The sequence below is a fragment of the Eumetopias jubatus genome, unplaced genomic scaffold (assembly GCF_037043125.1).
Source record: "Eumetopias jubatus isolate StellerSeaLion01/CBP00866 unplaced genomic scaffold, mEumJub1_p1.0 scaffold_8, whole genome shotgun sequence".
Classification (NCBI taxonomy): domain Eukaryota; kingdom Metazoa; phylum Chordata; class Mammalia; order Carnivora; family Otariidae; genus Eumetopias; species Eumetopias jubatus.
The window spans coordinates 45470963-45542566 of record NW_028274814.1 but is presented as its reverse complement, the minus strand read 5'-3'; the positions used below and the strand labels follow the sequence as shown (position 1 = coordinate 45542566).

At 43.3% G+C, this 71604-nt stretch overlaps 2 protein-coding genes across 2 annotated transcripts; one reads left to right on the top strand and one right to left on the bottom strand.

The window, feature by feature from the left end:
- The first annotated feature begins 39878 nt into the window (after positions 1–39878).
- Positions 39879–56998, top strand: FOXJ2 (forkhead box J2). Its single transcript, XM_088025899.1, has 11 exons — positions 39879–39960; positions 45889–46235; positions 47536–47610; positions 48557–48625; positions 48799–48939; positions 49398–49596; positions 51971–52426; positions 52803–52904; positions 53463–53672; positions 54277–54375; positions 55513–56998. Exons 2-11 carry the CDS (start codon positions 45903–45905, stop codon positions 55599–55601), a joined length of 1773 nt encoding a protein of 590 aa, XP_087882025.1. The 5' UTR covers positions 39879–39960; positions 45889–45902; the 3' UTR covers positions 55602–56998.
- A 2055-nt stretch (positions 56999–59053) lies between these two features.
- C3AR1 (complement C3a receptor 1) lies at positions 59054–67351 on the bottom strand. Its single transcript, XM_028121145.2, has 2 exons — positions 67208–67351; positions 59054–62520 (listed from the first exon to the last, which is right to left on the bottom strand). The coding sequence occupies exon 2, from the start codon at positions 62508–62510 to the stop codon at positions 61056–61058; it is 1455 nt and encodes a 484-aa protein (XP_027976946.1). The 5' UTR covers positions 62511–62520; positions 67208–67351; the 3' UTR covers positions 59054–61055.
- Between the last annotated feature and the right edge of the window lie 4253 nt (positions 67352–71604).

The following is a 71604-nucleotide window of genomic DNA, read 5'->3' as shown; positions in this document are numbered from 1 at the left end:
TTTGTTTTGTTTTCTCCTATAGGGATTGGTAAAAATTATGACAACCTGACGACCGACAATACCGAGGCCTGGCTGAAGTTTTAGAAAATAGACACTTGGAGTAAATGTAAAATTTGTAAACCTTTTTAGATAGCAGCTTGACAGTATCTACTAAAATTTGAATATTTATACTTTTTGACCCATGATTTTTACTGTGCAGGGATTCTACAAGATACTGCCATAGTATATACAGATTAAAGTATAAAGATGATCACTGTAGCATGGAGTTGGAGGAAAAGTCTAGAAACAAGACAAATGTCTAAGGAAATTTATTTTTATTTTTATTTTTTTTAAGATTTTATTTCATTTATTTGACAGAGAGAATGACAGCGAGAGAGGGAACAGAAGCAGGGGGAGTGGGAGCCACCAAGGCGCCCCTAGGAAATTTATGTTTTTTTAAATGTTGCCTAGCATGCCTGGTTGGCTCAGTAGGTTAAGCGTCTGCCTTCAGTTCAGATCATGATCCCAGACTCTTGGGATCAAGTCCCACATTGGGCTCCCTGCTCAGCTGGGAGCCTGCTTCACCCTCTGCCTCTGCCCCTCCCCCTGCTTGTGCTCTCCCCTTTCTGCCAAATAAATAAATAAAAATCTTTAATCTCACCTTGCACTATTACACCCCCTTACTTATCAGTTACAACATTGATATTTTTTTCAGTTTCCCAGGAAATACTCTGTTGCTTAGGGCCCTATAAATATGTTCCCTCTGCCAAGAATGCTCTTTTCTTCCACAGCTAGCATATTCTTTTAGGTCCCAGCTTCAATGTCACTACTAAGAAAGGCCTTCCCTGCTCACTCTTCCTAAAGAAGATCCTTCTTTGTTAATTTCTGTTTTAAGTGCTTGTTGCTTCCTTCAATGCCCCACTTGGTATCTCCTGTGGCGTGGGCTTTCAATAACTATAGAATGAATAAATGTATAGTTATCAATAAAATACTATGTCATTATTAAAAATAATAAAATTTAAACTATATATATTGACTTGAAAACATGTCTAGGTATATGTTTCTTCACTGTCTATTTTACTCTTTTTTTTCAAGTAAGTGCTATACCCAACGTGGGGCTCGAACTTAAGACCCTGCGATCAAGAGCCTCATGCTACATTGGCTGAGCCAGCTGGGCGCCCCTCTTCACTGTATTTAATATATGTTCATTGTAAAAAAAATGATATATGTTAAAATATATATATATTTATTTATTTTTAAGATTTGATTTATTTATTTGACAGAGAGAGACACAGCGAGAGAGGGAACACAAGCAGGGGGAGTGGGAGAGGCAGAAGCAGGCTTCCCAGGGAGCAGGGAGCCCGATGCGGGGCTCGATCCCAGGATGCTGGGATCTTGACCTGAGCTGAAGGCAGACACCTAACGACTGAGCCATCCAGGTGCCCCTAAAATATATATTTAAAATAATATATGTTCATTGTAAAAAAAAGTAAAAAGTACACTATATTTGTGTACTTTTTATATTTAAAAGTAAAAAGTTAAAGACTTGCACTGCATTCCTATTCAATTTCAAGATTAACTGGTTAAACTCTGGGGGTGTGTATACACAATACATGACACACACATATATGTACAGATATTACAGATGAATACATACACATGCTCTCTGTATATATGTATAATTTAAAAATGGTGTTATATAAATACATATATCATTTCACCATTCTGATATTTTTTCACTCAACAATGTATCACGAACATTCTTTTATATCAGTACATTTCCATATGCTACACAGTGGCCCATGATATGGTGGTGGACACCATAATTTATTATCCATTTAGGATGCATTGCTATTGCAAATAATGCTGCAATAAACATCTTGGTCCATTTATCCTTGTGAACTTCTGAGAGAATTTTGTAGGAAAAATTTATAGATAGGAAATTGCTACTTGAAAGGTAGTTATATTTTAAATTTTGAAAAGAATTGGTAGATTCCCCTTTCCGAAAGTACTAATTTTATTCCCACCAAGTGTGTAGAGTATCTTATTATATTTCCACCCAAACTAAATATTAATCATTCTTTTTTTTCCCCCTGAGAGAGAGCTAGCACACATACAAAGGGGGGAGGAGCAGAGGGAGAGAGAGAATCTTAAACAGGCTCCTCACAGAACCCAATGCAACACGAGGCTCAATCTCATGACCCTGAGATCATGACCTGAGCCAAAATCAAGAGTTGGACACTCAACTGACTGAGCCACCCAGATATGCCCCTTGATCATTCTTTTAAATTTGTCCAGTCTCATAGGTAAAAATAGGATATCATTTCTATATTGATTATTATTAATGAAGTAGAATATATTTAATATGCTCATGTTTTTGTTGTAGTTGATTATGTTTATGTGATCTGCCTCCTCATAGAAGATAGTCACTAGGGGCACCTGGGTGGCTCAGTCGGTTAACCAACTGCCTTCGGCTCAGGTAATGATCTCAGGGTCCTCGGATTGAGCCCCATGTTGAGCCCCACGTCCAGCCCTACGTCTGGTTCCCTGCTCAACAGGAGTCTGCTTTTCCGTCTCCTTCTGCCCCTTCTCCCCTCTCCACCACCCCCACCCAGTGTGCACGCATGCGCTCTCTCTCAAATAAATAAAAATCTTAAAAAAAAAGAAGATACTATTACTTCCAAAAGGGCAAAGTATGGTTAGAATGATTTCATTCTTATGAATGAATGAGTTATATATAAACACATTACACACATGTACATGTGCACAGGAAAAAATATGGAGCACTATACCAAATGGTTAACTCTAGTGAGTGGGATTATAAAAACCTTGCAGTACTTTATCTGACATATATTTTTCTGGAATAAATGAAGAAAGAAAAAAAAGTATTAAGCATGCTCTGTTTGGTAGTAACAAATAATAGAGAAAAACATTTTTATTTTTATTTTTTGAGAAAAACATTTTTAAACACTGCTCTAATTATATCACTGTTGTGTTCAAAATTCTTCAATGATTGCTTCCTGCAGTATAAAATTCATATTGATTAATGGAGCACTCCAAACCTTACACAACTGACCTTTATTTTCATCCTCCTCATTCACTCCTACCTAATCTGATCACACAGACTACCTCTGTACTTTTTTAAAAAAAATTATTTATTTATTTATTTATTTATTTAAGAGAGAGAAAGAGAGGGTGCAGGGGGAGGGGCAGAGGGAGAGGCAGATAAGCAGACTCCCTGTTGAGTGGGGAGCCTCATGCAGGGCTCGATCCCAGGACCCCAAGATCATGACCTGAGCCAAAATTAAGAGTCGGACGCTTAACTGACTGAGCTGCCCAGGCGTCCCACTTCTGTACTCTTTGTTTCATATTTTCTCTCTCTGTAATATAGTTATTTACTGTTTCTGCCAGTTGCCATACCTTTAAGGCCCAGCTCAAATGTCCCTCCATTTGTGCTCTTTTCTTTTTTTTAAAAGATTTTATTTATTTATTTGAGAGAGAGAGAGAATGAGAGAGAGAGCACATGAGAGGGGGGAGGGTCAGAGGGAGAAGCAGACTCCCGGCCGAGCAGGGGGCCCGATGTGGGACTCGATCCCGGGACTCCAGGATCATGACCTGAGCCGAAGGCAGTCACTTAACCAACTGAGCCACGCAGGTGCCCCACTTGTGCTCTTTTCAATACTCAGAAACAATTAATTATGCTCTCCTGAGGACTTACACAGTACTTTTTTTTTTTACAGTTCTATTATAGGCCTAGCCATAACCTTGTTATGTATGAAACTTGAATGCACATAGTCATTTCTTTAGTTTCCCTTCATTTTCTCCGAGCACTGATTAAAGGGCCTAGTATTATAAAGGAGCAGTTATGTGGGGCAGAATGGCAATAGACCAGGTCACTACAGAATTATCAGTCTTAAGAGAGATAGAAGCATAAGAGACCTATGAGACTCATAAATCCCATGGTGACCCCACAGAAGACGGTGCAGATTGTGTCTGCACCCCCCAGATTACCACGTGCATGGGAGTTTATGTGAATGCTTCCCCCACACCCCAGCCGTGCATGACTTCCTGTCTCATGTAGGGACTTGGGGGAAAGATATAAATTCAGGCAGAAGGAAGGGTGTGGCAGTGTCCGGGAAGGCTTCCTCTTTGAGAAGTTAAGTTGAGAAAGACCTGAAGGCTTGCTACTAGTTGCCCGGACAATATAGGGGGGAGGGAGATAGGAGAAAATAGTGTTCTGGGTTGAGGGTACAGTGTAAGAAGGAGCTTGAAGGATAGAGTATGGTATGTTTGTGATCCTGCAGAAATTTCTGCATAGAAGTATAGAGGGCCAAGGGATGCGAATAGGCTGGGAAGCAAGAAGGGATCATAACACAAACAGCCTAATATGTTAGGTTAAGGAGTTTGGACTTTCTTCTGAGTACCACAGAGAGCTAGCAGGTTTAGCACACTAATAACATGAGCATGAATTTTAGAAAGATTACTGACTAAGATTACTAAAACTCTATAGGGGCTTTTATACAAAAGATGACAATGACTTGAACAGAGGTCCTGGCAGTGGGCTCAGAATACCACGTATCGAAAAGACTCAAAACATAAACCTCATGCAAACCTCTGTTTTCAAGTAAATTTCCTTGAGAGGCAGATCTTATGATTTCTTGTTTGATTTGGTTTTTCTTAAACTTCAGACGGCAAAAATAAGATACAGAAATAGTTGTGACAAAGCAGGAAAAGTAATACAGAACCTGCCCTGGGGGTATTCAGTCAATAAACATTTACTGATCAACTATTTTATATTGAGTCTTTGGCACAATTCTCTGTAAACCCATAGACAAAATTCTTATGACTTCAAGCCACTGGTAAGCTTCTAGATATGTGCTAGCTGATCATGGAGAAGAGCTTTTCTGAGAGCTGGTGGCCCTCCTTGCAGAAGAAAGTCTTTTAGAAAATATTTCAGCTAATCTCAGTTTGTTTCTCCAGAACAGAGACAAGGTTACATAATCATTAGAAGATCAGGTGCTGACTAACGGCATTTACTCCCCTTTAGCATTCATGACCTTGAGTTCTATTGGTTTGGGAAGAATAACCTCTCATTTATCCACTACAAAGAGCCTGTGTGGATTGACCTCTCCCTCTCTCTCTCTCATGTTGGAAAGAGCTATTCTTCCCTCTGGGGCGCCACACTTTCACCATGGGGATTTCCCCACATCTGGGGCATGTTTATTTTCGTCTCTAATTGTTCCATATCACTTTCTTTCTCCTGCTTGGCTTTTATCATTGCCACTTTGGAGTCATAGATAACACTTTATAACCTAAGAACAAAAACTATTTGGAATGTTGGGTACTCAGGGAGAGATGTCTGGGAGGGAGCCTAGGCAAGAGAAGGGGAAAGGTGAGGCACGCTGACACCCCCTGGCAGTAGGTAGGGGAATGTCCATCTGCAAAGTCCTGGAGACAATGGTTCTTGCTTATGGGTCAGAGTCAGGTTCTGAAAACTCAAAAAATTAGACAATCTCTAAGATCTCTTCCCATTTAAAAATTTTACAATTCTCAATGTGAGATTTCACCAACATATCTATTCATAAGGCTTATAGGTAAAGAGAAATAAATCATTCTTCACTGAAATTAGGATTGAGGACTTGAGACTCTGAAAAATCTGGGAATAATAGAAGTTAAATTTCTGGGATTTCATACAGTTCCTTCAGTAGATTCCTGTAAAAGTTATCCAAAACATTTAACAACCTTTTGCCTCTAACTTTCAGCTCCTCTTAGAATCCAATCACCAGTGACACAAAATTACAGGCATACCTTGTTTTATTGCACTTTGCTTTGCTTGCTTTACTGTGCTTTGCAGATATCGCATTTTTTATAAATTTAAGGTTTGTGGCAATCCTGTGTTGAGCAAGTCTATCAGCAACGTTTTTCCAACAGCATTTGCTCACTTGGTATCTCTGGAACATTTTGTAATTCTCACAATATTTCAAAACTTTTCATTATTATTATATTTGTTATGGCAATCTATCATCAGTGGTCTTTGATGTTACTATTGTAACTGTTTTGGGGTGCCCCCGAATGTGCCCATATAAGATGATGAACTTACTGGATAAATGTTAGTGTGTCCTGAGTGCCCCACTAACTGGCCATTCCCCTGACTCTCTCCCTCCCCTCAGGCCTCCCTATTTCCTGAGACATAACAATACTGAAATTAGATCACTTAATAACCCTATGATAGTCTCTAAGTGTTCAAGTGAAAGGAAGAGTTGTAAATCTCTTACTTTAAATCAAAGCTAGAAATGATTAAGCTTAGTGAGGAAGGCATGTTGAAAGCTGAGATAGGCCTCTGGCACCAGTTAGCCAAGTTGTGAATACAAAGGAAAAGTTCTTGAAGGAAGTGAAAAGTGTTATTCTAGTGAACAGAGAAATGATAAGGAAATGCAACAGCCTCATTGCTGATATGGAAAAAATTTCAGTGGTCTGGATAGAAGATCAAACCAGCCACAACATTCCCTTGAGCCAAAGCCTAATCCAGAGCAATGCCCTAAGTCTCTTCAATTCTAGGAAGACTTGAGAGAGATGAGGAAGCTGCAGGAGAAGAGTTTGAAGCTAGCAGAGATTGGTTCATGGGGTTCAAGGAAAGAAGCCGTCTCTATAACATACAAGTGCAAGGCGAAGCAGCAAGTGCTGATGTAGAAGCTGCAGCAAGTTCTCCAGAAGATCTAGCTCAGATCATTAACAAAGGTGGCTACACTAAACAGATGTTAAATGTAGACAGACTGCCTTTTATTGAAAGATGGTGTGGGGAAGCCTCTGTGGCTCAGTCGGCTAAGCGTCTGCCTTTGGCTCAGGTCATGCTCACCAGGGACCTTGCTTTTCCCTCTGCCTGCCGCTCCCCCTGCTGTGCTCTCTCTCTCTCTCTGTCAAATAAATAAATAAATAAATAAATAAATAAATACATACATACAAACAAGCTTAGAAAGAAAGGACAGAAGAAAGAGAGAGAGAGAGAGAAAGAAAGAAAAAGAAAGAAAGAAAGAGAAAGAAAGAAAGAAAGAAAGAAAGAAAGAAAGAAAGAAAGAAAAGAAAAAAAGAAAGAAAGAAAGAAAGAAAGAAAGAAAGAAAGAAAGAAAGAAAGAAAGAAAGAAAGAAAGAAAGAGAAAGAAAGAAAGGAAGAAAGAAAAAGAAAGAAAGATGTCATCTAAGACTTTCATAGCTAGAAAGGAGAAGTCAGTGCCTGGCTTCAAAGTTTCAGAGGAGAGGCTGACTCTCTTGTAAGGGCTAATGCAGCTGGTGAGTAAGCTGAAGCCAATGCTCATTGACCATCTGAACAAACAATGCTCAAGAATTTTGCTAAGTCTACTCTGCCTGTGCTCTCTAAATGGAACAGCAAAGCCTGGATGACAGCACATCTGTTTACAACATGGTTTACTGAGTATTTTAAGCCCACTGTTGAGACCTACTGCCCAGAAGAAAAGATTCCTTTCAAATATGAAAGCTCATTGACAATGCATCTGATCATCCAAGAGCTCGGATGGCGATGTCCGGTGAGATTCACACTGTTTTCATTACTGCTAATACACCATCCATTCTGTAGCCTGTGGATCAAAGAATAAGTCTACTTCAAGTCTTATTATTATTATTATTTAATATTTATTTATTTGAGAGAGAGAGTGTACATGTATGGGGGGAGGGGCAGAGGGAGAGCAAAAGAGAGAAGTTCAAGCAAACTCCCTGCTGAGCACAGAGCCAGATGCGGGGCTTAATCCCAGGACCCTGAGATCATGACCTAAGCCAAAATCAAGAGTTGGATGCTTAACCAACTGAGCCACCCATGCACCCCTCAAGTCTTATTATTTAAGAAGTACATTTTGTGAGGCTAACATAGCTAACATAGATAGTGATTCCTCTGATGGATCTGGGCAAAGCAAATAAAAAATTTTGTGGAAGGGATTTACCATTTTAAGATTTATTTATTTATTTTGCTGGGGGAGAAAGAGAGAGAGACCATGAATCTGTGTGTGAGCAGGGGGAAGGGCAGAGGGAGAGGGACAGAATCCTTAAGCAGACTCCCTGCTGAGCACAGAGCCTGATGCAGGGCTTGATCCCACAACCCTGAGATCATGACTTGAGCTGAAATCAAGAGTTGGACGCTTAACCAACTGAGACACGCAGGTGTCCCAGGGATTCACCACTTCAGATGCCATTAAGAACATTCATGATTCGGGGTGCCTGGGTGGCTCAGTCGGTTAAGCATCTGCCCTCTCCCTCTGCCTGCCGCTTCGCCTGCCTGTGCTCTCTCTCTGTCAAATAAACGACATCTTAAAAAAAAAAAAAAAGAACATTTGTGATTCATGGGAAGAGGTCACAGTATCAACATGAACAGGAGTTTGAAAGAAGATGATTTCAGCTCTCACTGATGACTGAGAAGTTCACGATCTCAGTGGAGAAGGAACTGCACATGGGATGGAAACAGCAAGAGAATTGCAGTCGGAAATGGAGCCTGAAGATGTGACTGAATTGCTCCAATCACATGGTCAAACTTGAACAGATGAGGACTTGCTCCTTATGGAGGAGGAAAGAAAGTGGTTTCTTGAGATGGCATCTACTCCTGTTGAAGATGTTGTGAAGATTGTAGAAATGACAACAAAGGATTTAGAATATTACATAATCTTAGCTGATAAGACAGCAGCAGGGTTTGACCTCTCAAACCTGACTCGTTTTTTTTTTTAAGATTTTATTTATTTATTTGACAGAGAGATAGAGAGAGAGAACAAGTAGGCAGAGAGGCAGGCAGAGGGAGAGGGAGAAGCAGGCTCCCCACCAAGCAGGAAGTCCGATGCGGAGCTCGATCCTAGGACCCCGGGATCATGACCTGAGCCGAAGGCAGACACTTAACCGACTGAGCCACCCAGGTGCCCCAATTGACTCCAATTTTGAAAGAAGTTCTACTGTGAGTGAAATGCTATCGAACAGCATTGCGCACTACAGAGAAATCATTTGTGAAAGGAAGAGTCAATCAAAGGGGGGCAGACTTCACTGTTTTCTTATTTTAAGAAATTGTCCTGGGGTGCCTGGCTGGCACAGTTGGTAGAGCATGGGACTCTTGATCTGGGGTCTTGGGTTCAAGCCCCATGTTGGGCCTAGAGCTTACTTAAGAAAAAAAGAAAGAAAGAAATTGCCACAACCACCCCAGTCTTTAGCAACCACCACTCTGATCAGTCATCAGTCATTAATCTCAAGGCAAGACCCTCCACTAGCGAAAAGATTACCACTGGTTGAAAACTCAGATGATGGTTAGCATTTTTAAGCAATACAGTATTTTTAAATTAAGATATGTACATTGTGGACACATGGGTGGCTCAGTCGGTTAAGCACCTGACTTTGGCTCAGGTCATGATCTCGGAGTCCTGGGATCAAGTTCCGCCATCGGCTCCCTGCTCAGCAGGGAGTCTTTCTCCCTCCGCCTCTGCCTGTTGCTCCCCCTGTATGTGCACTCTCTCTCTGACAAATAAATAAAATCTTATATAAAAAAAGATATGTACATTGTTCTTAAATTTAGCATGATGCCAGTGCACACTTAATAGACTATGGTATAGTATACACATAACTTTTGTATGCACTGGGAAGCCATAAAATTCATTTGACTTGCTTTATTGTGATATGTTTTACTGTGCTGGTCTGGAACTGAACCTGCACTATCTCTGGGATATGTCTGTATTAGCTAGGCAATTTGTTGAAGAAGTGAAATGGGTTTTGGAGGGAATTCATTCTTAACATGAGGGATGAAAGAAACAGGTGAGTTGCCAGATTTAGCAAAAACCAAACAGAACACCATTAAAATTGAATTTCAAATGAATGATGAATACTTTTTATACTATTAATACATCCATGCAATGTTTGAGACATACTGATACCAAAAAACTATTTTATCTAGCAACCCAAACCAGGTAGCTAAAGTTCCATCTCATAGGTTGTCAGGAGGATTAAATCAGATAAAGTGGCAAAGTACCTAATATAATGTCAATAAATAAAAGTTCTTTTTGCCTCTCCTTATGCTGAGGAATATGATACTAATAACTTTCAATTATTCATGTGTAGATTGTCCAGTCACCCAGCATACTGCTGGTTCATTTCTGCCCCCCCCATCCATTTACCTCAGCTACAGAAATGAAACATATGAAAAAATACTTAGTATTGAGTTAAACACAATTATAAAAGGAAATCTGAGGGGCACCTGGGTGGCTCAGTTAAGCATCCGCTTTAGGCTCAGGTCTTGGGATCAGGCCCTACATTGGGCTCCCTGCTGGGAGTCTGCTTCTCCCTCTCCCTCTCCCTCTCCCTCTGCCCCTCCCCCCGCCTGTGCTTCCCCCCCACAAATAAATAAATAAAATCTTTAAAAATAAATAAATAAAAGGAAATCTGCTACTGGATAGTGGTCATAAATATTGTGGTTTAAGCATACAATAGCTTCCAATAGCACAAACAATCAGCTTTGTACTAGACAGCTTCAGGTGTTAGAAAGAATTTATGGTATAAGTGCAAAAGCCTATTACAAACAGTATACCTTGGCTAAGTTCTGCTTTGAGGTTTAGATACATAACATCAGTGCTAGGCACTGAATTAGGGGAGGACTGAGTATGTTAAAGTTCTTTGGAAATTGTAAAGCTCTGAGCTGTTGGTGCTGAGTCCCATAAAGCACTGGAAGTGAGGATTCCTTGAACCAGAGGTCAGGAAATAGCTCACCTCACAGGCAGTCATTCCTCAGAGGCATTTCTCTTCATATGTAGCTTCAGAAATCAGAGCATCATTTGCACAGCAAAATGACTTCATCTCTTCCCGGGGTATTTCCTTAACTCCCACTCTGGACATTAGGCAACCCATCTTTACCTCCTCTTAAGATAGTTATGTCAATTGCAGTTTCATGAGAATTGCAGTTCCTATTTTCTGATGACAGGGCTTTGGGGTTTTGTTTGTTTATTTGAAGATCCATTGTCAACATCCCTCACCAGAATGTTAAATTTGTTACAGTTGATGAACCTACACCGGCACATCATTATCACTCAACATCCATAGTTTATGTTAGGGTTTACTCTTGGTGTTGTACATTCTATGTGTCTGGACAAACCTATAAATGACTTGTATCTCCCATTACAGTATCATGCAGTATAGTTTCAGTGCCTTAAAAATCCTCTATATTCCACCTACTCATCCCTTCCTTCCCCTCCAACCCACTTTTAATGAAATAATTTTCCAGATCTTCAACTTTCATGTGTTTTCTTTCATGAAACAGCTTTTCTTCAGAATGTGCTGGGTTTGGGCGCCTGGGTGTCTCAGTCGGTTAAGTGTCTGCCTTCAGCTCGGGTCGTGATCTCAGGGTCTTGGGATCAAGTCCCACATCTCTCCGGCTCCTTGCTCAGTAGGGAGTCTGCTTCTCCCTCTCACTCTCCCTTTGTCCTCTCTCTCTCAAATAAATAAATAAAATCTTAAAAAAAAAAATGTGCCGGGATTGCTCTTTTTTCTTTCCCACTTTTCACTGCTTTCTCCTCCTTTGCAAAAGAAAAACATACCTCTAACCCATCTTAAATTTTTACTGTGGTGCAATAGGCAAAATCTGAGAGTGCATAGCTTCTGAGGGACAGAGCTGTGGCAGTCATTACGGCATTGATGGGAAATATTAAAGCAGGCAATGCCTTATTTCATCCAGCGTTACTCAGAGTGTGATCATCCATGGATGGACAACATCAGCATCTCCCGGGAGCTCGGAAGACAAGCAAATTTTCAGCTCCACCCTAGACCTGCAGAGTCAGAATGCCTGCAGGGTGGGACCAAGAATTCTGTATTAACAAGCCTTCCAAGTGACTCTTACGTGTGCTAAAGTTTTATTTATATATTTATTTATAAATACAATTTAGTTATTTTTTTAAAGATTTTATTTATTTATTTGAGAGAGAGTGTGAGCAGGGTGGAGAAGCAGAGGGAGAGGGAGAAGCAGACTCTTCGCTGGGCAGGGAGCTCCATCCCAGGAGCCTGGGATCATGACCCAAGCCAAAGGCAGACACTTAACTTGACTGAGCCACCCAGGCGCCCCAGTGTGCTAAAGTTTTAGAAGCATCAACTGGTAAAGAAACCCTATGCAAAGTCCCATAGCTCTTGTCTGTCTGAGAATTAAGAAGGAAGATGGTTGACACAGGGATATAAATTAACATTTTTACTTGAAATAAAAAAACCTCAGACTTTCTTTACGGAAAGTATGAATGAGCTTACTGGTTTGCCATTTGGTTTGTATTTCTACAAACTCAGTGAGCTATGTCTCTATCTAAAGGCTTCCAGACACAAAAATTTACAAAGCCTATGTGTATGGCTGTGCCGTTGAGGGGGGAAGTGGAGGCCGAAACCCGACTGTGCAGCTTCCTAGGGTGAGTAAAGGCTGAACTACAGTCTGCAGTACACTGGCCAGGCCCTGCTCTTCTGCCAAAAGAAGGGCCATCTCTTTCTTTTTACAAGGGCACCATCCCTAGAAAACCTGTTCTTCCTGCTTTTTCCCAGAGGGACATCTTTTCCAAATTTGCACAAAGGCACTGGGAAGTCTAGCAATGGCCCTCAAAGCACATACTTAACATATTAGACTGCAGAAAATTAATCCCTGGAAGCTATTTAAACATTAAAAATTTTTATTTTAGGGGCACCTGGGTGGCTCAGTCGTTAAGCGTCTGCCTTCGGCTCAGGTCATGACCCCAGGGTCCTGGGATCGAGCCCCGCATCGGGCTCCCTGCCCCGCGGGAAGCCTGCTTCTCCCTCCCCCACTCCCCCTGCTTGTGTTCCTGCTCTCGCTGTGTCTCTCTCTGTCAAATAAATAAATAAAATCTTTAAAAAATATTTTTTTATTTTAGACATTAACTTAAAAATGCGTGAGGTAGGGTATATAGTTTTTCAAAATTATTCAAAATTGCGAGTAAGTAAGTAAAAAACAAAAAGAAGAAGAAGGAGAAGATCACGGCTTCTGTCCTTCTTGCAGTATTGCTCTGGTGCCCACTTCCCACTGTAATACCGCAGGCCCGCAAGTCTCTTCCTTCCTCTGCGGTTCCTTTTTTGGCTTTTACTTCTTCTTATGTATACTTGACACACAATGTGACATTAACTTCCGGGTGTACTACACAGTGATTCCACAAGTCTGGATGGCACGCTACACTCACAGTAAGCATAGTTACCATCTGTCACCGTACAACACTATTATAATATCATCAACTATATTCCCTAATGCCGTGCCTTTCGTCCCCACGACTTATTCATTCCATACCGGGAAGCCTGTATCTCCCACTCTCCTTCACCCATTTTGCCCATTCTCATACTCTCCTCCCTTCTGACAACCAAAAGTGTGTTCTCTATATTTATGGGGCCCTTTCTGCCTTTTTTTTTGGTTCATGTGTTTGTTCATTTGTATGTTAGATTCCATATATAAGTGAAATCATATGGTATTTGTCCTTATTTCACTAAGTATAATACCCTCTAGTTCCCTCCATGTTGTCACAAATGGCAAAGATTTTATTCTTTTTTATGGCTAATATTTCATTATATATACACACACCACATCTTCATTTGCAAATATCTTTTCCCATTCAGTAGGTCGCCTTCTTGTTTTGTTGATGATTTTCTTCTCTGTGTGAATCTTTTTATTTTGGTGTAGTCCCAATGGTTTATTTTTGCTTTTGTTTCCCTGGCCTAGGAAAATGTGGCTAAGGCTGATGTCAAGAGATTATTGCCTATGTCGTCCTCCAGGAGTTTCATGGCTTCAAGTCTCACATTTAGGACTTTAATCCATTGAGTTTATTTTTGTGTGAGATGTAAGAAAGCGTGGCCTTTTTGCACATCATACCCTTATGTTGAGACAGCTTCCTCTCATCTTCTTCCTGATCCGTTGCCTAAATGTTCTCAGGTTTATTTTCTTCTCTCGAGGGCTCTGCCACTTAATTGCTAGGACCATGACAACATTTCGAGCCTTGCTAAAGACACCAATCCACACGTCGCTTGCCTCACCTCAGCTATGGGAGAGTGCTCAAGGATATACACTGCCACCTGGTGGCCTACTATGAAAGAGATCTGGCGACGCCAGGGCGCCATTAACAATCTAGCAACCAGGCTGAAGGCGGATGCGCAGAAGCACCAGTCGTGGGCGGAAGAGACAAGAGAATAGCGAAAACTCCCTCTTCTTTCATAATATTTTCTCTGCCTGGAAAGATCTTTCCAAAAATTTCTCTCAAAATTCTCTCACCTTTCAAAGTCCAGCGTAAATGCCACTTTTTCCATGATCCCCCTTCTGAACTTCAAGTTAGAGTATCTCACTACTGTTGAAGTACTGCCGACTGATTCGGCATCTCACTTGTAATTCTTACCGAGCTCCACATTGCCTATTCCAAACGATTTCTCAAAAACTCAGATCCTTTGAGGTACATGCCATCAGGATACTGTAATCTGTTGATATCCTGGGTTACTTCCCCTCTTTCCTTGGAAATTTTAAGACCTGATTCATTCTCTTGGTTACACCAATCCCATCATCATCATTCCTAGTGACTTTGTCATCCATGGAAACAGTGTGCTGGCCTCTCAACTCCTTGTCCACTCATTTCCAGTCATCTTGTTTTCAGCCCACCTCGGTCACTTACTGCCATGGGGAGCCCCCCAGTCCGGGTCATTAATAATAAATGCATTCCTTCCAAAACCTGTTTCTTGCATCTCACGCTAACCATCACCTCCTCTGCAACAATTTCTTAATAGATGTCAGATCTCTAAGCCATCAACCCTATCAAGTTTTCACTGCTGATCACTGCTCTATTTTTGCTTCCCACATCACCCAACTTAAATTATTTCACTCATCACTCTACACACTCCTCTGCACAAATTTGCAATTCCCTGGCACTTCCTCCCCTCCTGTTGTATTCCTTGGTGAAATCCCAACCCTTGGTTAATTCCAACCCTACTTACTCTGCTTGCTTGCACTCACTAACTAAGCAAACATAGGTGGGGAAAAATCCACTACCGTGCTAACTGGTCTCACATTAGATTTAGGTGATAATCTCAAGTGGGCTCTCAGCACTGCTCTGGAAAGCTTTATTTTCCAAAATCAATTAACTCTCTATTCTCCAAGAAAACAATTTCACACCTTTTCCTTGCGCTTGAAATTTCTAAGATCTCTTCTTCCTTTTTCACTCTCAATTGAAAATCTCATTTATAACTTCATTGGAAACCTAGAGAAGAGAAATTCCTCATTTTCTTACTTCACTACCAAATCTACTAGTTTGACTATTGTCAGTATCCACACACTCAGCTTCCCTGCTGTTAAAATGGATGATGTGTCTCTTGTTCCCATCTGTTAAGGCCAGCCCCTCCACTAGAAAACTGGATTCCTTTCCTTCTTGTCTTACTCAAGGATTTTTTTTTTAAAGATTTTTTATTTATTCATTTGAGAGAGAGAGAGCATACGAGCGAGGCACAAACGGGGGGGGAGGGTCAGAGGGAGAGGGAGAAGCAGACTCGACACTAAACAGGGAGCCTGATGATGCAGGGCTCGATTCCAGGATTCCAAGGATCATGGCCTGAGCCAAAGGCAGATGCTTAACCGACTGAGACACCCAGGTGCCCCCATATCAAGACCTTCCCTTAGATAAAGACAAAATTCAGAAAAGTGGACACTTCAGACATGGTGAGAAGCTAGAGGAGAATCTTATACTACCTATAAAACTCTATTTCTTAAGCAGGGAGACGGAGGTTAGATGTTCATTTAAAAAATTCTTGTTTTGGGGCGCCTGGGTGGCTCAGTCATTGAGTGTCTGCCTTCGGCTCAGGTCATGATCCCAGGGTCCTGGGATCGAGCCCCGCATTGGGCTCTGTGCTCCGCGGGAAGCCTGCTTTTCCCTCTCCTATTCTGCCTGCTAGTGTTCCCTCTCCTGCTGTGTCTCTCTCTCTCTGTCAAATTAAAAAAAAAAAAAAATTCTTGCCTTTTTTACAAAGATGCTGCTGAAAGTGAATAAGGAAGCCCCTGACCCTCCCAAAGCTGAAGCCAAAAGCAAAGGTTTTAAAGGCCAAAAAAGCAGTGCTAAAAGGTGCCACACACCACGACTCCAAAGGCAGCCCAAACATCCTCAGAAGAGCATCCCCAGGAGAAACAAGCTTGACCACTATGCCATCATCAACTCCCCCCGACCACTGACTCAGCCATGAAGAAAGAAGACCACAATATTCTTGCATTCACTGTGGAGTGGATGTCAAAGCCACCAAGCAGCAGACCAAATGGGCTGTGAGGAAGCTCTGTGACACGGACACAGCCAAAGCCAATACCCTGATCAGGCCTAATGGAGAGAAGGTATATGTTCAACTGCCTCTTGACTGTGATGCTTTGGATGTTGCCAAAGAAACTGGGATCATCTAAACTGAGTCCAGCTGGCTAATTCTAAATATATTTTTTAACCATAAAAAAATTCTTTTTTTTTTTTTCTTAAGATTTTCATTTATTTATTTGGCAGAGAGAGACAAAGTGAGAGAGGGAACACAAGCAGGGGGAGTGGGAGAGGGAGAAGCAGGCTTCCTGCAGAGCAGGGAGCCCGACGCGGGGCTCGATCCCATGACCCTGGGATCGTGACCTGAGCAGAAGGCCGATGCTCAACGACTGAGCCATCCAGGCGCCCCTACCATAAAAAATTTTTTAAACAATTCTTTTTTTTTTTTTTAAGATTTATTTATTTGAGAGAGTGAGAATGAGAGAGAGAGAGCACAAGAGAGGGGGGAGGGGCAGAGGGAGAAGCAGGCTCCTCACCGAGCAGGGAGCCCGATGTGGGACTCGATCCCGGGACTCCGGGATCATGACCTGAGCCGAAGGCAGTCGCTTAACCGACTGAGCCACCCAGGCGCCCTACCATAAAAAATTCTTAAAACACATATATTCCCTTATAGAAAGGAAAGAATTCTTCTCTCTCTATAGGAAGGAAGGAAGTCCCTCTCAAGATGAGCACCCCATATCTGGGCTCCCTTTAAAGTAAAATTCCTCCCATTCCTTAAGTCATCTCTATTAAACCTACTCCAGTAGGCTTTTGTCCCTCCTGCTCTATCTGAACAACTTCTGTCAAGGTCATCAACAAACTCAATCTTATCAAATCCAATGGCCAATTCTCTCTTTCCTTCCCAACCACTCAAAAACCTCTGACAAAACTAATCACTCAAATAAGTTTCTTCCCTTGACGTTTGATACATCTGTCTGTCCTGGTTTCTAGTTCCTGCCTTTTCTCACCATTTCTAAATGCTGGACTGTCTCCAGTGTCCAATCCTTAAAACCCTTTTCTACATACACTCATGCCCTGGCTTGTCACCTCCAGACCCGTGGCTTTAAATACCATTTATATCAAATTTCAATCTCCAGTTGGGACCCGGTCTCTAAGCTATAGAATTGGGTGTCTCGCCAAGGAGGGCTAATGGGAATCTGAAACCCGGGAGTGCTCCACGCTCTTGCTCACTTCTCCACTGACTTGTGCTTCCTCCAGTTTTCCTACCTCAATCACTTAAGCTAAAAACAAAGGAACTAGGATTGAATTCTGTATTACATTCTCACCCTCTGCCCAATTCATCAGCAAGTCCTGCCTGCCGAACTCACTGCTTTTACTACCGGTTACTACCATCTGTACTCAAGCCAACATGATCTCTACCAATATGCCAGTAACAGATCTGTCTGCTTCTATACAGTTTATTGTCCAACCAACAGGTTTTAGTGACCTCTTAAAAACATAAATCTGACTTATTTCTCCCCTGGTCAAAACCCTTCCAGTGGCCTTTTATCATATTAAAAAAAAAAAATCAAACATCTCACCACGGTCCACTAGGCCCTAGGTGATCCGGCCCTGGGCTGCCTCCCCAATCTTATTTCCTACTCTTCTCCTTGATACATTACCCTCCTTCCTTGCAGTTCTTATAATGGTCTTTGGGCCAAATGCCGCCTACCACCTGTTTCTTGTGTTTTGTTTTTGTAGTTTGTTTTCTTAACTTTTTGAGGTAATTATAGATTCACATTTAGTTGTAAGAAATAATACACAGATCCCATATATTCCTTACCCAGTTTCCCCTAATGGCAACATCTTGCATAACATAGTGCAATATCATGACCAGGAAATTGATATTGATAAATCTACTCACCCTACGGCCAGTTATCACTCTCCCGATCCCAACCAGTAGCAACCATTAGTCTGTCCTCCACCTCCGTATTTTTATCATTTATTTTTTTAAAGATTTTATTTATTTATTCATGAGAGACATAGAGAGAGAGAGAGACAGAGGCAGAGGGAGAAGCAGGCTCCCCAAGGAGCAGGGAGCCCGATGCGGGACTCGATCCCAGGACCCTGGGATCATGACCTGAGCCGAAGGCAGACGCTTAACCATCTGAGCCACCCAGGCGCCCTATATTTTTATCATTTAAAAAAATGTTATATAAATGGGACCTATTTTAGTTTGGGCTGCTATAACAGAGTACCATAGACCGGGTGCCTTAAACAATTTATTTCTCAGTTCTGAAGGCTAGGAAGTCTAAGATTAGGGTGCCAGCATGGTTGGGTTCTGGTGAAGGTCTTCTTCCTCGTTTACAGATAGTCGCCTTCTCGTTGTAGCCTCACATGGCAGAGAGAAAGCACACAAAGTAGCTCTCTGGCCTCTTCTTACAAAGGCACAAATCCCGTTCATGAGGGCTCCACCCTTATAACCTAATAGCCTCTCATAGGCCCCACCTCCAAGTGCCATCAGACTGGGGATTAGATTTCAACATAATGAATCTGGGGGGGGGGATACAAACATTCAGTCCACAAGATCATATCATATATAACCTTTTAAAATTGCCTCTTTTCACTCAGTATAATTCCCTTGAGATCCATCCAAGTTGTTGTATGTAGCAATAGTCTATTCCTTTTTTTTTTTTAAGTAATCTCTATGCACCCAACATGGGGCTCGAACTCACAATCCCGAGATCAAGAGTTTCATGCTCTATCAACGGAGCCAGCCAGGTACCCCTTTTGCTCATTCTTTAAAAAAAGGTTGAGGCTTTTTAAATAACAGTTTTATTGACATAAAACTCACATATTATACAATTCACCATCAAAGTGTACAATTCAGTGGTTTCTAGTATATTCAGAGTTGTTTTTGCCTTCATAGGTTTGTGTATTCTAGACGTTTCATATAAATGGAATTATACAATATGTGGACTTTTGTCACTGGCTTCATAAACTCAGTACAATGTTTTCAAGGTTCATCCATATTGTAGCATGTACCAGCACTGTTTCCTTTTATTATTAAATAATATTCCATTGTATGGCTATACCACATTTTATTTATCCAATCATCAATTGATGGACATTTGGGTTGTTTCCACTATCGTGAATAATGCTACTATGAACACTCAAGTTTAAGTTTTTGTGTAAACATACATTTTCAGTTCTCTTGGGTATATAGCTAGGAGCGGCACTGCTGGGGCATATGGTGATTCTATGTTTAATGTTTTGAGGAACTGCTAACCTATTTTCCAAAGCAGCTATACCATTTTATATTCCTACCAGCAATGTATAAAGGGTTTCAATTTCTTCATCCTTGCCAACACTTTTCAGTGTCTGTATTTTCAATTATAGACAACTGGTGAGCATGAAATAATATCTCACTGTGGATGTGATTTGCATTTCCCTAAGGGCTAGTGATATTGAGCATCTTTTCATGTGCTTATTAGTTCTTTATCTTCTGAGAAATGTCCACACAGATCATTGGCCATTTTTTAATTGCATTGTCTTTTTATTATTGAATTGTAATTAGTTTTTGTATATTCTAGATACAAGTCCCTTTACCGTACACATGATTTGCAAATATTATCTCCCATTCTGAGGGTTGTCTTTTCACTTTCTTGATGGTGTCCTTTGAAGCACAAGTGTTTAACCTTGATTATATCCAATATATCTATTTTTTCATTTGTTATTCATGATTTTGCTACCTTATCTAAGAAGCCGTAGCCTAATGAAAGATCACAAAGGTTTACATATATGTTTTCTTCTAAAAATTTTATGGTTTTAGGGGTGCCTGGGTGGCTCAGTCCATGGAGCGGCCAACTCTTGATTTCGGCTCAGGTCCAGGTGTCACTCTTGATCTCAGGGTCCGGGGATCTGTGCTCAGTGGGGAATCTGCTTAAGAACTGCCCCCCTCCCTCTCCCTCTGCTCCTTGCTCACCTCTCTCTCTCAAATAAATAAATAAATCTTTAAAAAAAAAGTTTTATGGTTTCAGATATTACATTTAGGTGTGTGATCCATTTTGAGTTAATTTTTGTAAATGGTGTGAGGTAAGGGTCTAACTTCACTCTTTGGCACATGGCTATCCAGTTGTCCCTGCACCATTTGTTGAAAAGCCTATTCTTTCCTCACTGAATGCTCCTGGCATCCTTGTTGAAAGTTGAACAGAGGCATATGGGAGTTTCCTTCAGGACTCTCAATTCTATTTTATTCAGCTATGTCTAATGTTATGCAAATACCACCCTGTTTTGACTATAGTTACTGTTGAGTTTTGAGAGGGCTTTTTGTCAATACGTGGTTTGCAAATATTTTCTCTGTAGCCTGTCTCTTTACCATCTTCACTGGGTGTTTTGCAGAACAGAAGCTTTTAATTTTGGTCAGGCCGAATTATCTTTTTTTTTATGCTTTATGCTTTTGATGTCAAGCCGCTTCCTGTGTTTATAAATAAAGTTTCATTATAACACACCCATCCTCATTTGTTTACATAATGTCTGTGGCTGCTTTAACATGACAGCAGAGTTGAATAGTTGTTAACAGAGACATAGGGCCTACAAAGCCTAAAATACTACCTGGCTCCTTACAGAAAACTTTGTGGACTCCTTGCTCTAATCTGCTAAGCCTTTCTACCCTAGCACCTTTACATCTACTCTTCCCTCTATCGGAAACACTTTCTTCAGATCTTCTCGTGGCTGGCTCTTTATTGTCACTCAGGTTCCTGCTCAAATTCATGTTGCACAGGCCTTCTTTGACCACATTATTTATGCAACCCTACCTTCCCATCCCAACATGTATGCCTTTACCTTGCTTTATTTTTCTTAATAGAATGTATCACTTCCTTTGCCAGAATATAAGCTACTTGAGGTGAGTCCTTGGCACCAACAGTACCTACCATAGGTACTATTTTAAATATTTGAATGAATAACCGAATCACAGAGAACTACCCATTTTTGAGAAAAACAATCCTGTTATTCCATAAATTATTTCATTAGGGGAGCAATACTTGAATAAAAGAACTATGTATCTGATTCCCATCATAATTTGTATAAGTGATGTTTGTGTGTCATTTTACCTCTGTGGTATTCCCTAACATAGCAAGCTAAGGAGTTACAGAGCGCTAGAGGGCAAGGATCTTTGGATGTCTTTAGATTTAGTTTTCTTTTTCTTTTTCTTAAGATTTTATTTATTTATTTGTCAGAGAGAGAGAGCATGAGCAGGGGGAGCGGCAGACAGAGGGAGAAGCAGGCTCCCCGCTGAGCAGGGAGCCCAATGCTGGGCTCGATCTCAAGACCCTGGGATCATGACCTGAGCCTAAGGCAGAAGCTCACCAGACTGAGCCACCCAGGTGCCCCTAGATTTAATTTTCTAACTCTATATTCCTTCCTGATCTCCTCTTGAACCTAAACTACAATCTAACAGGTGAATACTAATGTAGGTTATCTTTTTCACACTGTGATTGCTTTCTCCCCATTGTTTTTGAATTCTGAAACTCTTGATCTGTCTACTACAAGGACCATGCAAAACAAAAGAAAAGAAAGAGGGCTTTGGTATAAAGACATTGATCACAGGCCAGCTCCAGCATGCTCTAGCTGTGTGACCTTGAAAATTTATCTCAAGGGGCGCCTGGGTGGCTCAGTTGGTTAAGCGACTGCCTTCGGCTCAGGTCATGATCCTGGAGTCCCAGGATCGAGTCCCGCATCGGACTCCCTGCTCGGCAGGGAGTCTGCTTCTCCCTCTGACCCTATCCCCTCTGATGTGCTCTCTCTCTCTCATTCTCTCTCTCTCAAATAAATAAATAAAATCTTTAAAAAAAAAAAAAAGAAAATTTATGTCAAGATCTTAAACCTTGAATTCGGTCCGCCTCACAAACCAATGTATGTAAATAACTGGAAGTTCCCAATTATTTAATATTTTCTATATGCCTAGCTTCTGGCACAAAGCTCCTAAAACCCTTGTGATTTTCTAAGGGATAAGAACACTAGGAGTATCTCTCGTTCTATTATTTGTCTTTGACCCCGTCCCTGACACAGAGATCCTAAGAGCCTTATAAATTCCTAAGTGATGAGAGCGCTAGGAGCATCTTTTGTTCTAATCAGGTGACTCATTACATTAATGAGAGGACTCCTGGATGGGGGCTGGTCACCAGAAAGACCAAGCCATGATTAGAAGCTTGGCGATTCACCCCACGTCCTCACCCTCCAGAGCAGGGAGAGGGGCAAGAAATTGATCCTACTTACGTGAGGAAGCTCCATAAAATCCCAATAGTAGGGCTTTCAGAGAGCTTTCAGGCTGGTGAACACATGCATACTGGGAGGGCGACTCACCCCAAGTCCAGGAGGATAGAAGCTCCTGCACTTGGGAAGCCCCCAGACTTGCCCTACGTATCTCTTCATCTGACTGTTCATCTGCACCCTTTATCGTAGTCTTTAATAAGCTGGTAAATATAAGTAAGTGTTCCTGAGTTCTGTGAGCCACTCCAGCAAAGTAGTCAAACCCAAAGGAGGGGTTGTTGGAATCCCCGATCTAGGGCCAGCTGGTCAGAAGTATGGGTAAAACCGGGGCTTGCAACTGGTATCTGAAGTGTGTGAGTGTGTTGGCGGGAGGGTCAGTCTAGTAGGACCGAGCCCCTAACCTGTGGAATCTGATTCTATCTCCAGGTAGATAGTGTCCTAATTGAATAAAATTATAGGACAACTAAGTGGTGTTACAGAAGATTGCTTGGTGTGAGGAAAAACCTCGACATATTTGGTGACTAGAACTGAAGTGTTTTGTGTGAGTGGGAAACAAGACCCAAAGGAAAGAATCACAGTAGGGAAGAACTGGATTTTTCCCTACATAGCCAAATACTCGGCCAAGTGCTTAGAATATATGATCTAATTTAATTGTTACAATAATAGACAAAGAGACATGTCATGCAAAAAGCTAATTATACTGTGGCTAGCAGATATGAAATAGGACAAACTTTCATAGCCATTTGTATCTGGCTATGTCAAAATGACCTTGTCAAAAGTAACGACAGCAACAACCATCTTAAACCTTTACTTATCCTTAATTACTACCAAGATTCAGGAGACTTTGTATTATTGGGATGTTTCATAGATATGGACTTCTTTTAAAATAAAAACAACAATGATATATTGGTATCTTAACAACGATAGGTCGGCATAATTAGAAGCTCACAAATAACAGAGGTAGACAATTCTGTGATTTTTGAAATGGAAAACAAAGTACAGGGTCTAATCTAATTATTAAATAAATATACAGCAGGGGGGACTAGATAGGGGTCTGGGATGGCAGGGGCACGGTGGCTTTGTGTTTCATATCTTGCTCTTATACTGCTTCCTCTAACATCTTTCCAAAATAGTCTTAACAATTGTCATGTAAATGTATCATCTTTTAAAATGTACTGACTTTTAAATTTTTCCAAAATGCTCATCTTTTGGAAAATATGCTAAGGAAGAGCAATTGCTCCCCCAGCTTTTCTTCCCTTAGTATGACCATTAAACAGTTCAGGAAAAAAATCGGGCAGTCTGAGACGCCAGCCATTCAAGATACCAATGATTTCCCAGAAACAACTTTATTTAAAGTTTTTCTGGATGTGATCACATGTGGTAAACCACTGACTTCAGGCAACATGTGATTTTAGCCACCCAATGATGTCTACCCTACCCCATCTCATTCCAAAGGGTTAATGCCTTTTGGGAGATTCTTATCACAATGCTTCTAAGGTAATAGGGACTCAGTTACACTCTAGAGTCTGCTCTATAAGAAGACTTCTTCCTATTGTGAATTCATCTATTACTCTGTATTACTCTTCACACCTACACAGCCATGCTTCTTTTCGAGGATGGTCCCCCAAGACCAGTTATGTATAATTTTACCAAGACCTGTTTGCAATTACAATGCTGAACACGGCTATTTTATCATTCTTATTACTCTTGATAATATGAAAGCACAAAACACCCTAAGGGGCAAATACTAGTTAATTGTGAAAAGACAACGTGAGAATGTACCAAGTCCACTGGCTGCAACAGTCTCTCCCACCACCACTTATGTATGGCATACATGATCAAGATAACAAAAGTTTAGGAAGATGACAGGTATCATGATTATTAACACAACCATGACAAAACAGTTTGATACCAATCTGACATAAATTCTTAATACTCACAACCTGTTTGTTGCGCTCCATCTCTCTGCTATACTAAGAATTGACTCTCCCTCCAACTCCTCTTCAAGGTACTGCTTCCTGTAAACTGTAATTGGCTAGTTATTTATTCGCTCTATCTACTTAAACTCTTCAAAAGCTTAAGTATGACTTAGTCCACCAGTGGGCACACTAATAAATACTTGTGGAAGAATGTGAAACCTTCACAGAATTCTAATGGTGTCTTAGATTAACTCAATTCTGGGGTCGTCAACAAAGCTCTTTCCACTTGTTCAGTAGCCAGTGGGAAGAATTTTATCAAGTTAAGGGTTCTGGGGAGAGAAAAGGGACAGAGCTGGATATGGTGAAAATGGAACCCCTATATTTTGAGTCATTGCTCTGTCATCAACTAGTGGTTTCCCCATTAGCAAAATAAGCAGGGGTTAGGTAATCTTGCTGTTACAAAATTCTGGGACTTAATGTGGCTTATTTTGCCATATAAAATTTAAAATATTGGAAATAAGCCACCTTTGGCCTAAAGTGCTTCAGTGAGCTGTAGTGGAGTCCGAAATCATGATTCTGCTTAACCAGTTATCAAGTCCTGAATCTGTTCCCTCCTCTCCTGAAGTGGATGCACGGTTGTGGGGATCAGCTGAGATGTTGTATGTTGAAGCACCAGTGTTATTTCCTGAGTTTATCAGGAGGTGGCAGAGAATTAGAACAGACCATTCCTCTGACTATTGCACAGACTCTGTTACTCCTCCTTTCCATTTCTCTCTTCAAACTTCTCACCCCAGTCTCATCTCCCTCCTTTCCTGTCTGCAACTCCTTGTCTTCTAGGTCATCCTCATTTAGGAGATGGGGGGAGGGGACAAATCGAGAAACAAACAAAAACAGTCCATAACTCTTTAAACTCGAGTAAATACTTTTGTTAAAAAGGGAGATGCTACTTGGTTATTTATGAAATTAATTCAGATAAGTTCTTCTTCCATTTGAAAACAAGTGGAAATTCTCAATTTAGTCTATGTATTGAACTGGGACAAAATTAATAGTATTTTGCCAAGGACACGGGGCCTTACTCCCCTTCTCTGACACTTCAGGAATAAAGCATTAAATGAATGGATGATCCATAACTTTCTAAGAAAATTCCAGTTTTCATCTTGCAAAAACCTACAAAACTAATCTCATCTGCTTAACAGTTAACCCGTGCTAGACATCTTTCAAGTTCCCTCCGCCTGGACCATTCTTCATGGCTTCCTCACTTCTTTCAGGTCTCTGGTCAAGACACTTCCTGGGAAAGGACTTCTCAGACCCACCCCATCCCTCTCGCCCACCCCCACCCCCGATTTAATATACCATTCCTTCTCCCTCGCCCACCTTAATACACCAGTCGCCTCCCCATCTCTTACTGTGTATTCTCTTCATAAGATTTATCACCGTTTGGCATTTTATTATCTATCCGTGTGTTTTCCTTGTCTGTCTCTTCGCTAGAGTATAAGCTCCGGGAGGGCAGGGCCATTGTCTGGTACGCAGTGGGATCCCCAGCTTTTAGAGCAGGGACTGAGGCACAATAGGTGCTCGGGAAATAACCAATATTGTCTCCAGTACTCAGAGGCGACGTGCCGGTTTCTCCAGAGCCGCAGGACCCGCTCTCCCTCAGCCCAGCCCAACTCTGGGTCTCCACCCACCTGGACCCGATCCCAGCTCGCGGGCTGGTCCTCCCACCTGCCGGCCACTGGGACAGCTCAGCGTGTCCACCACCCGGACCCGGCAACTGCAGTTGGGCCCTGCGGCTCCGCTCAATTGTCCGTCTCCGGGGCCCCCCACGCTTCTCCGCTGTCCCAGGTCGCCGCGCTCGGGAGTGGCAATAACGGCGCCACTGCCTTCCGCGGGGCGCGCTCCGCAGCCGTTAGGGCCCCGCGCTGCGGCCAAATGCCAAGGATTCTTTTGGAACGGATCCGCGGATGTGGTCGTAAAACGTGACTCGTTTATCCGGCTCCCTTCGGAAGGGAGACGCGCGCTCCCCCCCGCGGGCTGCGCGGGGGTCCGGCTCGCGAGTCCCGACCACGGCGACCCCAGCCCCACTTCTCACCCACACACCAGACTGACCCCCGCGGGCGGCCGCCGCACGACCCCTCCGGCGTCTTCGGACGCAGGCGGCTGGGAACCCTTTACGGGGAAACAGTGCTGGGCCCCACCATCCTCCAAGTCGCCGTTAGGAGGGTGTTAACATTTCCGCTTTAAGAGATACCCGTCCCCCTCACCGCCCTCTCGCCCCGAGAAGGCGCCCCCAGAAAGCCCCGCGGGGCGGGCCGGAGTGGGTGCCGGGAAGGCGGACGGGGGTGCGGGGGGGGGCAATTCCTGGTAGCTCTTTAGGCCCCTGTGGCTGTTTTCTGATGAAAAACCCAACTGTCTTTCTTTCCACCTCCCAGAAAGGACTCTTTGGAGTTTCTATTAAAAGTCGTCCCCTGCCGCCCTGTTGGTGCTCTCCAGGGGAGGGGAGGGCCCAAGAGAACACAAAAGTGTTTTGGAGAGATTGCTCTTCTCCGAACCTAACTTGGAATTATTTGGAGCCTCACCATGATGGCTTGGTCTTTAGTAAAGAGGCGAGGCCATAGTGACGGTTTTTTGTTGTTGTTTTTGTTTTTGTTTTTTTTTAAGATCTAACCTGAACTTCTCAAAAGAGATTGCCCCAGTGAACAAGAAACACGTGAAAAGGTATGCAATTGAATTGGTCATCAGGGAACTCCAAATTAAAACTACATGAGATTCCACAGCAGGCCCACCAGAATGGTTAAAAGGAAGGAGGAGGAAAAGGAGAGAAAGAAGGAATGCCAAACGTGGGAGGGCATACGAGGCACCCAAGACTCTCATACACTGTTAATTAGGGGTATACATTGATAAATTGGTGCCATCACTTGGGAAAACTAGCAATATCTATTAAAACAACATAGGCCTACCCTGTGACCCAACAATTTCATTCCAAGCTATTTCAACAGAAGTGCATATACATGTTCGCCAAAACATAGGTACTAGCATGTTCATCTCAGCAGTATTCATAATAGCTCCAAAACTGGAAATATATAATCCAATGTTCATTGAAAGAAGAATGGATGAATACACGGTGGTATATTCACTCAACGAAATAGGATACAGCAATGAGAGCAGATGTATTAAGGTGATATGCAACGATAGGGATGAATCACAAAGTTTAGTGAAAGAAACCAGGGTGCAAAAGAGAATGTATTGAAAGATTCTATTTATATAAAGGTCAAAAACAGCAAAACTATGGTGTCATAAATCCAGATTGTGCTTACCCGTTGGGGGATTGTGACTGGAAGGGACAGCAGGGCTTCTGGGGTGTGTTCTGTCACTTGGTCTGGGTGCTGTTAACTTTATAAAAACAACCATCCAATAAAACATTTTTCCTGATGTGTTTTACCTTAAAAAGTTTTCAGTTAAGAACAAAAAAGACTGACATATTAATTTGTCCAACTTCTCTGCTCAGTTCTACCTGCATCCCTTTGACAATCATTATAAGGCTCTCACTGTGAGGTCCTGGAAAGATATATCTGCCTTCCAGGATTTTATAAGCACATAAAAGTCATTGCTGGGGAATAGTCTTTGATACTATGCTAATTGTTAGGGAAATCCAAAATAATTACTCTGGAAGAAAGTTGGGGAAAAGAATATGCATCTAGGCAGAGTTTCTGAGTTAGAAGGGATCTTAAGATCCTTATAATTTCTTGTCAACAGGTGCTAGCGTGATCAACTATCTCAGTTATCCCAGGACTAAGGGGTTTCCCTGGGACAGTCCTGGGCAACCTGGGATGGGTAGTCACTCTAACAGGGGCTGAGCCTGATTCATCTTTGTTTTTTTGTTTTATTTCGTTTCTTCTTCTTCTTCTTCTTCTTCTTCTTTTTTTTTTTTTTAAGATTTTATCCATTTCTTAGAGAGCACAAGCACGGTAAGTGGCAGGCAGAGGGAGCGGGAGAAGCCGACTCCCTGATGAGCAGGGAGCCCGATGTAGGGCTCCATCTCAGGATCCCGGGATCGTGACCTGAGCTGAAGGCAGACATTCAACGGACTGACCACCCAGGTGCCCCTATTTTGTTTTGTTTCTTGAGAAGGGAGGAGGACCAGGAGGAGAGGGAGAGAGAGAATCTTCAAGAAAACTCCCCACTGAGCTTGGAGCCCCACCAGCGTTCGATTTCACGACCCTGAGATCATGACCTGATCCAAAGTCAAGAGTTGAACGCTTAACTGACTCTACCACCCAGGCGCCCCCTGATTCATCTTTGAACCTGAAGTTTCTAACACAGAGTCTGGCACATAGAAGATGCTCAATAAGCTCGATGAATATTTGTTGAAATAAAATGGGGGGCAAATGGTAACAAATAAAGGCACCCTATCAGGTGATACCAGTTATTTTGTGAATGGCAGGAAATTGCAGGTCAGGTAGGGATTAGGACTGAGGAGGGCCTTGAATGCCACACTGAATAGTTTGGATTATATTTTATTGACAATTGGTAGCCATGGAATGCTTTTGAACAAAAAGAGTGACATGAAAAAAAATTCTGTGCTTTATTCAATGTGGGCCACTGAAGGGGATGAGTTGACATAAGTAGACTCTACAAGCCAAAGTCCAGGTCGAGGGTTATTAGGAGTCCAGAAAAAAAGTTGAAGAATAGACTTTTAGAACTGTAAGAGAACTAAGAGTTCTATTAGTCTAATGCCGTTTTAAATAAGTTTTTTTTTCTAGTCTATGTTCCTTTTACAAACTGTTTCTTCCACACCTTCCCTTCTCCTTTCTTAAATGTTTTGTTTGTAATATTAATTTTAGTTAGCAGTAGATGAAGGCCCAGTGGTAAAGCGACCTGTTCAAGGCTATTTGGCAAGTCTGAAACAGACTAGACAAGAAGCTGAGTTTCTTCCCCGCTATGGCTGTGACCTTATACTACTTCGTGGTTTCAGAGCGATGCCACACTGGAACAGTGTTTCCTTGGGAAAGGAAAAACAAGGTCGTATTTTTTTTTTTTTTTTGAAGTGAAATGTATCCAGTTCTTAAATTCTGAGAGTATAACCTTCCCATCGTTTTGGTATTAAAAATGTTCATTCTCAGGGCACTTGGGCGGCTCAGTCAGTTAAGCGTCTGCCTTCGGCTTTGGTCATGATCCCAGGGTCCTGGGATCAAGTCCTACGTCGGCTCTCCGCTCAGCTGGGAGCCTGCTTCTCTCTGCCTGCCGCTCCCCCTGCTCGAGCTCTCTCTCTCTGTCAAAAAAAATAAAATCTTTAAACAAAATTCCTTTAAAAAATGTTAATTCTCCAATGAAATGATGTTCATGGTAGATGGTAGCTGGTAATGTCTTTATGTGACTATATAAAAAATTCTTTGATCCCCATTATATCTCTATTGGTTTATAAAATAAAAAAGTGTGAAACAGACTTTTGCTTCATTCTTGTGCTGCTTCTGGCTCAGAATCCTTTCATTCTACTTATTACCAAGGACATTTTATTTTATTTTTTAAAGATTTTTTTATTTATTTGACAGAGAGAGACACAGCAAGAGAGGGAACACAAGCAGGAGGGAGTGGGAGAGGGAGAAGCAGACTTCGGGAGGAGCAGGGAGCCTGATGCGGGGCTCTATCCCAGGACCCTGGGATCATGACCTGAGCTGAAGGCAGACGCTTAAGGACTGAGCCACCCAGGTGCCCCTATTTTTTTGGAAAGATTTTTAATTTATTTGAGACAGAGAGAGTGCACACACATGAGTGGGGAGAAGGGCAGAGAGACAAGCAGACTTCTTGATGAGTGACGAGCCCAATGCAGGACTTGCTCCCAGGACCCCAAGATCATGACATGAGCAGAAGTCAGATGCTTAACCAACTGAGCCACCCAGGTGCCCCTTTTTATTATTTTTAATGATTTTATGTTTGGAGCTCCTGGGTGGCTCAGTTGGTTAAGCGTCTGCCTTCCACTCAGGTTTTGCTCCTAGGGTCCTGGGAGCGAGCCCCAGGTCACGCTCCCTGCCCAGCGGGGGGTCTGCTTCTCCCCCTCCCTCTGCTGTTCCCCCCACTCATGCTCTCTCTCTCTCAAATAAATAAAATCTTTTAAAAAAATGAAGATTTTATTTTTAAGTAATCTCTACACCTAATGTGGGGCTTGAACTCACACCTCTCTGATTCAGAGTCAGTGCTCCACTGACTGATCCTTGAGGGGGTGGGGGGTGGGCAGAGCATGAGGAGGGGGAAGGGCAGAGGGAGAAGGAGAAGCAGGCTCCCCTCTGAGCAGGGACCCTGACACAGGGCTCGATCCCAGGACCCCAGGGCGATGACCTGAGCCAAAGGCAGCCACCTAACCCACTGAGCCACCCAGGCGCCCCTCCCTCCTTTTTATATACTTTCCTCTCCTTAGAGAGCCTGGAAAACCAAAACCTCAATTTCCTAGATTTTCTTGTAGCTAGGATTCTAGTTGTGAGTTTTGATTCATCAATAATGTGCACATCCAAGAGACCCGAGAAGTGGAAGTGAGGCAGGGGCCCTCTCCTGGCTGCTTTGGTAGCTGCTGCTGGCCAGCATGGTCATGGGATGTTGGGGTTTTCCGCAGCGTGTCCCAGCAATCATTTACAAGCTTCGTGGCCACTGAAGGCTGCTGAGGCAGTGTTTGCAACAGTAGCTTCCTGATACCCGGATCTTGAGGAAGGCACTGTGTTCTTGAACTCAACAGTTTCAGCAACAGTCTTGATTCCTCCCCTTTCTGCAGCTTTCCCTGGTGGGTGAGTTTAGTAGTCCTGTTTTTTTGGTCTTTTTTTTTTTTTAAGATTTTTAAATTTATTTCACAGAGACAGAGTGAGAGAGGGAACACAAGCAGGCGGAGTGGGAGAGGGAGAAGCAGGCTTCCCGTCGAGCAGGGAGCCCAATGTGGGGCTCCATCCCAGGACCCTGGGAGCATGACCTGAGCCAAAGGCAGACACTTAACCGACTGAGCCATCCAGGCACCCGGCAATGTATACCTTATTATGCTAGAATTATTTGTAGTTTAGAAATAACTTTCCTATGGTACTTTTATTATTGCAAATAAAGCTGCCCCCTGCTCCTCCCCTTATTTCAAACTATTGTCATAAGTATACTTAAGAGCCAGTATGATATACTCTCTCATAAACGATCTGGCCTAGAAGATTCTAGAAAATTATAAAGGGGGAATCATTCTGGATAAATAAAAGGTACTTGAATCTTGACCAACAGCCCATGCAGTGTCCTGCAGTGGGAATAGTTACAACACTTTTGGGAAGTTTTTGCACTGTTTCCTCAATTTCAGAGCAGTTTTTAGACCATGTTCAAGCATTGGTGAAATCTTGCTGGAAAGCAAGTGATTCCGTAATTTCTGGTATAGCTGATTATCTCTCAATACTCTCAAATAGTTAAGTTCTTCCTACCCTTGACTCTCAGATTGTAGGTGAAACAACTTATTTTCCATTCATTGGATGTAGAGGCCATCTTTTTTACTAATTCCATCTAACTTTTCAATTTTTTCTAGGAATGTAGGTTAAGGGGAAATCTGCTTGCAAATTTTAAAGGCCTCAGGGTGTTAGGTTTGGGAAGCAGGACTACCTCTCATTTTATGGCTGGATTAACCCAGGTGGTAAGTGTGAAACATTTTGGGTAGGTTTGGGAAGCAGGTCTACCTCTCATTTTATGGCTGGATTAACCCAGGTGGTAAGTGTGAAACATTTTCCAGGATTATGAAATTGACATAGATACTTTATTTTTTAAATATTTATTTATAGATACTGTATTTTTAAAAAGGATTTTATTTATTTATTTGCGAGAGAGCACAAGGGGGGTAGGGGTTGTGCACAGGGAGAGGGAGAAGCAGGCTCCCCCCTGAGCAGGGAGTACCCCCACGGGGCTCCATCCCAGAACTGCGGATCATGACCTGAGCCAAACACAGGCTCAAGGAGCCAAACGCAGGCTCAAGGAGCCAAATGCAGACTCAAGGGACTGAGCCACCCACGCGCCCCTATTTTGATATAGATACTTTAAAAAATATATTCTGAAGGTCTGGCATCTTTAGAATTTGTCCTTTATACTATAAAAAAAAGTCTTCTCGGGCGCCTGGGTGGCTCAGTTGGTTAAGCGACTGCCTTCGGCTCAGGTCATGATCCTGGAGTTGCGGGATCGAGTCCCCGCATCGGGCTCCCTGTTAAGCGGGGAGTCTGCTTCTCCCTCTGACCCTCTTCTCTCTCGTGCTATCTCTCATTCTCTCTCTCTCAAATAAATAAATAAAATCTTAAAAAAAAAAGTCTTCTATTCTTGTTTGGTTCAGATCTCGGACCATGTGTGTGACACTACCAGGCATCAGAGGTACAACGATGAACAAAACATATTCCCTACCTAAGGTTTCTGTATATGATTAATGCTCTTATTCAGACAAATCGTTTCAGGTCTCTACACCTCCGCCCACTCTTTTCAATTATTTTATTAATGATTCTTTAGGAACCCAACTGCTTGGATACTATGGTCCCGGGTCTATCCTTAGGTTTCTCTATTAGAGCCTCAGTTTCCCTATCCTTCCCTAGGGAGCGTTAAACCCCATGTTTTTCCTTTCCTCTATCTCATTCTTTTAGGTAATGTAAGTAAATGGGAAGCCTGGGACCAAAGGCTCATAAGAATTTAATTACCATGTGTATTCCAGAAAGCCAGGGTACGCTCTGACTTCGTTGAGTAAACAGGAAATTATCGATCCTATGCAGGAAATGACCGTGTTTGAGGGCAACGAAGGTGCCGCGGATTTCCCTCTTTCCTTCAGTTCCCTTCTAAATTTATTTCCGGGTTTTAATCAAGTTGGTTCTTCAGTACAATAACAGAGTCCAGCTGGCTCTTCCCAGTCCCACCCTAGACATCGTCCCTGAGAAAATGGCCAATAGGCCCTTCCCTTTAGTGGACATTTTTATGCCTCGTTTTACCTCATTGCAAACCTCAACCAATCAGTAGTTGCGGTAGGAGGTACCAAAATAATCTTCACTTCCTCTCCAAATAGCCACCCCCTCGCTTTCGTCATCCTGATGGATTACTGATGTAGCCAATTAACAAGCAACCTTGGGCCCAGCCTACCTTAAACCCAATCAATTAAAACGAAGACGGGGAATTGGGGCGGAGAATGGAAAACTTGCCCCCTCTTTTGGAAATGGTTTGAAAAGGCGCGTCCGGATTTCGTTAACTTACAGTTTTCGACCGAGAATCACTGCATACTGTGTATCTCAAATGCCCCAGTTCTGTTCTCTTCGACCCCACCCCAAGATGAGCCCCACCCCTCACATATATCCCCCCCGCCCTCCAATTTCAGGCGGGCACGCCCCCATCCTGAATCCTCCGGAAAAGAACCAGACCAAATAACTGGTGCTTTACACGTTCCTCTCGGGCGGGTAGAGTAGGGGAAGGACTGACCCTGCGGCCTCAGGCGCCAATCTTTCCATTCAGTGCGTCTCTCCTCCCTTCCCCACGTTCCCGGGTCGGAGCTGACACGGGAGTGGGAGGAGCTGAGTGCCCGGCTGGGGGAGAGGCTAAGGCTTCTTAAGGTGGAATGGAGCTGTTGGGAGGCTGGGCCTCAAAACAAGTCCTGCTTTCCAACCTCGTTGATCAGTTTTTCATCTCTAGTCCCCTAACTTTAGTTCTAGACTTAGTTTTAGGGAGAACAAACAGGTTAGGTAGAGGATATAAAGTTAGCGTAGAAAACAAAATAATAAAGTTATGGAGAGGAAATCCGTACCATGGAATTTTTCTTTTATGATTTAATCTCTGCTGTGTTCCATTCTGTTATCCCTAGATACCCTTTAAAGTAGCAGCTAGAATTTCTTCTGATGTGCAAACGTGAGCTCAAATTTTGTCTAATAAATATTTCCAAATGAATCATTTGTATGTTCGTTTATTCCCTACCCACTAGATCTGACTGCAGCCACGAAGGGAAGCAAAAATCCTGAGCTTAGTGGCTGTGGGTTACTTCCTACACCTTTTACCAGCAGGTCCCCTGGAAGACTGGAAGAGTGGAGGTGGTGTGTTGCACAGCCTTGCAGTCTTGGCTCTAGTTAAATCTTCTCATTTGTAAAATGGGGATAATAATACCTACTTCCGAGGTTTAGTGTCAGTACTAAGACATAGCCGCAATGAAAACATTGTAATCTGAGAAGTGTAAGCAAACATAAATAATACAGTATTGTAAATACAAAGTATGTAATAATAGTAAACACTTACATAATCCTTACTATGTTCTAGCATTTTTAAATTTTAATTTTTTAAAAAAGATTTTATTTATTTATTTTGACAGAGAGGGAGACAGCAAGAGAGGGAACACAAGCAGGGAGAGTGGGAGAGGGAGAGGCAGGCTTCCCGCAGAGCAGGGAGCCGGATGATGTGGGGCTGGATGCCAGGACCCTGGGATCATGACCTGAGCCTAAGGCAGATGCCTAACGACTGAGCCACCCAGGCGCCCCTTCTAGCATTTTTTTAAACAGTATTTTTTAAGTAAACTCTACCCCTAACATGGGGCTTTAACTCAGGACCCCAAGATCAAGAGTCCCATGCTCTACTGACTGAGCCAGGCAGGTGCCCCTTAAAAAACTATTTTGTAGTTTCAAACACATACACATGTAGAGAGAAGAGCATTTTATTTATTTATTTTTGAAAGATTTTATTTTTAAGCACCTCTACATCCGAGGTGGGGCTCGAACTCACCACCCCCAGATCAAGAGTCATATGCTCCACTGACTCAGCCAGGAGCCCTGAGAATAGTATTTAAAAAAACAAAACATGTTATAATAAACAACACTTGGTCGATCTTTTATCATCTATACCTCTTTCCCCTGTCACTTCATTATTTTGAAGGGGATTTCAGGCATTTCATGATTAAATACTGCAGTATCCATTTTTAAAAGATAAAGATCCTTAAATAATAACGCAGTACCATTAACACATCTAATATAACAATAATTCTTTGATATCACCAGAGTCAAGATTGAAATTTTACTGATTGTTTTGTAATATATTTTCCAGTTGCTTTGTTCAAATCAGGATTCCCCCCCCCCAAAATGTCCACATTTTATATCTGATGGATATGTCTCTTGGTCCATATACATTGCATTTGCTTGGTATTATTCTTAAGCCTCTTTCAAGCTTCAGGCTCTTTTTCTCTGTGCACTTATCTAAATGCATTACATGCATGAAGTCACATAGTTTTTCCACAATACTGTGAAGTAGGTACTATTAATATCCCCATTTTACTACTGATGAGGAAACAGAACAGTTAAGTGATTTAAGTTCTCACAGTTATTAAGCACAAAAGCTGGGATTTGGATACACAAATCATATTCACTGTGTTTTATATATAATACATGTCTTTAATAAATGCTTCCAAAATGGTATTGTGACATATTAGTCACCAGTAGTATGAAGAAGCGTTTTGCTCAAGGTAGACTAACACTTGTGAATTATGTGGTATGTTCTATTTTAGAAAAGGGTGAATCTTTACATTTTGGTTTCTTGCATGTTTGAGTGACTCCCTCTCTCTCTTTCTCTAGATCTATATGTTTGTGAGCTCTACACCCAATGTGGGGCTCAAACTCACAACCTCAAGATCAAAAGTGGCATGCTCTACTGATTGAGCCAGTCAGGTGCCCCTCAGTGACTATATTTTTATGCTGCTCCATATCTCCCTTCTTAATCCAAAGTACTCAGAGAATGAATGCAAGTGCTTCCCCCTGTCTTAAGGTGAAAACAAAACAAACGCAGGCTTATTGATCAGTTTTTTCTTTTAATTTAAAAATTACATAAGCAAAACCCATATGAACACTAATTATAGATATAGTAGAAAATGAGGTGAATTATCTTCAAGCTCACATCTTTGGTGTATATCCACTTGTGTGTGTGTGTCTACTCAAATATATACATACACATAAGTATATATTTTAAAAAGCAATTACATGATTATGTTATACAAATTGTTTTGTTTTGTTCTTAAAGATTTTATTTATTTGAAAAAGAGAGACACAGCGAGAGAAGGAACAAAAGCAGGGACAGAGGGAGAGGGAGAAGCAGGCTTCCCGCTGAGCAGGGAGCCAGATGCTGGGCTCGATCCCAGGACCCTGGGATCATGACCTGAGCCGAAGGCAAAAACTTAACGACTGAGCCACCCAGGTGCCCCTATATTATACAAACTTTTTAAACATGATTTTTCTCACTGGAATATATTCAGATATATGAAAAAATTTGGTTCTTTTAAAACAATGTACACCTATTGCAAAATATCTAAATGGTAAAGAAGATATAAAAAGAAAATCAACTCTTCATTATATAGACATACCATTACTTATTTAACAGTTACCCTGTTATGGTTATTTAAGCAAATTTTCTCATTTTCTACAGTTACAAATAATGCAGCAAATATCTTGCATATACCAAATAATTTCTTGAGCTTTTATTTTTTCTAAATTTCCAGGAAAAGAGGGTCTAATCCTTCCCTAGCTTTCCCATTTTCAGTACTACCTCTCTACCCTGCCCCCCAAATTCCACATACATACAAATATGTCAAAAATGATTGACAAATGAAACATAACAAAACATCTAACACGTAGCAAGAAGCATTTGATGCCAAATTATCCATGTGTGGGAAAACAAGTTAATATTTCAAAGAGGGGGAAAATACAGCTTTAAATCTGGATAGTGGAAGGGTAGGGTGAAAGAAAAGGCTCAATTGCGCTTCACTTCCTTTACGTTTAAGGATTTTTTTTCATATATACATGTTTGTGATATAGATAGATCACAACCAACCAATTGACCTTTCTGCTTTCTATTTACGTAAAGGAAATGCCATCTATTTTCTTTTTTATTTGAATATAGTTGCACACAATGTTATGTTAGTTTCAGGTGTACAACCGTAGTGATTGGACAAGTTTATCCATTATGCTATGTTCATCACAAATGTAGCTACCATCTGTCCCCATACATCTCTATTACAGTAAGTTTAAGGATGGTTTTTAATTCTGACAGTTCAGGGCAATGGAATAGAAGTTAAGAGTTGGGTCTTTGGAGTTACTTCAATTTGTTAGTTTAAGTGCTGACTTTGCTACTTACTAATCATGTGAAGTTAGACACCGTCATAATCTCTAAGTCAGTTTTCTCATCTGTAAAATAGGTCTTGTAATAGCAGTACTTTATGGGATTGCTAGAAGAATTAAATGTGATAACACATGCAGAGTTCTTAGCTTAATGCCTGGCACACTGTGAATATAATGTAATTTTATACATGTATAACTTAAATTATCATATATTTAGCCAGAAGATAAAAAACTTTACTATCTGAATGTGAAATGTAGTCATCAAGCTGTAAGCTTGAATATAGTCTTTTTTTTTGAGCAATTCAAGTATTTCATGGATGATATTTTTTGCTTTCATATTATTTTATATGATAGAAAGTAGAATAGTTTGAGAAACGTTTAACAGGTCAGAGGATGAAATAGATAAGAATTTCCAGAGGAATAATGTGACTGGAGGAGGAAAAGTAGAGGTGGGCTCCCTGGTGGCATTTTCTGTCTCTGGATGGGGGTTATTCTGGAAAGGGCAGAGAATAACATTCTTTACTGTGTGTCACTCAGGATAACATATGTTACAAGATCGTCAAGTGAACTGAACGAGAAGTCATGTTTCGCATCCTTTGTATACTGTACAGTTTAAAAAGTATTTTCACATAAATTATCTCATGTGGTCCTTGCAACAGCCCTAGTGGGTAGTCAGGGCGACCATCAAGGTCCCCTCCTCGCTATGATTCCACAGAAAAGGGGCCTTGCACAAGTTTATACAGAGTTTAGTCTAGAGTTTTCCCGGTTACATGCTCCTTTATCTCTTTACACATCCACTCCTTCAACAAGCATTTACTGAACTACAGGATGATGTCAGGATAACAGATTAACTCCGTCCCAACGCCATAACCCTTTATACACTCTCTCCGGGGGAACGGGAAACCCATCAAAGACGTTCCGGAGAAAACCCCTCGGGGCTGTAGTGTATAGGACACCCCAGAATGCGCGTGTGAAATCGCGGCGGACAGTGTCGGCCGTGACCCGGGAACCGTCCCGGTAGCAGGGAGGCTTGCCGTCCCGCGCCGCCCGCCAGTGGCTCGCTGCCGGGCGGCCCGGGGGCTGCAGGTGAGCGAGCGGCGGCGCGTCCCCTGGTTGCGGGTCGCGCGGCTCTCCCGGCGCCGCGCCCCCCGGCGGCACGGCCTGCGGCTCAGCGCCGCCCGCTCCTCCTTAACCGGCGCGGGGAGGCGGCGGCGGCGGCGGCGGCGGCGGCGGCGGCCGGGCGGGCGGGGGAGGGGGAGGGGGAGGGGCGCGGAGCGCGGCGCGGAGGCCGGGGAGGAGCCGGGGCCTGCAGCGGAGCCGAGCCCGAGCCCGAGCCCGAGCCCGAGCCCTGACACTGTCCGTCCGCCTCCTTGCTCCCCGGGAGCCCGGACTGGCCGGAGCCCGAGAGGTGGCAGCGCCGGGGGCCTCACGCGCCGAAGCGAGCGGACCGGACGGGACTGGACTAGAGGAGGCGCTGCCGCCACAGTAGCCGGGGACGGGAGTCGGGAGCCGCGGCCTCCCGGACCCTGCTGCCCAGGCCAGCTCAGGGAGAGCGGAGAGTAGGAAAACCCCACCCTCGGGGGCACCCCCGGAGCGGAGGCGGGAGCGGGGACGGGAGCAGCCTCTCTCGCCGCTGGAGAGGAGACCCTTACCACTCGGGCGAGGGGAAGAGGAGACCCCCGCAGGGGAGAGTCTCTCCTAGAGGCGAGGAAAACCCCCATCCTGGCCCGGGAATAGAGCTCCAGAAGTAGAAAGGGGTGATCTTACTAAAGGAAGCAGACAGAGTGAGACCGCCCCAGCGTGCCTCCACCCCTCCAAACGCACACTCTGAGCAGTTCAGGACTTTTTGAGGCCAAGAGAAAGGGGGAAATGCCTATGGAGTAGGCGCCCTCCATCCTATCCAGTACTCACAGGGGAGAGGAGTCCTTACATTCAGAAGCAGAGGACACTCCAGGGAAAGAAGAGGAGTCGGCTTTCAGCCTTTCAGGAGAGGGGAAGAACTCTCCTCTCAACTTCCTTGTACCTAGACAGTGGAACAGGGCAGAGTCCCTCCGCTCAGATCTCCAGCAGACAGAAAGAGCCCTCCACTCCCGAAAGATCCAGTTTGGGGGGGAGGGGGACTCCCCCAAGGGGGAGGAGACAACTCCTGGTTGGGAGAGGCTCCTCCCCTCCTCCCCAGGGTTACAGGCAGGGTGTGGGGGGTGTGCCACCTTCCCCAGGTAGGACCTCCTTCTCCTCCTCCCCCCCCTTCTCCCCCCAACGCTCCTCATCCTCAGGGGACCCAGTTCCCCACCCCAGCTTGGGATGCTCAGCCAAGTACAGGAAGAGCCACTGAGGATGAGACTCTTCATCCGCCTTTGAAGAGGGGAGTCCCTCCAACCCCAAACTCCAGTACCAGGTGGTTCCCTCCCTTTGCTGGGGGAACCTTGGAGACAGGTTAGTGCTTTCTTTCACCTTCTCTGTCCTCTTTAGGTACTAGTGGGTGTAGGGGCTGAGATGGTGGCTCTTGGGTTTCATCACTGGGGAAGGTAGAGTAGTAACTCAGAGAATCCTCTGGGGAATGTGCTCTGAGGAAGCTCCTGGATTCAAACTTAATATCTTGCTGCAGAAGCTCTGAGAAATGGGTTTCTGGGTGTTTGGGGACTAGATGGCTGGGATTCATTTGAAGTCCCTAGGGACATGTATGTTTTCATGCTGAGGGCAAGGGAATATCAGCGAACGCCTGCATTTTCAGAACTCCATCCATACTGTGTAATAATGATGGGACACATCCCAACCAGACTCCCATAGTGTTCTCCATTCTTGGGCTTTTTTACTTCACTAAAATCATCGTGGCATTTCATGGCCTAGACTTGTCTAGGGCTTCTAATGATCTTACCTTTTCTTACCTTGTAAGCCTGTGTCAGCTTAATGTCCACCAGAGCTGTTCTCTCCAACCCACTGTGATTACTGTCTCCTTGACAAGAAAATCAGTCTGTCCCCACTCACCCTTCCTCAGACACCAGGAGGCCTCCTCTCGAGGCATACCCATTCCTGGATGGAAGCATGGCTCTATCAAAATCCAAAGGGAAAATGGAGATCCCACCTGTCCCAAGGCAAGAAGAAAGGGTGTAGGGGAAGGCTAACTCCTGGGTTGAAGTGCTTCCTTAATGCTGGCCCGGTACCACTGCCCTCATGCCCTACACAGCTCCTGTCCACAGCTCCTGTCCTTCACGGACAGTTCCTCAGGAAAAAGCAGATCCTAGATAGGAAGAGAGGGGTGTTGCTGCTCAGCCTCCTTCCAGTCTTCCATCGAAATAAGTTGACCCCCCTCCCCCACTCCCACTGGGAGATTTGACCGGTGATGAATTTTCTTTCAGAAAAGCACCTAATGGTTTCATCTTTTCCCTTCCCGTTTCTTGTTCAGTTCTGTGTCTCTGGAATCTTGTATTTAAGCTTTCTTTCGTGAGATATGGAGCAGGAATCCTCAAAGCCCAGAATCGTCAGAAAAGGCAAGAAATAGGTGCCCGGAAATCCTTCTAGCTGAGGCCGGGCTGTATGTGTTTAAGCAGTGTGTCTTTCCACCTGGGATCACCAGCTGGGGGCCTGCCTTACCGCCTTGCCATTAGTACATTCCTCATCTGTGTGCACCTCACAGCAAAACCAAGTGGGAGGCTTCATCTTTCGTGGGTTTTTATGTTTCCTTCTTCTTTCTCTGTCTGGGCCATGGTGGGCTGCCTGAGTCCCTACGTACGTCCACTTGGTCCTGGAAACTACCTGTTAGTGGTGGTATGTGAGGCAGGGTTATGATCCCGGTCTGCACACTGTGCTGGAGAGTGGCATGCATATGTTTCTTAATTCAGGTGAATGTGGCTTATCTCTGTTTTGAGTGGGTTTGTGTGTGGAGACAGTTACATCTGTGCTTTTCAGACTAAGCCTCCAGTTACCCAGAATCCTATGTTTCTGGTAGGCCTCTAGAAGCAGGTGCCCCTGCACAAGGACCTGGAGAGAGTGCTGGTAAGGCTGCCCTGCTTGGAGGAAGGGCTTGGCCTGCCCTGGCCAGTGGGAACCCTCACGAATGGCTGCATGAAAGTCACTTCTTGTGGCAGGGCAGCTCAGTGTCAGGCTGGGGCCACTTCTTCTAGAACTAGCAAGAGAGTTTCATTTCTGGTATCTCTGGTCTCGAAAGCATGAGGATCCTTGGCTCTTACCTCTAGAACTCCCTCCCCCACTTTGTGAAAAGAGCTGACTCTGGTGTAATAGCAACCCATTTCTCCCAAAGTACTTTCCCAGATGGTGGAATGCAACTTGTTGAGTGGCTCAGAGTGAACTGTATCACAGTGGCTCCAGGTGGACCCCCCACCACACAGTGTAACTGACCCTGCTGGGACGGAGTTTCCCTAATTCTCCTTGCCTCTGTGGAATCCGCTAGAAGCAGATGGCTGTTGGGTTGGATTAAGTATGGCTGTTGGGTTGGAAAACTGTGCTGTTTTCCAGATCATGTCTTATGACTAGACCTGGTCCCTGCTGAAAAATAAGAGATGATATCCCCTCGTTCCTTCATCTTTGGCATCTACTTGGTCCTGGCATTGGTCAGTAGTGGGGTGACATTATCCCCAAAGTAAAAGTTGGAGATTCTGACATCCTGAAAGCTATTGCAGACTCAGTTCAGGTTTTGTGACGTACACCATTGCAGGCTTGCTGTTTCCAGTCTGACCTCTGTGGTCTGCTTTCTCATTTCTAATATTCTCTGTTTTTCCCCATTCAAAAATAATAATAGCTGCACTTACCTAAGGCTTACTAAACACCTTAAAAATATTAACTCAAGGCAATCCTCACAACAACCCTGTGCAGGTACAGTTATCATCTGTATTTTATAGATGAAGAAACTACAACACAGAGAGGTTAAGTAACTTGCCCGAGCTTGCACAGCCAGTAAGTAGTGGAGCCAGGATTGAAACCCAGGCGGCCTGACTGGTGATTGGTAATGTGGTAAACTTAACCACTGCTCTATTAGTTTTGGCATTCTTTTCAAAGCAGGAAGTTATCACTCCTTAGTACCTGACCTTGGCACCATACAGAGAACAATTCCTGGCCTTTCAAATAAAGTGGGAAGAAAACCGTGCCTGTTATTTTGGATCTTACACATCTCATCCAGGATCAGTCTTCCACTCCAACAGAATGTCTTTCTGTTTTTCTCCGCCTTTCTCCCAGTACTATAGTCTTCATTAGACGTCCTGTGGATGTGATGGAGCCTGCCCTTTGGCTGCCTTTCCCAGTTTCTATGGGTATTTCCTTTCAGTCTTCCAGCACGCAGAGAAGAATGTGGCCTGACTCAGGTTCTGCCCAAGCCCAGTGGCACGAGGCCCACCTGGAGGGAGATGTCTGGGTAACTAGGTTGGTTGGACTGAGAAATGGAAGTACCTCTTGTTTGCCTTTCTAATAATAGCCCTGGACATTAGCCTCGTGCCATTATTTTGGGGAGCATGGAATGTGTGGCAGCCACGAGCTCATTAAGCTTCATTCACTTCCCTCCGGGGATGAAGCTTTGGCAGTGTTTATGACTTCATCCCTTTTATTGAAGGGGGAAACTGAGGCATCAAGACTTCAGGGAGCAGGGGTTGGCTAGGGACACTTAGTGAGTCAGTGTCAAGGTTGGGAATAGAACTGAGGGACCTCATCTCTGAGGTTCTATGCACTGGGCTGCCCTTCAAGAATGGGGAAGTGACGGGGGTGAGGAAGTGGGGTAAAGGGAGAAGGGTGCCAAAAAATCAGAAGGACCTTCTGCAGCAAGCTTCTTGTAGCTGATAAGATGAGGATGTATTTTGAGTGCCGGGCGGTATCTGGAGGGCTGACTGGGAGGGTGCTGAAGAAAGGTTAACTTTAAGCTCTCCTAACCTGGTGCTGGGGTAAGGAGAGGGAAGAGCATAGAACAACTAGCAAAGGCTGAGAGTGCTTCTCTTTCCGGAATTCACAGCAATTGGCACGTGCCAGATGGGTTCTGTAAACCACTTGAAGTCTACTCTCATGTCCCTGTCCAGTGTTGGGAGACTTTCAGATGAAGTGTCCACGGAAGGCTTCTGTGTTCTTAAGATGACGTTTCCTAGGGACCTTTAGCAGGAGATAATAGGGAATTCTTTATAGACCTCCCCTTCTGGGGAGGACCCAGGAGAACCCTGGTCACTGAGAACCTGCTTATTGTCAAGTTACTTTTCGGCTGGGATAACCCAGCTATAGGACCAATTATTGCCCAAAGCCCCCTACTTTCTTTACCCCAGGTGCTGTGGCATTTTGACTTTGGCTGTGCTAGGAGGTCTGAGGCTTCTTGGAATGATTAAATGGCCCTATTAGCTTCCAAGTTTCCATGATATTATAACGCAAGATGGTTGTGGTGGGCTGTAAAGGAGGGTGGTGGGGAGAAAAGCTAAGGATAAAGGGGAAACCCCTTCATGATGCTATTTATAAACATAGCTTTTTTTTTTTTTTTTTTTTTCCTTTCTCCTGTCAAGCAAGCAATTCTTGGGTTTCGATTGGGTCTCATGCTGCTCAGGCCCTGAGGCACGAAGGTGTTTCCCTTCAGCCTTGTGGAGTGGGTGTGTTGCTGGCGAGGAGGACCGTGCAGGGTACATGTGTGTACATGCCAAGATTGTGTGGGTGGGGACCTGGGGGGAGAGGCACATGAGTGAGAATGCTGACCCTTAGGAGAAAGGGTAAATCTCAAGGGGAGGAGAGTCCCCGCTACAGGAGACAGAGTGAGCTGACAGCCTGCAAGATGTGTTGGCAGTCAGGAGAGAGGGGTAGGCAGTCATATCTGGGATTGAGCTTTTAACTGCAAAGGATGTGGATTTGTGTGTAGTTGAATCCATAACGCTTGTGCATATTATCTGGGTGCGGATTTAGGAATGACATCCGCGATGTGTTTCTGTCCAGGATTCTGCATTCTGAGGCATGCTAGCCCTGGCTGCTCCCGAGAAATGCCCTGGTGGGACGGTCAGCGGGGGTTCGAGAGGGAAATACTGGCTGGACGCTCCCGGCTGAGCAGGCACAAACCTGCCAAGCAGTGAGTGCTTAGGCGGTTGCCGGCATGGGCTCTCAGGGAGCGCCAAATGGCTACCAAGCGCTTCCTGCCAGCCCTTCTAGACCCTGCAATAACAGAGAGCACCGGGCGTTCCTCACCTTCCCCCACCAACACGTCACTCTGGCTACACCTCTCTGCCAGCAAGAGCGCCCAGGCTGTGTGGGTGGTAGCAGGGTGTGCAAACATCAGGCGTGGGCGGTTTGGCAGCGCCAGGAGTTTGCATGGAGGGGCAGCGAGCCTGCGTGCCTGGCTGGGAAGGAAGGAGAGAGGAGGAGGGCGGGAGAAGGGGAGCCAGCTCTTAGCCCCAGAGTGGCTATTTTTAGCCAGGCTATCTGATTGTTACCGGTGTGCACACAGCTGGGTGTCGTGTCGCCCTGTCGTCCCCCGCCCCCGCCGCTCAGTGAAGCCCAGCGGGCCGAGAGGTGGGAGGTCCTTGTCGAGGACTTCTTCCTGGTGTTGGTGTCTGTGGGCGGGAGCTTGCCAGGGGTAGCTTTAAAGGTGTGAGGGCAGCTGTAACTCAGGATCTGTTACCTCTGTGTGTGACTTTGTGCTCTGCTGGTAATGTACATGTATCTCATTGTGATCTCTGGGTATGGGGGCCTCTGTTGATGTGTGTGTCTTGCGTCTGTCCTTTGCTGGTTGTCATTTGTAATTTATGCTTAGGGTGAATCGAATATGCCTCACGTGCACATATATGGGATAAAAAGGGTGTGTGCTCAAATACATCTAATATGAAACATCTGTAAAAGTGTTGGTGTGTGCTTCATTGGTGTATATTTGTGTTTACTCAGACTGTTTTTCTTTACATGTTCACTTGTGCTGTCTGTCTGTGGATGTTGTATGTAAATAAAACAAGCGTCACATAATTGGAGAGTAGACTTTGGCTGATTTTACCTGGTATATTAAGTTTTTAAAAAAATTATATAGTTTAAAATATTATGTGGTAGGGCTTTAACTAAGGAGGATTGAGGGAATAGCTCAGTTGGCGGGGGGGGGGGGGGGGGGGGGCGGGGGGTTGACTTCTCTTTTAGTCCTGACTGAAGGGAGAGTCCTGTTGCCTATGTTGTACATTGAGATGTAGGGTAAGTACCCATCTGTCACCTGGTAGATGATTGGTGATATATTGTTTGGGGGCTTTGGGAACACTTGGTTGAGGGCTGTCCTGTGACAGTCTCCAGTGGGAATTATAATGGGAAGAAACTCTACTTCCCTTAAAGCACTAAGATTTGAATATTATTTGCCACTGGTAACCGGCTATAACACTCATCAGTTCTATTTTCCTCTCCCCTTTGTTCTCTTCTCTGCAGAACCCAGAAGTACCATGGCTTCTGACCTAGAGAGTAGCCTTACCTCCATAGACTGGCTCCCCCAGCTGACCCTTCGAGCTACCATTGAGAAGCTTGGGAGTGCCTCTCAGGCCGGGCCTCCAGGTGGCAGCCGCAAGTGTCCCCCAGGCTCACCCACAGATCCAAATGCCACCCTGAGCAAAGATGAGGCAGCTGTGCACCAGGATGGCAAGCCACGGTACAGCTATGCCACCCTCATCACCTATGCCATCAACTCCTCTCCAGCCAAGAAGATGACCCTTAGTGAGATTTACCGCTGGATCTGTGATAACTTCCCCTATTACAAGAATGCTGGCATTGGCTGGAAGGTGGGACGGCTTCTATAACCTGTGCTTGTTTTTAGCCGTTGACAGCCTTTTTCTCTACTCTTGTTTCTTCCTATAACCTGGTCTAGTTCACTCTGACCTGTTTCAGAGATGTGTGAACTTAAAATCTTATATCTCCCATCCCCTACTCTTTTTCAGAGTTGAACAACTTTCATAAGGTATTATCAGGGAAACTTCAGTGATATCGAGCCACTAAGTGTAGTTATGAGGATGGCAGGATGCTGTTGTTCATCATACCCTCTTACCTTCTGAGTCCTCAAAAAAGGAGATTCATTCATTTCACAAATACTTATTGCCACTCTACTATGTTCAAGTCACTGTGCAAGGCATGGCATTGCCTCTTCCTACCTAGAGGTAGGAGTCTCATCAGATTTCCAAAGCTTCATTGCACATAGTCCTCATCTTTTGAAAAATTGTATACCAATAATAATAATAATAATAATAATAATAATAATAAGGTCCTTCACCAACAGCTCATCCACCAAGCAAGTAGATAGAGGATAAGTTGTTTGGCTGGCAATAAAGGAAGAAGGAAACTCCTCTGCCAAGCAAAGAAGGAAGACTGATGGTCTCCATCTTTTGGAGCAGCAACCCATTGGCCAATTGTTGACTAGGAATGGGGATTTAATGTAGTTCTTTCGCTCTGTAAATCACCAGTTGATAAACCAGATGATGAGCTGGAGACTACTAGAAGCCTTCAGCTTTTCCTTCATGAATATGTCCCTGCTAACTATCACAACCCCCAACCTCATCCAACATACATATGCAACATTATTTCTTTCCTCCAAATGTAACATTCCCGTGGGCTGTTGAGAAAACAAAGGTGAATTTGTGCCTTTGCTTTGCTCCTAATTTGTATTTTGTTTTTATTTATATAAATAGTCTTAAAGTATTATTCTTTTATGGGAGATCTGATTAAATTGAGACACTGCGCAGATGTGATTTTGAGGTATTTATATGCCTGTTGTCAGCTGGGTGGAAAGATTGGAAAACTATATAACCAGAAAGATTATATAGTTGGTTTTTTTGTATATACAAGAAGAACCTGGTAGTCAAATTTATAGGCATTACCTCCCATCATTTTAATTTCTGCATTTTCTGATCTCAGTGCTCTTGCTATCTGCTAGGTAAGTTCCTCCATCAGTATAGTTAAGAGGTACTAAGTTTGCCTGACACTTGAACTTTATTGTATGTTATGTTCTTTTGTGTCCCTCTGTGCCCTATTGGAAAATTTTCTGCTTTACACAATGCTCAAACCTAACTTGCTTCTCTGCTTCCCTAGAATTCAATTCGGCACAACCTTTCTCTCAACAAGTGTTTCCGGAAGGTGCCTAGACCTCGGGATGACCCTGGGAAGGTGAGACGCTCCTGTAAGCACTGAGAGGGGGAGCAGGAAGGAGAGAGGAGTAGTTGACAGCCTAGAGTCCTGTGGCTGTTTTAATTACCCAGAAGAGGAAATCATGTTAATTAGAGAAGCAGCTTTATTTTTTCTCAAAGGAAGAGCTTGGCTATCACGCTTGTGGGCCCCCACTAGTATGAGTGACTAAGAAAGATTGTGAAATCTTTTTTTTTTTTTTAAATAGAATTATTTATGGTAGAGTTGACTTTCATGCCCCCTTTCTTATGTGTGACACTCTTTCTAGATGTGAAAGGTAGGCTAAATAACCTTTGTAGGAACTTTTCTGTACAAAAATCCTATGACTTTTATCTTCAAAAGGGAAAAGAGATAAATCAATTTCTTCATTCGATAGATGTGGACGCTGGAGTTCAGGAGAGAGCCTCGCCTCAGATCACACAGAAGGGGAGGGTTGTGTCTGGGCATTTCCAGCTCTTTGAAGTAGATACCAGAACAATCGAGACCTGTGTTTGGACCACAGGTCATACCTCTGACATACTCATTGAACTTTTAGGACAAATTTACTCCTCAAAAATAGCCAGTACCCTCAGGATTCTGTGTGATTCTCCAGTTATTTTTCTTTTTTTTTTTTTAAGATTTTATTTCTTTATTTGAGAGAGAGAGAATGAGAGCCAGAAAGCACGAGAGGGAAGAGGGTCAGAGGGAGAAGCAGACTCCCCGCCAAGCAGGGAGCCCGATGTGGGACTCGATCCCGGGACTCCAGGATCATGACCTGAGCCGAAGGCAGTTGCCCAACCAACTGAGCCACCCAGGCGCCCTCCAGTTATTTTTCTTAATATAACTTTTTTTTTTTTGGTGAAAATCCTCCCAAATATCTACTTTTCCAGAGGTGGGAATTTCCATATATAATGATTTTGTTTTCTATGGGGATGGGTTCTCCTTCCAGGGCTCTTATTGGACAATTGACACCTGCCCTGACATCTCCCGAAAGAGAAGACACCCTCCAGATGATGATGTAAGTCCCCACTTCATGGGGAGATGCCATTTCTGAGGCAGCTGCTCAGGCCACATCCTGTCCTGTAGTTTTGGTCCTTTCCTGTGTTTGGGGCAAAGGATGAGGTGAAACCATGGGTCTCGGGAGGATGTTTAGTTTCTGCTTCTAGATTTCTGTTCTTTTACAACCCTCAGCTATCCCAAGACTCACCAGAACAGGAGGCAAGCAAGAGCCCACGGGGAGGCGTTCCAGGGGGTGGAGAAGCCTCACTACCTTCCGAGGGGAATCCTCAGATGTCCCTTCAAAGCCCCACATCTATTACCAGCTACAGCCAGGTGAGCAGTAGAGGTGTCAGGGTGCACAGGGACAGACGGACGGACAGGTGGGTGGGTGGCTGAACAGATTCATAGATCTGCCAGTTCAGAATTCTGTATTGAGTACCTGTGATGTAGTAGGCAGATACATTGGGAAAGAAGGGGAAATCAGAAGAGGGAAGCTGAGAGAGAGACATAACAGAACTTTGAGAAGGATCAGAGGGAAGAAAAGTGGTGAGAAGAGAAGGGGAGCCAAAAAGGTTATGAGAACGGAAGATGGACAGAGTGTGGGAAAAAGGCTCGAGGTACATCCCCATAGGAATAAATGAGACAGATGGGGGGAGATGATGTTCACTCACTGACAAGTTAAGAGAGGATGAAGACAAGCCAGAGAGCTTGGTGAGCATGAAAGGGCTGTGTTCCTGATTTAGCACATGGATCGAGTCTCTCTCTTACCTCTCTCTTACTCCTTTTTGCAGGGCACGGGATCTGTGGATGGGGGAGTGGTGGCAGGAGGGGTTCCAAGCCGAGAAAGCGCCGAGGGTCCTCCTCCCCTGTATAACACCAACCATGACTTCAAATTCTCCTACTCAGAGATCAATTTTCAGGATCTAAGCTGGTCCTTTCGCAACCTCTACAAATCCATGCTGGAGAAATCCTCTTCCTCCTCTCAGCATGGTGAGCCTGCGGTTGGGGTGGGGGCACGAACGTCCTTATACTCCTGAAAGGGTGGTAACATTCTCTTCTCTCCCTTCTGTCTTGTTTTTCACACGAGGAGAGGTTGATCACTGGTCAGGGGAAGCATCTCAGATACCAAAATTGTTTGGAGTCAAGCTCTTCTGGCTTAGTTCTGAAGGACAGCTGTTTCGAGAGGCAGGCTGGGTTATTAGCTTCAGAAAGTGAGTTGGAGGGATCCCCCTTCCAGAACTAAGGGCAGTGACTTGATGGCTGCAAGCAGGTCATTTAGAGGCTGGCCACTAGGGGACAGCAGTGTTTCCTTTCCCTCAGAATCTGCTTCGTTGTGAGACATAAAATTTAATTTTTTAGCATTTTTACATTTATGTTGATTTTTATTTAAAAAAGGATGTATTTATTTATTTGAAAGAGAGAGCGAGCAGGTGGGAGGGGGCAGAGAGGGAGGGGCAGAGGGAGAGAATCTTCAAAAAGACACCCCACGAAGAGCAGAGCCTACCTCGGGGCTCGATCTCACCACCCTGAGATCATGAGATCATGACCTGAGCTGAAATCAAGAGTCAGATGCTCAACCAACTAAGCCACCCAGATGCCCCGTGTTGATTTTTATTAGAAGAAAATCTCAAACAGATGGAAAAATAGAGAAAATAGTATAATAAACCCTCAGGTTTCCAACTTTTAAGACGGCCCAATTTTAACAGGTACCAATATTCTGTTCAGCTCGTTTCATTTACCACCCACTTTTTTTTTTTTTTAATTGGAGTAATTTAATGCAATTCCCAGGAATGTCATCCCACCTATAGATACTACTTCAGTGTGCAGTCTTAATGATAAAGACTTGGTTATCCACTGCCATTATTACTCTTAACACATTTAATAATACTTCCTTAATATCAGTTTATGTTTTGTCCATACTCAAATTTCCCGAATTACTGTGTGAGATAATCTAAAGTTCTTATTGGAAGGCTCCTTAAGAGATCATCTGGTCCAGCCCTCTGCAACTCCTGTTTGTTTCTGTTGTTAAAGAAATTAGAGGTGGGGGTCGACTTCGGGTGGGGCATCAGAGCCTCTTCGGTGTAGCCACCTTGTACAGGCCACAGGGGATGAATGGGATGATGAAAAATGATTAGAAGCCACCTTTCGGAAAATTTATATTAACTGCCATGGATTTCTTCTTTTATATCTCGGGGGATTTAGATCTGGAGTTATGCTCCAAGATGGTAGCCTTTGCTTGACGAATGAATCCAAGTTGGGATTGGTTGATCAGAAGTGGGGAGCAGGCAGGGGCTCTCAGAGACAAAATGAAAAATCAGATTGAATGAGGATTCAGGTGTTCACTCAAGTTTAATGCCTACCTAGCCTCAGTCTCTAGCTCTTCCCTGCCCAGTGTGTGTGAGAAATTCATCCATCCTCACTCTATGCCTCACCCAACTCCATTTGTTGGTAGTGAATCCAAGAAGGTGGTAACAGCAGAAGAGTGTAGACACAGTAAGCAAAGAGAGTAGGTGCCCAGTGGCTTTATTTTATTTGTAATTTACCTTTTATTTATTTATTTGAGAGAGAGAGAGCATGAGCAGGGGAGAGAGAGAGAAGCAGGCTCCCTGCTGAGCAGGGAGCCCAACGTGGGGCTGGATCCCAGCACCCTGGGATCATGACCAGAGCCGAAGGCAGATGCCCAGCCAACTGAGCCACCCAGGCGCCCCTGTAATTTACTTTTTAAACTTCCCTTGATAATCTGACCGCTCTTGACACTGTGATTCCAGGCCTACCCCCAGATCCCTGAGGAATAGCATAAAAAGGTACATGCTGACCTTTTTGCTAAAATTTGAGCAGTTGCCCCACTGTCAAGGCCCTCCATCTGTCTGTTGTATCTACAGAGGTGGGGGAGTCTTGGGGGGCGGAGGGAGCCGAGAGGATCCTTGCCTTCTCAGAACACCCTTACCCTTTGAAGTCTGGGTCTTTTCCCCCCAAAGCCTCCCAACTCAACCCTGCCGAAGTCCTGTTTAGTGAAAAATGCATTGGGGTGTCCAGTAAGGTCAGTCGGTTAAGGGTATGACTCTTGGTTTTCTGCTCAGGTCATGATCTTAGGGCCCTGGAGTGGAGCCCGGTGCTGGGCTTCATGCTCATCGCAGAGTCTGCTTGAGGATTCGCTCTGCTCCTCCCCTTGCTCGCCATGCTCTCTCTCTCTCAAATAAATAAATATATCAAGGAAGGAAGGAGGAGGGGAGGGGAAGGAAGGAGGGAAGGAGGGAGGGAAGGAAGGAAGGAAGAAAGAAAAGAAAGAAAGAAAAAGAAAAAGAAAAAGAAAAGAAAGAAATGCATTGCCCAATTCACTTGGCTGCCTCCTCCTGCCCTGCAGGCTTCTCCTCTCTCCTGGGGGACATGCCGCCCTCTAACAACTACTACATGTACCAGCAGCCGCCGCCGCCGCCCCAGCAGCCGCCGCCCCCCCAGCAGCCGCCGCCCCAGCAGCCGCCGCCGCAGCCGGCCCCCGCCCAGGGCCCCTCCGCTGTAGGGGGTGCGCCTCCACTGCACACCCCAAGCCCGGATGGTTGTACCCCAGCCGGGGGGAAGCCGGCTGGGGCCGAAGGCTATGGGCCTCCCTCGGTGATGGCCATGCACCCACCCCCACTGCAGCACGGAGGCTACCACCCACATCAGCACCATCCCCACCCCCACCCTGCCCAGCAGCCGCCGCCGCCACCGCCGCCGCCGCCGCCGCCGCCGCCGCCGCCGCCGCCGCCGCCGCCGCCGCCGCCGCCGCCGACTCAGCAGCAGGCGCAGGGCCAGGCTCCTATCAACAGTACTGGCTTCGGTGAGTAAGGAGGGCGCACTGACCCGCTTGTTCTGACTGGGGCCTGGAGATGCAGTTGGTTAGGCAGTTAACAGTGGGCGTCTAGCCTCAGCGCGCCCAGCAGAGCTCCTCTGAACCAGCGGAAGTTGCTCCTTAGAGCTCTGTGTTATGGAATTCTTGGACCACCTGCCGTTGCTTTACATATTCTCCTGCCTAGGAGCTAGGCTGCCTCTCTCTAAAGCATCCATAGCTTTACTAGTCCTCCATCTCCCGGGAGGGAGATTTTAAGATTATCCTGGTAATGTAATTGATAAGCTTGCACTTAGTCGGCTGTCAGTTGGCTGCCGGTTTACATTTCACCCCCTTTTTATTATCCACTCTCCCCACCTTTTTATAGCCTTTCCTCCTGACTGGTGCTCCAATATCGACTCCTTAAAGGAAAGCTTTAAGATGGTGAATCGCCTCAACTGGTCCAGCATTGAGCAGTCACAGTTCTCAGGTGAGTGATGAGAGGAAGATGACCCGAAAGAAAAGCAAGACATTGTGAGTGGGAAGCCCAATAGAAACCAGCAGCAGAAGGGGTTGGCTCGGTGAAGTTTGAGGATGGAGGTTTCCACGGTTTTCCCTCCATATTTCACAAGGTGGATGATGCCGATGTTATTGTCAGATTAATTTTAATTAACTTTGCCTTAACTCACTCAAAATATGACCGTGTTTTATCCTACCCTATTCTGTCCCTGAGTGAGAAGGCTCTCAGGAATTCAGAAACGACCGCTACTTTGTAGTTCTGTCACCATTTACTGGCTAAGTCACTCACTCCCTTTGAAATTTTGTTTTCTTTGCCAGCAAGATGGAAATTGTAATAAGAATTTAGGAAGGGACCAACAGAAGAAGAGTTTGAACACGTAGAGCTCTAGGAGATGTCAGTTGTTATTGGCAATGAATCTAGTCAGTGATGTTGATTTATGATGTGGTGGGAGCAGTGAGATGGGGGTAGAGACTGTAGGGGCTTCGGGACCCCTGCAAAGGGTAGCACTTCTTGCTTCTCTGTTTGTAGAACTGATGGAGAGTCTGCGACAGGCAGAGCAGAAGAACTGGAGCCTCGACCAGCATCACATTGCCAATCTGTGTGACTCTCTCAACCACTTCCTTACCCAGACTGGTCACGTGCCCCCCCAAGGGGGCTCCCACCGGCCACCAGCCTCTGCCCGTATTGCTGACTCCTGTGCCCTTACCAGTGGTAAACAAGAGCCAGCCATGAACCAAGGTAGTGAACCAAGCAAGTTGCCAAGGAGGTGGAGGCTCTCGTGAGAAGAGAGGGGGAGGAAAGGGCAGAAGAGAGCTGAGAAAAGTCATCTGATGAGCAGTGACCCAGACTGAGCCGCGGGACTGGTTTGTCTGCTACGTTGGCTGAACATCTAGTGTATCAGTCAAGTCCTATACTGAAAAACTGTATGAGTCCCTTTTCCACCTTAATTTGGGAGATCAAAAATCCTTATGAAAAGGGAGGAGAAAGTGCCCATTCCAGATGTGTGTCGCAGTCACCCCTACCTGGATCATGTCAGATGGGGTTGTGATTCTCTACGGTTACACTATCTTTTAAACCAGTGAAATGAGAGAGATTCAATGATTATGTTTCTGTATTAGTCATCCTTCGACTAGCCATGATATTTCACAATTCTAGGGACCAGTAGGGTCTCTTTTTGCCCTAAGTGGTGAGGACTGATAGTTTCTGCTGAAGCTACAGAAGAGAGCAAGGAAGGGAGGCGACATTAAGGGGAGAAAGAGTATTTCTTTCCCCCTCTATATTGGGCCCCACCTCATTGAGTAGAATGAGGTATACTCAAGTAACTCTTATCTTGCTTTGGCAGTGAACTCTTATGTGCACCCACAAGCCCCCCACCTCTACCCTGGCCCATCACCAATGTACCCAATCCCCACCCAGGACTCAGCAGGATACAATCGCCCAGGTAAGAGCCCGGAAGCTTGTTTCTCCAACAACCCAATACTCTCTCCCCTGACAAGTTGTTTTTGCTTTCCTCTGGCTCTGAGCCTACATTCTCTTCCCTTCTGCTTGCCCCTGCTGGGAGTGCGTGAACCTTCATGGTTCCTAAGGCTGGAGGGTGGGCCCCTTGCCAGGGAGGTACATGTCATAGGAGACTAAAGAAGGCTGATTTACTTTGAGCATAACTTGTGCCTGCAATAATAAAAGGGAGTAAAAGCAGGGGTACCTGAGTGGCTTAGTCGGTTGAATGTCTGACTTTGGCTCAGGTCATCTCGGGGTCCTGGGGTCAAGCCCCACATTGGGCTCTGCGCTCAGCGGGGAGTCTGCTTCTCTCACTCTCCCTCTGCCTCTCCCTCTGCTTGTGGTCTCTGTCTCTCTCTGTCTCCCTCAGATTGATAAATAAAATCTTTAAAAAAAAAAAAAAAGGAAGTAAGAGCATGCACAAGGATGTAGAACACTTATGTCCAGCTTTGGAATCTAGATGGAAGATATGCTCAGGCAGATACAATGAACATGTTATACAGACATACCTGCCTTGTGCCCATGTCTGCTTTCCTGTCACCTGACTCCTATATCAGGGGTCTGGGATTGAACTACCTCTGATGGGGGTGGGGGGAGTTGGAGGAAGACCCTAACTTGCCATGGATAGTATAAAATGAACAGATCATTTGCTTTTAAATACATTTTAGAAAGATCGCCATTATTATCCTGCCTAACCACAAGTGTTTTGCATTTTTTGGGTGACATCAGACTCTTTGTCCATGTGTTCCTTATCCGTGTAATATATCTACAAATTTCTCTACTGTGATTTCATATAATAGTATGTTGTGTATGTTTTTTTCATTATTACATGGTCTTCGTAAGTATAATTCTTAGTGGCTGCATAGTGTTAAATCGCCATGTGACCTCTGTTTACTCTGGTTTATTTCCTGAGACCCCGCTGAAGTGGCGGCTAGCAACAAAAACAACCCTGGCCTCATACGGACCATGGTTTCACCAGCCCTTCCTCACGGTAGTATTTGGGGCTGAGCACTGCCTACCTAGAGCGGTAGAATAACTTCCCAACCGCTGCCCTTTTAATTTCTTTCTCTCTTCCTGACAGCACACCATATGGTCCCTCGGCCACCGGTTCCCCCTGCGGGCACCAACGAGGAGATCCCTGATGACTTCGACTGGGACTTGATCACTTAGGGCATCACGGAGCACAGCCCTGAGCCTGAGGCTGGGCAGCAAAGTCTGGCAGTGGGGCAAGAACGGCCCTGGCCCACCCCTTCCTCCTTGCTGTATATACTTATATAGCCTCTTTTTTTCTTGCTCTGTCAGAGAAGCCACCGCGAGATGCTGCCGAAGATAACCCCCCCTTTCCTGCCTCCTTCTTCCTCTTCCTTCTTGTTTTTTTCCGAATTCTTTTATTATTATTCTTATTACGGTATTATTATTATTATTGTTATTATTATTATTGGTTATATGCTGTCCCCAGTCTTCTGCCCCTCCTCCGTGGACCGTGTCCACCCCTTGCTAATTTAAAACCATCTGGTCGGAAGGTGAGGCCTTGATGGCAGCAGAAAAAGGTTTCAGACTTTGATTTACCTTTCTCCTTGAGAAACTCAATGCTAATCTCACCTTTGGGCCCTAAATTGTTTTCTGTTCCTGTCAGTTCAGTCCAGTACTAGAGAAGCCACATTCTCAAGTAAAAGGGATCTAAAACATTGCTTGGCAGCCATGAACTTGCAGGTTTTACTCAATGGTGCTAATTTTGTCCTCTGAGCTCTTCCTTGTCCCTTTATATCTTCAGTCCTTACTCTGCCGATGCTCACTCCCCATCTAGGGAAAGAGTGATGGTGGTGGTGCAGGAGGGTGACCATAAAATCCTAGTGGAATGAGACGTCTGGGTTGGGTGGAGTCAAGTACTGTAGAGGGGCGATGGAATATAAAACAGTTTCTATATGCTACTAGAAACTTCCATTGGCTTATTCCTTGCCCTTAGTCTATTGGAGATAGAGTTGGTCTTGGCCAGAACTCTGCTTCTGTGGTAGGGATGAGGGCACCTATTCAGCATAGGTTCAGCTTTTAGGAGATGGTTTCAACTTAACCCTTTTGAGTTTTTAAAGATAATTCTCTCTGGAAATTAACTGTGGCTCATATTTGTATTTACAAATTATCCTTCAGTCCCCCTTTCCCATTTGGCAAATATTATTTTGTTCTCCGTCAGTTGTTGGCTCAAATCTTCCTCCCCTTTTATCTTCTTCCCCTGTTTTATGGATCTCAAGAAAGAAAAAGAAGCCATTATCACTCTTTTAGTTTCATCACGTCCTAGGACAAGATGGGAACCTCTTTCCCACTGATCATAGCAGAACCAAACCTATAGCCTTGGTGGTAGGAGGGTGGGGGAAAGGGAAAAGGAGCTGGCATTCACATGGGTAGGGGATATTTCAGTTATTTAATTGTGTAGGCAAATGCTTCTCTCGGAATTCAGATCATTGGGGCTGAAGCTTGCCATTCGGCTTTCGAGGAGTGAAGGAAATTGGTAGACGGGAGTGAATAATCTAGAGAGGAGAGTTTACGAGGGCCAAGGGAGACCCCCCCCCCAGAAAAAGGTACAAGGACAACTTCTCTCCTTTAAGGAGGAGTGGACATGAGTTACTGCTGCAAAGTACTTAGTGTATGTTTAATGTTAATTGTTGAATATTAGTTACGAGAGGGAAGAACAACTTACTTCTGTTTTTATTTCACTGGATGTTCACTCTCTGAAAGCTACAGGACAAATATGTAAGGCATGGACAAGGCCACTCTCCGTGATTTCTGCTTTTCGTTCGTATTCTTTTATTTACCCATGATTTCCAGGAGATCTAGCTTTCTGCTCTTCTGCTTTTCACCCCTTCCTTTCTTTGTAAGGGGGTTATATATGAGAGTTTGTTGAAGAAGGCTGAAGCAAAGGGGCAAGAAAGGGCGGTTAACTAAAGAGCACTTTATTTCTGTGAAGTTCTTTGTAAGAAATGGGGGTATGAGTGGCTTTGAGTCCCCCGTTGTTGGGCAGTCAGTGGGGTTGCAGTATGACATAATATTTCCCACTGGGGAAGGAAGACTTTCTCTTAGAGGGTGGCGAAATGCCTTTGCCCTGTGTCCCTAATTCTAGGCATCTCTTCCTGATTCCTACCAGTCAGGGTGCCTCCTACACACAGCTTTCCCTTTGTTCTCCCCAAGATTCCCCTCTTTACAAATGATCACTTCTCTTCTCTAAACCCCTTTTCTACTCAGATCCATACAGGATTTGCGAGGGTAGACTAAATTGTACATGTAAATGTCCCTTGTTTATAATTCATCTATGTCTTCTGAAAACTAGTCTCATGAAGACTCTGGTGGGCAGCCGGAGTAACTGAAGTTTGGGGCTAGGGCTGGAGATTGGCCATCAGGCCTCCTGGGATTTTAGCTCCCTTCCATTACACTCAGCCTTGCTAAATGGCACAGGACAAAGCTGACCCTCTTTGGGCCTCAGTTTCCCTTCCCCTCCATGAAATGGAAAGAATACTACCTTTTCTTGTTGGTCCAGCATTGCTGGGCTCGAAGTATAGTCATTGTCCTATTGGGTGATGTGTGCAAAGCTGCAGGAGGTCGCTGCCTACAAGAGGAAATGAGGGAGAAATAGGAGGAGAGGGACAGATGGAGCAGTTAACGTGGTATATAGATCCACTCATCCTTGCTTTCCTCTCTTCGACCCCCAGGTTTCTGGTTTGGTGAGTCCTTTGTACCACCCATAATGCTTTGCATTGGTGCAGGCTGGCAAGGGGGTGTATGATCTCACAAGTTGTTGTTGTGTTTTGCATGCTTTCTTAATAAAAAAAAAAAAAAAGGAATGTTTTTGGTTTTATCTTACTGGGGCTGGTCTCAAATTTCTTTTTGCCAGGGTAGGAAGGCAGAAAAGGGGAAGCATTTGTCTTCAGTTGGCCTTGTACCCCTTCCCTGCCTCCCACCCCTGGGTCCGACTAGTTGGTCTTGAAATTGTTTTGTAAGATTGATGGTAAAGAAGAATTAAAAAAAACATGCATTGAACATTGCTTTTTTTTCCCAAATGCTATTAAATATAGTGAAATATTGTTGGGAGAGGCAGTCATCCCTTGTAGCTCCGTGTATGGCCTAGGCCACCTTGCCTGTGTTCTGGGGTATTTCAGGGATTGGAGATACTACAATTTCGGGAGGAGTTGGATCTCCATCTGGGACTTCCTGTGAATACTCACAGGTACTTACCAGAGTTTTTCATAAGAAATGAGGGAATTCCAGTTGTAGGATTTTTTTTTCAGAATACTTTTCCAGGGATGGAGATCTCAAAGGGAATCCAGAAATAGCAACATTGAACCTTTATAACTATGCCATTCACCCTAATATCCTGTACACTAAGTGCAGGAGTTTGGGACTTACACCCAGGGTCTTGTGAGATATGTTGGGACTTCCAAGAGCCTAGCTAATTGCCATTATAGCAAGCCTCCAGCTACCCACTATGAGATTAATTTGCTGTATATTTAGAGATTATGACATATTCTGAATGTCAAACAATTAAGAGGATCCATGAATCTCAGTCTTGCAAGGAACCACAAGAAAGAAAGCATTTATTCATATTAAATATATAAGAAGATTACATTGGAAGGTGACAGTGCGAATTTTACATCATGTCAGACATTGTTACCTCACAATTGAAAGACTTCCCAGTGATTTGCAATTTTTCTACATAGTACTTTATTACTTGTTTATAGTCTAGAGCCTCACCTCAATCACTGAACAAATAATCGTGGCTTGCAAGTCTAAAATCTCTCATTTTCTCTCTTTTTTTTAGATTAAATAATTATATTCCGCTTAGGTGAGGCTATATTGTAGTACAAACAAACCTGAGATTTTAGAAGTTTAACACAATAAAGTTTATATACACAGACAAAAGAGAAGGTGTTAGAGTTAAATAATGTTTGTTTTTTTAATGAAAGGATGGAAGGAAAGCTATATGTATGGTTAGAATGGATCCACAGAATAGAAGAAAGTGTGTGGTGATGAGCAAATTGAAGTATGATGATTAATGAATATTAGGATGATGGATAAGCAAAAAATACGAATGTGGATAAATTCATCTTTCAAGACAAGTGATCTTATCATGTATATGAAAACTAGTTGCATAATCACATGATTTATGGTAAATATCAGAAGAAATGTCTAAAATTGTTGCAAGTATTATTTCTGGGAGATGGGAGTGGGAGGAGAGATTGGTCGGGCAGAGAGGGGCAGGAAACGTCTTATATTTCATTATAAGCCTTGGGTTCTCTTTAAACTATATGCATCTATATTGCTTTAGGAAAGATAAAAATTAATTTTGAAAACCTAAAGATATACCTGGTGAATGATACATATGTGTAGCCATGCTTTACAAAGTTGGATGGTGGGCGCCTGGGTGGCTCAGTCGGTTGAGCAGTCTGCCTTCGGCTCGGGTCATGATCCTGGAGTCCCGGGATCGAGTCCCGCATCGGGCTCCCTGCTCAGCAGGGAGTCTGCTTCTCCCTCTGACCCTCCCCCCTCTTGGGCTCTCTCTCTCTCACTCTCTCGCAAATAAAAAAATAAAAACTTAAAAAAAAAACAAAAACAAAGTTGGATGGTATTCCTGGAGGGTACTCAGTCACTATGCAGTGAATTCAAGGATTACTGCTCCATCCTCCACCCTCTTTCTCTTCTCATTGGAAATGAGTGTCTTAGGGAATATTAGTTTCAAGCAAGAGGAGAAGAACGATTTGAATCTTATGAAATTAGAGGTTATTAGATGCACAAAGTCTAATATGGAAGACGATTTAGAGCCAGGAGAGGAATAACCCTAAAGGAGCTTAGGAAAGGGAATGGACAAGAGATGGTTCTATCAATGGGCAGATTGAGTAAACAAATAGAAAACTCCCCAAACTGCAGCTTACATGCCATTTTATGAGTCACTTTTCAGATGCCTTAGCAGCCCATCTTTACACAGTAGATGCCTCTTTAGTTGTAATAATGGAAACTTGGAATTCCCATGTCCTGTATCCAGGAGTATTGCAAATAGCAGACATCTGACGTTGTACTCTGCTCCAGGCTCAGTCTCATAACTGCTTGTTTTCATTGACTTTTTCTTTTTGCACCTTCTTTTCATTGAAAAACATCACCACCACCACAACAAAGCCATAAAGAAATGATCATTTTTCACTCAGGTAAGACTAGATGAAACGGTTTTAAATTGAATCTGGGAGGGGATTTGTACAATACTAAAGAAAAAAATGCATGATGGAAAAATCATTTTAAAACAGACTAGGTTCTCATTGATCTCAATGGCTTAGTTTGGGATAAAAATAGACTAATTTATACACTGATTCTCTAATTGTATCATTTATTAGAAACGAGAGTTTGTTAAAACACTTGCTGGGGCCCACCCCCAGAGATTCTGATTCAGCAAGTTTCTAGGTGATTCTAACAAGTTACCAGGTGACACTGATACCACTAGTCTCGGACCATACTTTTGAGAACCTATGGATTGATTCTTTGATGATTTCTGAAATCCCCTGCTCAGGATATCCCTCGTTGTTTTAGAAACATGTTGCACTGGGTGAATACCTAAGAACCTCTGCTTGGGTCAACGGCTCCATATCGTCACACATTTGTACTGACGCTGTTTCTTTCCAAAAAGACTTTGCTTTGGGGACAGCTGGTAGAGTGTGTGAGGTCTTCACTGAAAGCTGCCTCCAGAATGCCCTTCATGGACTGCTTTGCTTTCTTCCTGAAATCTTTTCCTAGGAGGGCATAGAGGAAGGGATTAAAGCAACTATTGGCAGATGCTAGAGCAATGGACACGTGGTCCCAAGACAGCAGAGCTTCTCCAAAGGGAGTTTCTGGGCCAAAAAACAGTGACAGGACTCCAACGACGTGGTATGGAGCCCAGCAGACACAGAAGACAACCACCACAGCCATGGCCACTCGCAAGGTTTTGATCCGAGTCTTGGTGAAGCGGCCCCGTCGCATTCGGAAGATAATGAGGCCATAGCAGTTCAACATGACAATAAAGGGCAGAAGGAAACCCACCACTAGCCTAGTGATGGTTATTGCCATCAGGGGTGTTAGTACTTGATTGTCATATGAAAACTGGCCTAAATCATCATCCTGGAAATCTTGGGTTAGCTCGTATGCGTATAAGGAATTGGTGGAAGTACCAGAGTAAAGCTCTGCATCAGTAGAGAGAAAAGTATCAGAGTTATCTGGTGGGTCAATTCTGTGATCTTCAATGGGAAACCCACTGGGGATTATAGATGAGACCTCATCAGGAGGTTTAAATAAATTATAATATGGATGTTGACTAGATAATTTGGCTGAATCCATAGGGAGTGACTCTCCAGAAGGTCTTTGAAATGTTTGAGAATAGAGGATAGTGGTGGCTGTCCAAGGAAGATCATTTGTTTGTAAAGAGAAAGACTCTAATCTATCATCCATTTCTCCAGGCATCTGAACAATGGAGTTGTCAAGAGACCCATTTTCCAGGAGATCAATGGTGAAGTCTGAATAATCTAATGAGCTGTAGAGACCAAAATTGTAGCCACACATATAATGGTTGTCTACAGTGAATGTTTCCCGGTACATGAACACAGGTATACACATTACAAAAGCCACCACCCATATACATCCACAGATAGCAAAGGCTGTCCCCACATTGCGGTGATTCTGGCACCAGATTGGCTTGAGGACCAAGAGACAACGATCCAGGCTAATGGCAGTCAGCAGGAAGACGCTGGCAAACATGTTGAGGATGATGATGGAAGGGAGGAGCTTGCAGAGGAGCCAGCCATAGGGCCAGTGTCCTTGGAGAGCCAAGTGAGCCAGGGAGAAGGGCAAGGAGAGGCAGCAGAGGAAGTCCGCCAGTGTGAGATGGAGAAACCAAACCGTGTTCACTGTCCGCTGCATCTTGAAGCCAGCCACCCACAGCACTAGGCCGTTGCCTGGCACTCCCAATAAGAAAGTGAGGCTGAGAATGATCATGGAGAGAATGACTTGGGGTTCATACCAGGGCTGTGAGGGTAGGTCAGTTGAATCGTTATCAGCAGAGAAAGCCTCCATTGCTAAACTTCTATAAAAATATAAACAAAAATATTAAAACTATCTTTTTTTTTTAAAAAGCATATCCTTAGAATTATAACCCTCTGTAGAACTACAAAGGCCCCTGTTTTATTTTTATTTTTTATTGATTTTATTTATTTATTCGTCAGAGAGAGAGAGAGAGAGCCAGCACAGGCAGGGGTAGAGGGAGAGGGAAAAGCAGACTCTCCGTCAAGCAGGGAGCCCGGCGCGGGACTCGACCCCAGGACTCCGGGATCATGACCCGAGCCGAAGACAGACACTTAACCTACTGAGCCACGCAGGTGCCCCCGAAGGCCCCTGTTTTAGTTTGTATTCCTTGACTTCACTTCACAATGGACCACACAGAAACATTCTGTGATCGTTAAAATCTGCCATATCAATTTAAATGTGTATCAAAATCATAATTTCATTTGGAAGTCCTCTATCAGTGTATATTTCTCCTCTTTCTCGCACTTCCAATGTCTCAGTCTGCCCTGGTTCCTTTCCTCACCCGCTGTTCCCTATTAAATAACTGGGGGCACCTGGGTGCCTCAGTTGGTTAAGGTCTGCCTTCGCCTCGGGTCATGATCCCAGGGTCCTGGGATCAAGCCCCACATCGGGCTCCCTGCTCAGCAGGGAGCCTGCTTCTCCCTCTCTTCCTTGCTTATGCTCTCTCTCACTATCTCTGCCTCTTTCAAATAAATAAAATCTTTTTTAAAGAAAATAAAGACATAACTGAGTCTACACCTTTTTTTGTGTAGTGAGTCATTTGAAAGTCTGGTGGAGGGAATGGATGGACCTTCTGCCCTCACAGAAACGAGAATATGTAAACTTAAAATCTTACATACCGTTTGAGTGGTGATGGAGCTTCATAAAGCCCTTTCATGGGTCTAAAGCTGGGAACCTCTGCTCTAGAAGTTATTGTTTGTCCATTTAGCTTATTTGGTTTGTTTTGTTTTGGTTTGGTTTGGTTTGGTTTTAAAGATTATTTATTTATTTGACAGAGAGAGAGAGAGAGCGCGCGTGCACAAATAGGGGGAGTGGCAGGCAGAGGGAGAAACAGGCTCGCCCTGAGCAAGAAGCCTGACTGAGCCACCCAGGCGCCCCCAGTTATGGCTTCAGATACAACCTCATCTTTTCCTTTTGCTTTCAGATTTCTCAAGAGTTGTTTACCCTCTCAGCATTGATTCCCTCATCACCCGTCATTTCTTTCTTGTTTGTTTTTTTCAGTGTTATTCATAAATATATACACATATATTCATATATATACATATGTGTATATATGTATGCATATTTTTCTTGATCAAAATGTAACAAAATTTGATTATTCTGTGCATATTTAAAAATTCTTTAATTATGGCAAAATACACATAACACAAAATTTACCATTCTAACCATTTTTTAAGTATAAAGTTCAGCAGTGTTAAGTATATTCACATTATTGTACAATTAATCTCTACCACTTTTTCACCTTGTAAAACTGAAACTCTAATTCTATGCGACACAGCTCCGCCCGCACTTCCCTCTTCCCTCAGCCCCTGGCAAACTACCAGGCTATTTTCTGTTACTATGTATTTGACTACTCTGGACATCTCATACAAATGGAAATCATACATTTGTCTTCTGGTGTCTGGCTTATTTCATTCAGCATAATGTTCTCAAGGCTCATCCATGTTGTAGCATATGTCAGAATGTCTTTCCTTTTTAAGGCTAAATAATACTCCATTGTATGTAAACACCATATTGTTTATTCCACTCATCTCTTGATGGACATCTGAATTGCTTTCATCTTTTAGCTCTTGTGAATAATGCTGCTATGAACTGGCATGCATATTGTTGTATAAACTGCTTTCCTTTTTCAGCAAGTCTCCACATTATGCAGTAAGATTGTACCTTAAGGAATACTCAGTCTTCATCTAGTTTTTTTCCAACCGTCCCCAAAACATTTTCTATAGCTGATTTGTCCACAGTTATAGCCAGTCTAGGATCACACTTTGCATCAGAACGTTATGTTTCTTAAGTCTCTCTCTCTCTCTTTTTAGCATAGTTTGTCTTTTTCAAGGATGCTAGCTTGTTTCAGGGTCTGTTGTTCTCACCACTCACTTTTTACCCTTTGTAATTTGTAATGTTTTAACCCCTTGTAATTTGTCTTCTGCCCTATCACGGTGCTAAAATTACCTCTAAATAACAAATCCAAACATGGTTCTCACTGTCTGCATCCACCTCTACATTCTCTTGGCCTCTGTGACATTACCCTCCCCTAATTCCGAAGACTCCCGTAAATGCACCCTACCCTATAGCTTTCTTGAACAATTCACTATTCTGGCTAATGCTGTTTACTTCTGTCTGGAATTACGTCCTTCACCTTAAACTCCTTTGTCCTGCATCCTTAATCTCTGCCTCTTGAAATCCTAGCCATTCTTCAAACAAGCTCAAATATTATTCTTCCTTGAAATCTCCTCTTATAGTCTCAATCAGAAATTAGTTCTTTAACCTCTTAAATTTGTATGTATATGTGTTGAACCTCCTTTCATATTCTCTGTGCAGTGATGCATTTTGTCTTGTGTTATAATTATTACCAGGGCTATTTTATCTATTACTCTGGCCTTAAATTTCATGATGGTAAAAATGAGTCTAGTTCTTAAGTGCTTGTTCTACTGAAGTTAGCACAATGCCTTATATGACATAAGGATCAAAGATTACTTCAGTGGATGGATGTTCATTTGGGGGGTTTGGTTTTCAACTAATTTTAAAATTCTTATTCTTATCCATTTAATCCATTAAATATGCTGTCTCTTCTAACTTCTCTTTTTTCAGTTTCCAATTCTTACTGGCTATAATAGCATTTTGTGTTTCCTTTCATAGAGTCCCAAAATATTTTCGTGACTTGGAATTAGTTCTGCTGAGCTAACCAAATGCTGTCGTAGGGCCTTACGTGATTAGCAGAAGTTAAAATAACCGAGTCAACAAAATAATAAAAAAGAAGAAGTGGTTCTCCTTCTCCTTCTCTGTAGCCTTATTCACGCAAATATTCAAGTCTTATTAGGATCCTTTCTTTCTTTGTTGTGCACGGCAGCTACCGTGATCCACTGTCCTGCTCCAATACATGTAGTCATATGGAGACCCATAAAACATTGAGAGGAGGATAGAATCAGAGAAGCTAGGACTAAAAGGAAACATAGCAATTATCTCTCTTGTCTCTAGTTTTATTTTGCAGTTTTTGACATGGAAACTCGGCAAATTAGGGACCGTCACATATTCACAACTAGGAGGGTTCTAAGATCTTAAGTCCAATGTCTGTCATGCCAATACTCTTTCCACTACAAAGAACCACAGAACTAAAAAGGCTTTGGTATTTTTTTTTTTTTTTAGATTTTATTTATTTATCTGACAGAGAGAGGCACAGCGAGAGAAGGAGCACAAGCAGGGGGAGTGGGAGAGGGAGAAGCAGGCTTCCTGCTGAGCGGGGAGCCCGATGCAGGGCTCGATCCCAGGACCCTGGGATCATGACCTGAGCCGAAGGCAGACGCTTATCGACTGAGCCACCCGGGTGCCCCCAGGCTTTGGTATTGTTAATAAAGGGAAAGGTACGGAGAACTGCACAGACTGAAGTGATAAAGACTGAAAAGAGGGGTACCTGGGCTCAGTCTGTTAAGTGACTGACTCTGATTTTGGCTCAGGTCATGATCTTAGGGTCATAAGATCGAGCCCCGAGTTGGGCTCTGTTCTCAGCACAGAGTCTGCTGGAGATTCTCTCCCTGTGCCCCTGCCCACCCCACCTTGTGCTCTCTCTCTTCTCTCTCTAAAATAAATAAATAAATCTTAAAAAAAAGATTGAAAAGGGTAAAATTCCAATATAAATAGAGTCATTGGTGTGAGCTATAGTTTAAATATCACATATCATCTGTTTTGAAATGAAAGTATGTATGAATCAGTCTTAAAAGCTTTTCAGAATGGACAAGATCACTTTTTACATTTCTCCAAGTGTTTTGGCTGAAAGATACCTCTACATTTAAGATTGGCAGAATTCTTTCTTTCTTTCTTTCTTTCATTCTTTCTTTCTTTCTTTCTTTCTTTCTTTCTTTCTTTCTTTCTTTCTTTCTTTCTTTTTTAGTTTTCAATACTAAATCGGCCAAAAGTAATTAAAAGGATAAAGAAAATCCTGAAACTAAAGTTCAATTATAATAGGAAAAGAAAGTAGATTCCAGAATCAAATACTAACAATAGGGCAACAGAGTCAGTAACAATAAGGAATAAACAAAAGAATAAAAGAAAAAAAAAGAGGAAAATGGAATGAGAAAAAATATATATACATAAAGGCAACTGATTTGAAGAGCAAAACTATTGTGAAAAGCTGGAACAAAGTTCAGAAAGAGAAACAGCCAATTTAAGAGAGGAAAAAAATGGCATGAAAATTCACTATTAGTTCTAGAATGAAAATATGAAGAATGAAGATAAATAGAAGGTGAGATATTTAGAAAAAGGTGGATGTGGAGACAAAACAAAAGAAATAAAATTTGGGGAAGGAAGGCGGGGAAGAGAAGATAATGACCCTCAAACCATTACTGGTAATAAGCAGAAGTAGCATGAGTTATCAGGTGGAAGTAGGGTTTCTTACCAAAAACCTGAGACAGTAGCTGAAGGCCTCAGCACCAGTCTGGAGGTCCCCACAAATCCTGTGTGGTTCTCACACTTACCTACAATCAAGTTTGTGAAGTATGTGTAGGAAATCTGCTGAGTGCTTTCTCTTCCCTCTTTCTTCGTTTCTGATGATGATAGATGAAACTCCACACTTTTGACTGCTATCTGACTTTACAGGATGAGTTTTGAAGTGAATCACTCCTCAGTGTTTCAGATAAGACAAGTGAAAAAAGCAGAAGTGGGAGGGGATAATTCTGGGATGTTTTCTGCAGGACACAGACTACGGCTAAGGAGAGAGTACTTCTGTACATAAGCTTCTCACTTGATAAGTTTTTGCTTGCATTTTAGAAATGCACACAAATGACCCTACGTAATGTGAGCGTGGAGGTGCTGAGTGGTTGGGATGCATGACCTGCACAATCCCAGGTAAGAATCTCAAATAGGATCTCTTAAATGCTTACTATATGTAAAGAAACATGCCATACGATAATCAGATTAATTAAGCTATGTTCTAATATTGAGAGATTCACAATATAGTAGGAGTATGCACCCCTACACACACAAAAAAACGCCTATGATACAACCAAGACTATAATGGCAGAAGTACCAATAGACGTAAAATAGTAGAGATCCCAGCGTCCTGGGATGGAGTCCCGCATCGGGCTCTCTGCTCTGCAGGAAGCCTGCTTTTCCCTCTCCCACTCCCCCTGCTTGTGTTCTTGCTCTCGCTATCTCTCTCTCTGTCAAATAAATAGATAAAATCTTTAAAAAAAAAAAAGAAGTAAAATAGTAGAACATAACAGGGAAGGCTACATTTAGCCTGGGGCAAACTAAGAAAGTCTTAAGGTAGAAGTAAGATCTGGGCAGGTCCTTAAAGAATTTTTTTTTAAAGATTTAAATTTTTAAAAAATATTTTTATGTATTTATTTTAATTATTTTTTTAAAGATTTTATTTATTTATTTATTTATTTGACAGAGAGAGCACGAGAGAGCACAAGCAGGGGAAGCAGCAGGCAGAGGGAGAGGGAGACACAGGCTCCCTGCTGAGCAGGGAGCCCAACCCAGGACCCTGGGATCATGACAGGAGCCAAAGGTAGATGCTTAACGACTGAGCCACCCAGGCGCCCGTTTTTAAAAAGATTTTATTTATTTATTTTATTGGAGAGAGAGAGCGAGCTTGAACAGGGGGAGGGGCAGAGGGAGAGAGAGAATCCCAAGCAGACTCCATGCTCAGCATGGAGCCCGACACAGGTCTCAATCTCATGACCCTGAGATCTTGACCTGAGCTGGAACCAAGAGTTGGACACTTAACCGACTGAGCCACCCAGGCACCCTTGAGCAGGTCCTTAAAGACTTCTATAGATAGGAGAAGCTCACATGCTGTTTAGAGTTTTTAAGTGGAGCAAAATGAGAGGCAGGTCAGTGGGAGAATGCTTCAGGTATTGGGGATGGGCAGAATAGTCAATCAATTAGATTGTTTCATCAGGAAGGAGTGTAGAAGATTGAAGCAATGACTGCTGCTTAAAGTACACCTCTTAAAGAATTCTCACTCACATTATTCTTTTATACGTACACATATGAAATAAAATTCACTTGGGTCAAATGTATTTGAACACTGTTGCCTGGGGTAAAGGCTTCAGTCCATATTAATCACCTTATTGTCCAAACAATATCTGCTCCTTCTCTTGTTTGCAGAGAAATCACCGCGAACTATTTTTTAAGGCAGAAAGACCCAAGAAAAATGACAAGAGTTGAGAATGATTGATTGACTGCTTGATGTCTATTGTTATCTAATGACAGGAGTAGTACATATAAGAAAGATTAATTGAAATAATACAAAAGTATAAAGGGTAAAAGAATGAAAATTTTTATTTCCAATTCCACTGCCTGGAAGTAACTAGTTTTAATAGGTTAGCATTCATTCTTTGTGAATTTGTTCTAAGTATAACACAAATCTTTTAAAAAAGTAGTTTCAAACAAAAATGGGATTATAATTTACATGTGATTTTATGACCTGCTTTTTTTGCTTAACAATATGTTGGAGCATATTTCCATGTTAGTGCATATAATTCTATTAATTATATTCTGTTTTTTTATCTAGTATTTGGAAACATGGAATAATGAAGGTATTCAGAAAGCACAAATACTAAGCATACAAAAGATAGTATTATCATGTGTGCATATATACACATTTTATATATATCTACATATATACATTAAATAATTCACTCCCATGTTAAAAAAAAAAACCTTAAATATAGAAGGACTAAAATGAACACTAAAATTTCCAGAACGCCTAGCTATCCTATTTTTACTCCCTGGAGGTAATCTCTTTCATAAATATAAATGCAATTTCATTACATATGTTGTCTTTGCTTTTTCTATTTATCTTTTCATATCAGGACATAGTAGTCCACATCATACTGTTTAAATTGCTCCGTATTATGCCATTTAATCAATTATTCCTCTGTTGACGGATAGTCTGTTTTTATCAATATTTTTTTAAAGATTTATTTATTTTAGAGAGAGAGAGAGAGAGAGAGAGAGAGAGAGTTCAAACATGAGCAGGGGGAGGGGCAGAGGGGAAGGGAGAAGGAAAGAGAATCTCAAGCAGACTACCTGCTGAGCGCAGAGCCCTATGCAGGGCTCAATCTCACGACCCTGAGATCATGACCTGAGCTGAAATGAAGAGTCAGACGCTCAATGACTGAGTCACCCAGGTGCTCTGGTTTTATCAACTTTTAAAGCAGTTACAAGCAATGCTCCAATGAGTACTTTTGTATTTTACACATCTATGAATATTTCTGTAGAATAGATTCCTAGAGTTAAATCGCTAAATCTAAGAGTATGTGCATTTACATTTTTGAAAGATATATAATTTCCTACTAAAGAGATTCCATCAATTTATACTTCCACTAACAGTGGTGAAAACATCTTTTCCACTTGCAAAAGATAAGGTCTTTATCATTAAGTTCAGTATCATAAACATGTACTCTACTCTTACTACAGACACTATGCTTTGTGCTGTAGGAGATACAGAAGAAATGAGAGACGTACATCATTATACCATAATAAGGGCTGCTGGGTCACTCTGGAAAAGAGTATGGAGGTTCCTCAAAAAGTTGAAAATAGAGCTACCCTACGACCCGGCAGTTGCGCTAGTGGGTATTTACCCCAAAGATACACATGTAGTGATCTGAAAGGGCATGTGCACCCCAATATTTATAGCAGCAATGTCCACAATAGTCAAACTATGGAAAGAGCCTAGATGTCTGTTGACAGATGAATGGATAAAGAAGATGTGGTATATATACACAATGGAATATTATGCAGCCATCAAAAATGAAATCTTGCCATTTGCAACGATGTGGATGGAACTGGAGGGTATTATGCTAAGTAAAGTCAATCAGAGAGAGACAATATCATATGATCTCCCTCATATGTATGTGGAATTTGAGAAACAAGGCAGAGGATCATAGGGGAAGAGAGGAAAAAATGACACAAGATGAAACCAGAGAGGGAGACAAACCATAACAGACTCTTAATCTCAGGAAACAAACTGAGGGTTGCGGGAGTGGAGGGGGGTGGGCAGGATGGGGTGGCTGGGTGATGGGCATTGGGAGGGTATGTACTATGGTGAGCGCTGTGAATTGTGTAAGACTGATGGATCACAGACCTGTACCCCTGAAAAAAATAATACATTATATGTTTTTAAAAATTTTTTTAAATTTTATTTATTTTTGAGAGAGAGAGAATGACAGAGAGAGAGAGAATGAGAGGGGTGAGGGTCAGAGGGAGAAGCAGACTCCCTGCTAAGCAGGGAGCCTGATGCAGGACTCGATCCCGGGACTCCAGGATCATGACCTGAGCCGAAGGCAGTCGCTTAACCAACTGAGCCACCCAGGCACCCCTAACACATTATATGTTAATAAAAAATATTTTAAAAAATCTTTCTATAAAAAAATAAAATAAAATGTTTTATCTGGTAAAAAAAAGGGGGGGCTGCTGGGAGGTTCCCAATGTGCCCAGAAACATGGAAGAGAGAAAGGCTAATTCTTACAATATAATTCTTACAAAGGCAAACAGATGCACTGAAGAGGTAGCACTTGAGCTAGGCTTTAAAGATGGGTAGAAATTTTACAGGCCCTGGTAGTGCAGAAAAAATAACATTTTATCTGTTTCTCTGCCCTAGGAGGTCATGACTTTGTTTAGTTGAAAAGGATGTTGACTTTTGAATATAATTCAAAGAATTAAGAGTCTTTAAGGTTGTTTCTCAAGTGGATTCAGTTTCACTGGCTCCTGTCCTTCTAAAGATTATAAAGTAATTAAAACCAGGTAGAGAACTTCCAGCTGTGATCTTTAGATTGCAGATCAGGAAGGAAATTATTGAAAACATCTTGTAAATGGTAGTCCTGCTTCTGGATGACTTCTGTCCCTTCTTAGAAAGTACTAG

Excerpts from the sequence above, each read along its gene's own strand:
- C3AR1 (XM_028121145.2), bottom strand. The coding sequence starts at position 62,510 with ATGGAGGCTTTCTCTGCTGATAACGATTCAACTGACCTACCCTCACAG.
- FOXJ2 (XM_088025899.1), top strand. The coding sequence starts at position 45,903 with ATGGCTTCTGACCTAGAGAGTAGCCTTACCTCCATAGACTGGCTCCCC. Across the intron at positions 48,626-48,798 it reads GACACCCTCCAGATGATGAT|CTATCCCAAGACTCACCAGA; the intron begins GTAAGTCCCCAC and ends TACAACCCTCAG. Across the intron at positions 49,597-51,970 it reads CTCTTCCTCCTCTCAGCATG|GCTTCTCCTCTCTCCTGGGG; the intron begins GTGAGCCTGCGG and ends CCTGCCCTGCAG.